Source organism: Haliotis asinina, chromosome 6 (assembly GCF_037392515.1).
Source record: "Haliotis asinina isolate JCU_RB_2024 chromosome 6, JCU_Hal_asi_v2, whole genome shotgun sequence".
In the NCBI taxonomy this organism is placed as follows: domain Eukaryota; kingdom Metazoa; phylum Mollusca; class Gastropoda; order Lepetellida; family Haliotidae; genus Haliotis; species Haliotis asinina.
In genome coordinates, this window is record NC_090285.1 from 8,589,546 (window position 1) to 8,661,634 (window position 72,089).

Here is a 72,089-nt window from a genome sequence, read left to right on the forward strand (position 1 = left end):
AGCTGTGGAGAATCGCAATTTGCCCAAGTCAAGGTAGTTTGGCAGCCTGTGGTTGATGTAGTGTTAGACTTAGATCCCGATGATGTTTTTGCTACTCTAGCATAGGTTTCTGGAAGATCAGATCTCTTTACCAGTTTTTTTGGCCTCGGAAAAAGAGATATTTTGTGTAAATTTGACATATATGAGAATCACTAACGAACAGTGATAATACTAGGGATTGCTGTGATGTTTTAGCACATGCAAATTCTCCTACTTTGGGGCGTTGAAAACCGGGAAGGTATTTTAACTATTCATATGTTTTCATTTTCATATGTGTGTGTGTTTTGTGTGTGTAAAACATTCTTCCTGTGGTCAAGCTGATGGTGGTGACTGTGGAAGATACACAGCGTATATCTTCTCTTGAAAGAAATGTTATAATTGATTGTTCTTAGACTGAAATATGGAACGACTAATTAAGTTCCCAAATTTAGACATCTTATCTTCCCTACATCTGAGACAATCAAAGTGTAAATAAGGTTTCCAGGTTTTGTTGGAATTTCATCGCAATGCAGCCCAAGTGTCAATTTCTAAATCGCTATCATATACTGAGATAAAACTAGGCTTCGAAGCATATTAAGGCTTTGGCCACTTATCACTTGAAATACTGTTCACACAGGTCCGGAACTGAGGCTGGCAAATGTAATAAAGAGCCACAAATAAAAAAAGTACCATTAATCTGAGAATGTCAATATACTGCAGATGAATATTTTAGAAATTAATGCAAGTACACAGATAGGAACCTACAGTACTTACTGTAACTTACAGTACATTTGCTTCCTGCATGGTCCCCAGCTGGATTTACACCGTCCCTTCACACAGCCGTTAGCAAGTTTTCGTCATATCCAGCCATACATTAATAACACACGTATTAACAGTGGAAAGCTTTAATTTACTTCGAATATTATGGGACTTATTATGGTACCCTCTCGGGAGGACAATAATTTTATAGTACTTTACCCCCCGTGAGGATACTGCCACTAACAATCTCAGTTACTAATTCAAACCATTCGTAAAATATTTATCTATTTACAACTCAGATAACAAATCTAACTCTTTTAAAATGAAATAGTTAAACGAGAACTATAATTAATAAAATGATCCTACAAAGTTCGTGATTTAAAATATTTATCCCTTTGATAGTCATATTTCCCCAGCGACCTTTATAACAAAAATATATATATTTCACTCCCAAACTGACACAATATTGTACCCGTAAACGAAGCGTAAAAGCAGGCTTATTCAATACGAAGCAACAGATGACGTTTATACAATATACAACTGTGTTATTATAATGAAATCAATTCAAACAACTTCAAAGTAATTATAACGCAGTTCACACGACTCAGTTGCTTCTAGGGGTTGAAGCACGGTAAAATTATTGTCCTCCTAAGAGGGTACGTAAGTCCCAAAACATTTGAAGTCAAATTTCATCTTCCATTTTTTAGCCGTAGTATTTCTGTCATTTTAATTTGTGGCTAATCTTGCATACAATCACCATCAGCTGAGGGGATGGTGTAAATCCAGCTAGGGGCCGTGCAGGTAGCAGAAGTACTGTAAGTCCCCATGGCCCCTAGTATGGTGATCTACCGTCAGTTGTTGGTGATCTATATAGCCTGTTTTTATATTGTAATGTCTAAATGGGGATATTGGTTTTAACTTTCCACGCTAGTTTTATTTCTTATTGTGATATTCTAATTGTTTTTACTGTCCTTCATCGACATGTTTTTATCATATACATAGGTAAAGTCATTGTCCTCCTGAGAGGGTACGTAAGTCCCAAGACATTTGAAGTCAAATTTGATCTTTTCTTTTTTAGCCGTAGTATTTCTGTCATTTTAATAGGTTCCTTTTTTAAGAATGCTCTCGTCACGATATGGCTGCAATACTGCCGATGTGACGTTAATAGTAACTCACTCACTCACCCAGTTCCTTCTGGACAATATCACCTTGGATTAAACAGGTTATCCTGAGAAAAAAGGATTGACTGACATGCAACAACTCCGAATAAAACTGCAGGTGTATTTTGGAACAGCCATGAGGTAAAAGGGTTTGACGTCTAGGGCCACAGTTCGTTTCCTCGTCATCTTTTCCTGACAAGGCATGAATGATGCCAAAAGTGGGGTGAAATCGAAAATCAACCTCTCACATTTCTAAAAATTAGAAAACGTGATCGATTATAATGTGGACACTAAACACTGAACTGTTGGAATGCCACTGGAAAGGAGAAGTAAGGTACATTTGTACGTCTATGTAATGTTCACACCCAAAGACTTCAAATATACATGCATGGATCTAAATATAAAACATACTTTGGTTTACGATTTCTTCAGGACATGCATGTGCACGAACATTATTAGTAATATTACATGAGATATAATGACACGATAAACGTTCAGATCTGTTGACGATCTGTTTATTCAGATGAATAGTATCGTGGTGCATTAGCGAGTATATTAGTCACCAGAAATGGCTACGGACTGGTGTATGTTTCGAGACCGTAAGCATCTGTTCTTTACTGTGCCTGTCATACATGTACCAATCATTGTATTATTTTGCTCATGCAGTAATCACTTTCGGCGAAATGAGCTAAAGCGTTTATTTAATCATCCAGTCCTTGCGTTGTCTAATAACCCGATCATTTCCAACGTAAGACGATAATAACCACTGGAATGTAAAAGTATCTAATCAGCTACTGATCCTTCCATTGATAACTGACTAATATTCATGATGAACTTCATTGAAACCGGTTCATACATCATTATTAACTGAATTTACACAATTAAACTTGCTTTACATGGGATTCAAAAGAAGAAAAAAATATATAAAAAATACTGAACAACTGCTAGACGAGTAGACGACAGTTGACTCTCGCTGTGTCTGCCACCGGGATATTACTCTAAGCGGCGATAAAACCAACTCACCCACGCCCTCCAAAGCAGAACGATAAACAATCAACGGACTCCATACCAGTAAGTAGTTGATTTGCTTGTACACGTAGTACTACAGGCTACATTGAATGTCATTCGGGTCCTAAGATCAACGTAATGGTGAGTTTCAGTTAGATGACATGGACTAAAAGGATCTGCCAGTCTGACAGTCCCGATGTCTCTCTCGCTCTCTCTCTATCTATCTATCTATCTATCTATCTATCTATATATATATATATATATATATATATATATATATATATATATATATATATATATATATATATATCATGACCTTTGTTGACAATCAAAGATTACATTTATTTTTTAACTCAAGAGCTCAAGAGCTGCAACCTATATACACCTGTGTGAAATTCATAATAATTATAGTATAATTGATATTATGGCAGAAGATACGAAATGATCAAATAGGGCTTGATGGCAGTTACCGTCGTCTATGTTCTGGCTAAGCGGAACATATTATCTCCAGAACTGAGATACACCCAAATCGGTTTTGACAAATTGGTATGTGAAACAGGAACTGTGTCACCACCAGAGGGACCTTGGACCTTGTTACCGCAGTTCCTCAGAAACATAACAGGATAATCAGCTTTTCATTCACTCTTGGTGTTCTTGGACCAACCGGCTCTATCTGTCACTTAATTAGGAGTCTCATGTCGCAAGGCTCCGGGCATTGCTGTGTGAGTGAGTTTAGTTTTACGCCGCACTCAGCAATATTCCAGCTATGTGGAGGCGGTCTGTAAATAATCGAGTGTGGACCAGACAATCCAGTGATCAACAACATCGATCTGCGCAATTGGGAACCGATGACACGTGTCAACCAAGTTAGCCTGACCACCAGATCCCGTTAGTCGCCTCTTATGACAAGCACAGTCGCCTTTTACGGCAAGCATGGGTTGCTGAAATCCTATTCTACCCCGGACCTTCACGGGTGTTCAGGCATTGCTGGTGATATGAGTTTGGTTCACGGTACCAAAGACGGATGAGAGCGGAGACACCAGAAATGCGGTGACACAGTGCGTAAAACCCATGTTCCTACGTCACAGGCATCAGTTGACATTGCCACTTTTTTTCTGTTGGTCGATACCCCCCTTTCCTTACCCCCACCCAAAAGATCTTATCTGAACGACTGTGCAGTGAATTCTGGTATCACCTTCCCCATGACCAAACATCTGGCATAATTCCGAGAACTATCATTAGTCCCCATTCTGACAGCTTCTGTCTTACTGTCAACAAGCTGCCTAATTCTGATAACACAGATATGGGTTTTTTTTGTATCTACATCCAGTTGGCAGAGATCTGTAATCGCCCCTCTTGGCTTGGGCTCCCGAGTGTACTAACTGCACCAACCTACTTCCATGAATTCGAACATTTCTTCACCAAGTACTGAATTTATACCTCCGAGATACTCTTAAATCATGGTATATATTATCCCCCATTAAAGCTCGTTTACCTTGATCTGAGCTACGCTACATATGAATAACCCGAGAGGTCAAATGGCACAAACTGTAGTTGGATGGACCTTCATAATAGGGGAACAGAAAATGTCATTAATGTTGCGTTCGAGCGACGCATGCATACAAGGAGTCGTTGCAGATCTTGCCCTTGAAAACAACACTTCTGAAAATACAATCATTTCGTGTTTTACATGGGCACTGATGCGGAGCGTATAATGTTTCTCTCCACTGGTTTAATTACGAAACCAAACTGCAAATTGTTCAGCGCACGCATCCTAGACCGTGACGGACAAAGGGACTGGGCTCCGGTCCACCTTAGCAGAACTTCTTCACCTAAACAGTCAGGAGGCCGGATGCCCATCACATGCCATTATTTAAAAATATCCATGGCATTCTTTGTCTGATCGTAACAAAATATCCCAGCAGTGTAGTTTTTTTCCTGATGCTTGGAACGTATAGTGACTGATCCAATTTGATCCTATTTCTGTGTTTTTTACCTCGATATTATGTGAAAATATGATGTCTACAGGCACGTAGCAAGCAATTAGTTTCGGTCCGAAAGATTGCAAGGCTTTATATTCAGATAGTTTTGAGTGTTGACCCATCTGCGATAGCAAATATCATACGTAAATTTTGATAGCCATGGTAGCTACCCTGGTTTATTATCCATGATAATAAAAACACGCAGTTGATTCATTTGAATTCGTAAACTGAAAACAATGACTTTGCCATTGGTAGAGAAATCTGAAAATTTTCTTAACTTGATTATATCTATTTACCCAAGTACACAGCAAATGTCTGTATGTATTTCTTATGTAATGAAGTTCCGTTGGTATCCTCAAAACAGTTTCGGCGCATAAGTGTTTTCAATCTGCATGCGACACAGATTACATCTTCCTTGCTGTAACTCGCGTTTGATGGTGTGCACCCACACGTGTTATTTGTCATCATTCTCTTTGTAGTCAGTTAATGAATTTATAACAGGTATAGTTATGGTAACACCACTCAGGTTACTCAACAAAGGTTCCCATTTGGCATTTCTCATGTCTGGAGTGAAAAACATTATAAATTAAGGTCTGTAGTTGCAAATGGATTGTATGTTATGTAATATGTGCATGTAAGTAATGCAAGGTAACAAACAAACAAAATCGATCAAAGGATTAACCGATAACACGCTGATTGATTAATAACTTTTATCTTCTACAGAGGATTTGTCAAAAGGCAGTGTTTGTAGATATTACCAATCTATACTGACTACATCCGGTCGTAAACTGCGAGTGTAAAAACAACATCCTCTCTTCAAAGAATTAACCACCATTGCGTTCATGACCAATGAAAGGTTTATCAGGTTTTCACAAGTGTGACAGACGTGAAACGATGTGTTACTTTTTCGCAAATTAGACTGTTGCAAGAAACACGACACAGAGCAGGATTATTTACCAGCTTGGAATATCGTTCTTTTATGTGGATATTGATGAATGCATTCCTGAACAAGGTAGTAACCTGACATTGTTGCTATAAAATTAGTCTTTTTTACACTCATTTTGTTTTAATTCATTTGTTGTATCATTCAGCAGAATCCATATAACAGAAAACACACACTAGATCGCGTATGTGTGTGAAATAGGATCCACATTGGCAGTCTATTCAATGTTTAAAATGTTATGTTAGAAATTTACTATATGTATAAGCAGACCGTGAGTTCTTTTATTAATTTTCAAAATCATACAAATATGACAATAACCTAATTAGAGTTATGAGACAAAATATAGAGATGTACATTGGCTTCGTTAATTTTCCATCCTAATAGTTTTTTACCATTTCTACCACTTGCAGATGATTAACCTTCAAAGTGTAATGGAGTAAAAATGACTTCACCATAGCTAATCTGTCTATAATTAAACTATCAATTGCGCATACGGACTGCGCAGAGGTCACGAATTCTGGGATATCATCCGAGTACTCACGGGAGAAAAACAATAACAAAAGTTTAAACCAGTCCACGGAAATTGCTCAGCATCAGTGCCCCTTTAAATGACATGTTTATACAGTCAGAAGCTGTCTAGCTTGGCTTGCTAACGTTGTCGTAGTTTATATTGCCATCTCGGAGATGGTTTGTTTCTTGCATCATATGTAGCGTCTATATCATTTAACTTTTCCTTAGTTGTTTGACTGACAAGAGATACTGCAACAATTGTCAGAGCGAAGTGCCGCACGTATGTGTATTGCGGGAACCTGCATAACAGAATGATACTGCTCATTCTCGACACAGCCTGGCAGACTATGAGGGTCGTTGGTAAAGCTTTGCATGAGGAGCTACCTTGCGCACATTTTCAATGTTGTTGATGAACATTGTGGTGACTTGTGCGTGCGGAGGCATCTACAGGAACTGCACTGAATTCTAATCGTATTGAAAACAGTGACACATCACTCATTCTAGATCTTTTTCATGTGTTCCTTATGTGAGACTGGCACCCGTTCCATTGTGGGAGGTAATGTGGTTTATTTTATTGATATTTGGACGTGAAGATTCATGTACGATTTCACACGGGAGCTGCAATATTAACGCACGCAGACCTCTTAGAACTACGTGTATTCGTAAGTTTTGCGAAATCTACGTATGACGTATTCTGTGCATTGCTAGCACATTCATAAACTCATAAACTATTAACTTTACTACCCTACTTTTAGTACTATACAATCATCTGAAAACATTAATAACAAATTCAAACTTTCTCCTACATAAATAAATGAAATAAACAATCTCTTTACGTTCCATAAAGAATATTGTCAGCTATTTGACGCAAGAATTGCTGAATAAAGGAACTGTTCTATATTCCGTCTTAATTTTCTTACTACTCTCACAGACATACCCATGTCTCGAGTACATCGATATGTCGAATTTATACAATTGGTCCCCAGAGATTTGAGTGTAGTTACTAATAGTTTAAACTTGCCCATAAAAAGTGTCACAAATCGCAAAAACTGAGAAAAGTCAATAAAAATCTATATATGGTCATTATAATATAAGCTGCATTTTCGTCCCCGTCGGTGGTTGGTATTGTACGATGGAATATGAAATTATTGACGAAAGATTCAAACGAAAGAAAGGATACATCCATTTCAAATATACCTAATAAAATTACATGTAAAAATCAATTTGGGCACATCTAGCCATGCAAATAAAAACACACTTATGCTACGATTAAAAACATGGAAAGTTTGAATTTACTTTGAATGTTTGTGGACTTACATACCCTCTCAGTGGGACAATAGTTTTACAGTACTTCAACCCCCTTTGAGGATACAGCCACTAACAAGCACAGTTATGAATTTAAACTTCCAATAAAAAAATATTTATCTATTTACAATTCAGTCAATAAATCTAATTCTTTTAAAAATGCAATGATTAAATGAGAGCTTGTGTTATTAAAAAGATCCTTCAGAGTTCGTGAATTAAAATACTGATCCCTTGTGATGGAATATTCAATACAGTCAAGCAGGATATGCTTGACTACTAACAAGCACAGTTATGAATTTAAACTTCCAATAAAACAATATTTATCTATTTACAATTCTGTCAATAAATCTAATTCTTTTAAAAATGCAATGATTAAATGAGAGCTTGTGTTATTAAAAAGATCCTTCAGAGTTCGTGAATTAAAATACTGATCCCTTGTGATGGAATATTCAATACAGTCAAGCAGGATATGCTTGACTGTGATTCTTCCATCACAAGGGATATAAAACGGAGGATCCTCACCTTTAAGCAAATATTTATGTATATATCTTGTGTGGCCAATACAACAAATCAAATCAAATCAAATCTGGACTGACAACCCAAGTAGGTGTAGCCAATATACGGTTTTATTTCATGTAATTTGTTGATACCTACTTGGGTGTCCCATTTTTTCTGCATGAGATCACGGATATACGTTCTAATGCAAGCTTTGTAATCTGAATATGGAATAAGAAGTGGTGTCACAGATTTGTGGAGTGCTCCTTTTGCAGCAAGATCGACCATCACATTCCCAGAAATACCTACGTGACTGGGTAACCAACAAAAGACGATGTCGTACTGGCCAGTAGCAAGAGTATTATACAGTTCAATAATTTCAATTAAAAGTGGATGTTTACAAGAAATGCTTTTAATAGCCTGAAGACAAGAAAGAGAGTCGGAATATATTATATACTGTCTTTGAATATATTTAAGAGCTGTTAATATGACGTTAGCTTCAGCTGTAGAAATAGAGTTATTGTCTGGTAACCTAGAAGATATTGTTCTGGATCCAATGACAGTAGCACAAGCAACTGCACCACCGTCCTTGGACCCATCTGTAAATAAGGATTTGTAATTATTATATGTTTGTTTCAATTGATGATATTCCTGTTTTTGCTGTAATTCATTCGTTTCTGATTTTCTAAATGTAGTTAATGTTAGGTCAACCTGTGGCCTAAGCAACTGCCATGGGGGAGAGGAAAGAAGACGGAAAGGAGCTATATTGTCCAGCTCAATACCACCAGCAGCAATAAACGGCTTTATTCTGAGCCCAAGAGGTGGAACAAGAGAAGACCTTTTGCTATACAATTCCTCATAAAGAGGATTGAAGACACAGTTATATGCAGGATTACATTGCGTAGAGTTTTGTGATATATTTTAAAGATAATTTGATACGGCGTTGTGCAAGAGATGGTTCATCGGCCTCAACGTAAAGACTGGTAATAGGTGAAGACCCAAGACAAAGTCTTAAACCTAGGTGGTGCACAGAATCAAGGCTGCATTTACAGGCTCCAACAGAGACGATGGAGCCATAATCAAGTTTAGAACGTACGAGTGATCGATATAGATATAGAAGGGTAGCTTGATCCCCTCCCCATTTAGAATTTGACACCACGTGGCCGATCGAATCCAGCCCAGCGCTGGTGCTGCCAACGTGGCTGGAATTAATAAACGAATTTAAAAGGTGAGTTTTCGCCGTATTGTGTGATCCATGATTTTGGCGTGAAATTGCGGAGGTAGCTGTTTTCGATGATTCGTAGCGTATAACTTTTGAAAGAATGATCCGATTGTGACCATTTATAGCTCATTTTGTAGGGAAATCATCTGGCTTTCGATCCGTTGACCTCGATGGGGCCTTAAAAATATTTTACGCGGTAACATGTAACTTTGATCGAGGAGGGGGTGGTTTCCTCGTTACATGCCTTTCCTTTTATATAGTACTAGGGTAGGGTCTATACATCTATATGTCTTTCGAACGCCGTTTCAAAGCGATACAAGCCCGTGTGGAATTTAGTTCATCCGAAAAACATTTAATAGCATCGGAAGTGTCAATAAAACGTTCGGGTTTAAATTTTTCAGCACACAGTGTTTCAAACAAAGCCCAGTTAGCCTTTTTAAAATTCCGCCTTGATGATGGAGGTACATCTGATGGAGTTACAGGCTTTAGAATAGTAGGAAAATGGTCACTTCCACAGAGGTCATCGTGGACTGACCATTCGGATTCATTAAGTAATTCTGAATTTGTGAGTGACAGGTCGAGAGAAGAATAAGTCCCTGTAGCAGGGTGTAAATATGTGTTGGAACCATCATTATAAATACATAAATCATTATCAGAACAAAACTCTTCTAGTAATTTCCCTTTAGTGTTTGTAGTTACACTTCCCCAGAGTGGGTTGTGTCCATTCAGATCTCCCATTATAATACAGGGCTTCGGGAGTTGATCATACAGCACTTGAAGATCGGTTTTGTGAAACGTTGATGATGGAGAAATATAGAGAGAGCATAATGTAAACGCAACATGCAAAGTTAGTCGCACTGCAACGGCCTGAAGATCAGTAGTAAGTGAAACAGGGCTATGGATAATATTCTGTTTGACTAGGATGGAAGACCCTCCCGTGGCCCTGTCACCTGGAAGTGAAAAACAATGATATGCCTTGTAATGACGCAGGTCAAAAGTATCTGTCGGTTTTAAATAGGTCTCCTGCAGACAGAAACACTGATGGTGTTAAATCCTGGACTAAGAGCTGCAACTCATTAAAATTAGTCCTTTGACCTCTACAATTCCACTGTAAGAGATTATTCTGATAACCTATCTTTTTGGGGGGTTTATTGGGGATCTACCCCGCACTTTTTAGGTGGGCGACAAGCTGTGAGCCTTAGAATGGACGTTTTCACACACGTCCATATCCTCAAGCAATCCGGATTGATTGAATAACTGAATTTTATTTTGTGACCCTTTCGGGGCGCTCCCACTCAGTGTCTTTGAGGAGTCTTGCTGTTTACCTTTGATTTTACTGAGACTTTGCTGAGACTTTGTCGATGACAGGGAAGATGGTTCTAGATCAGCTGATTTTTCTAATTGTATTTCGGACGTACCAGTAAGTGATTCTCGTGTTTGAGTAGATGTAGCGGGTGAGAAAAGGTTTGGGGAATCCGTTTTGACCCAAGTCAAGTTTGTCTGACAGCTAGTGGATACTGTAAGTACTCTAGATACTGTTAATGGCGCTCTTCTAGCAATAGAAGCATAGCTTTCTGTTTGTTCTAAGCTTAATACCTGTCTCTTTGCAGCAGCAAAGCTGATGTTTTGTGTAAACTTTAATTTATTTATTGCCATTTGCTGTTTCCAAACAGCACACTCTTTAGAATAAGATGGATGATTCCCTGAGCAGTTGGTGCATTTTGTAACGGAACTGTCACAATCCTCTGTTGTGTGTGTCTTTTCACCACAGCGAGCACACACAACAGATAATGTAGAAGAATTTACACCATGTCCGAATTTTGGGCATTTGAAGCATCAGAGAGGATTCGGAATGTACGTGTCAACATTTAGATTGCAATAGCCGGCCTTGAGTGATCTTGGAGCAGAAGGTAGGGAAAAGGAAAACAGATATGTGTTGGTTGTGACAGTTTCATTATTTTTACGAGTTGAGAATCGTTTCACATAAAGAACACCCTCATCTTTCATTTCAGAGGCAATATCTGACATGTCAGCGAGTAATCTATTGCGGTCCCGTACAATTCCCTTACTCGTGTTGAGCATTTTGTGTGCCGTGATGGTGACGGGAATGCCGACAAACGTCTTAGTGTTCAACAGGTTTGTTGACTGTTGTGTTTTGGTAAACTCAATCAAGAGTGCACCAGAACGTAATCTTCTGATATTTTTTACGTCCCCAGCAATGCCTTGGATACCCTTCGACACAGCAAAAGGGTTTAATTTCAAGGGTGTTCTATCTTCAGTCACAACAACTAGAAAACGTGGCCAGTATTCAGTAGGATTGGACAGTCTAAGGTCAGTATCAGTATGATCTTCTTCAAGGAGACGTTTTGTTATTTTTGTAGGGGGTTTCATACGCCATGGTTATTGTTTTTTCATTTCATCATCCGAGCTCCCCACCCACCATGGAGTATCACAGGGACCATGCTAAAGCAAGCAGGTCTCCAGCTTGCAGCACCAAGGATACTGGGATGATATACTCCAGCAGAAGAGTTACAAAGAACAAATCCACCAGATTGGCCCATGAGCCACCGCCCTCTGGCATAGGACTCTAGGCAAAAAAATCATTGTTCAAAAGTTTAAACATCTTTTATGAACAATTTCACCAAGACCAAAAGGTTAACATTAACAAATCCAATTTGTGTGATGACAAATAAATATAGTCCATACACACAGGGCTTGGCGTGACCAGCCGACTGAGAGAATCGGGCCGATTCTACCACCCGTCTAGGTGAAGTAAGGGCTGAAGTGGTGTGTTGAGCAACAGGAACAGGGTTCAGGCTCCTGCTGCCCTCAACCACCAGACTACCGTCCTCCACCGACACGGGACGCAACCAGGTTGCCGAATTCGGTTGCTCCTTGCAACCAGCAATGGGGTGCTATGGGCGTAGTTGACCCGGGTCCACACGGGGATTTGAACGGCTCTTGGCGTGACCCAGCACCCACCACGAGGAGGTGGCCGTTCACGGGTGCCGGTTTTGAATAGAAACAAGCACGAGACGCAAGGTGGAATTCGGTTTAACGTCCTACCTCAGAATATATCGCTCATGCGACAACGTGCATGCAGTATACCATGCTGCAGTTAAGTATGAATACCCCACCCAGACACATTACACTGCCTCTCGTTGTACACATTAATGGCGAACACCAGACGGGGGATAAACAAGTACCATATTTTAACGTTTTGTGAATAACATGGTCGAGGATCGAACCACTACACCGGGGAGGCGGCAACAACCACGAACAGGAACTGTTACGTCCCGGAATGTCCGGATTAGGATATTGACCGTCAGTAACCCATGCTTGTCGTAAGAGGCTACTAACGCTAGCGGGTGGTCATGCTCGCAGACTTAGTTGACACATGTTACCGATCCGAATTGCGTAGATCGATGCTCATGCTGTTGATCACCGGAATGTCTGGTCCAAACTCGATTATTTACAGACCAGCGCCATGTAGCTGGAATATTGCTGCGTGCTGCGTAAAACTAAAGTTACGCAGTCACTATGTCTCTGTTGCATTTTATAGATGGCTAAATGCATGAATGGAGGTAATAGCCGCTGCCAAACATTATAATAATTACCAGTAGTTTGGCAAAACAAATCGCCGACAGTACTTTATCAGACGATTATACGCTCGTTTTGCAGTGTAAAGCGCTGTGTCCATCCAGAAGGTGCATGCTCAAAATATGGAATATTTATTCTGGTTGCAGAATATGGAATAGAATATCAGTCCAACCGACTCCTAAGCCTGGAGGAAGTCAGGTGATCACAAAATTTAAGAACTGCTATTTAGGACCACTCACTTCCCACACGCAAATGTGATAATGATGCGTCAGTTAAAATTGAAGTTCACATCGACACGTTTTTCAGTCATGAAAGTATGACTATGAAAGTGGTAAATTCTTAAATGTAAAACTGAATAAAATGATACTTATACACTTATCTGTCTGCAAAAGGACAGTAAAACAACTAGAATATGACTAGCATGTAACATTAAAACACTAAACTTGAATTTTAAATGTTCAATTATATTTGTCATATATTATTTATATACATATATATATTACATATATATATTTGAAAATATTTCATGCTTTATATAACTGTAATGAAATAATCCCAGTTAAACATGCCTTTAGTGAATGTGTTGAATGATTAATCACAAGACATGAGTATTGCAAAGTTTCATCAATATAATGTTAAAATTTTATTCTTAGAGAAAAAGAGAAATTGGACCGTGTCAGAAGTTTTGATTGATTTGTTTTGAGTATAATGACCTTTCCAGGAACATACAACGTTATATGATTCATTGTCTTCACCAGTGATGGAGAAATGCATTGATGCATGGAATGGGTAACTAGTACCATCACTATTAATCAATGCCATAAATACAACAATCCAACCTACACGAGATACTGATACTAACTTTGAGTGAGTGAGTAAGTGAGTGATTAAACGTTAAAGTCAGTATTTCAAACGGATCGTGATTATGAAAGATTAGCGTTGATGACAAGGAAGTTTACTCTATATAGATACCTGTATAGCAAATGTAATTATGACACAACAGTTCATCTTTCCATTCTTTTTTCCTTTCTCCCTGGGATGATGAGATGAGTGAGTGAGTTAATATCTAACGTCACATCGGCAATATTTCAGCCATATCGTGACGAGAATATTTAACACTGAAATGGAATATATGTACACATTATTAAAAAAAACCTTGTTGACAAAGGACAATAAAACAACTAGAATATTACAATCAGATTTAAAACTAGCGTGGAAAGTTAAAAATAATATCACTGTTTGGGCAATATAATATAAAAACAAACTACAGATCGCCAACAACTGAAAGTAGATCACCACACAGCAATCACTCGTCACGCTAAACGCCAGAGATCGAATCCCTCCACGCGTGACATCTGTGATGAGATACTGCCTCATCTCAAGAGATATTACAAAAATCAGCAACAAACTCACCCACTCACTATTCATGACTGAAACATATGTTGTGAATTACTAGTACTTAATTTTATATGATCATTATGCAAAGAAGATACTGCATGTTTCATGGAACATTTTCTAAACAGTCATCATATGTCATCAAGCATCACTAGTTATGCGATGGTGGTATGGTAGTATTGATCTTTTTTGAGTATTGATCAATAACTTGTTATATTATAGTTGGTGACGAGCCATAATTGAGACTTGTCGAAAACGCTTACTGCCCCCAATGATGATAACATTCATAACTCCACTGATTTATGTTATCATTATGGGAAGTAATATGTGGACATGTAATAGATGGAGATAACAGCTGCTGCTAAACTGTTGCCTATCTTCGCAGTGAAATACACTGTGTGTGCTATATGCATATTCGATGAACATTCACTTTGACGCTTAAGTTGGTAACACCAACGATGTGCTGTCTGATAACAAGCGACCACACAGTTTCGTTCCCAAAGGTAAGTCAGCCATGTTCACTTACTTTTCGAAGAACTGTTTCTTTTGGTAGAAAAGTCCTGTGCCTAATTACAGCGATGATATAGTTTTGATAGTTACAGACTGAGTGAGTTCATATTTATCGTCACATCGGCAATATGTCAGGCATATCGTGACGAGAACAATTAAGATATACATCGTAGAGCAATAAAACTAGAAACTAAAGCCCTGTTGACGAAGAACAGTATAACCATTAGTGTATCACATCTGTCCATTTAAAACTAGTAATAAAAATCTGAAACATTTTAACCACAAATAACACCTGACGACAATGTTAAAGCATACAATAGACTGCCAGCAACTGAAGGTAGGTCACCATACTGGGGACAATTAAATATAAGAAGAAGAGGATACAAGCAATACAAACAGCATCATACTGGGAATATTAATTATGCAGCATGCATATTTGCAGAACTGAATAGCAGTCCAACCGAATCCTTTCCCTGAGTATATAAAGTCAGATAGTCGTAAAATGGAAGAGGTATTTCATTTTGTTCTCAGGACCAGTCACTTCCCACTCGCAACTGCGGAAAATGTGATTCGGGAATCTTGGGGAGATTGTGGATATACGAAAAGCAGATTATGTAATGCATGTGCTGAGATGAAAACAAAGACTTCCATGGCCATTTTAGGTTTGCCTATGTTGGTGGGCAGAACAGAAATTCGATGTTGATTTTGGTGATAGCAAGTCTGCCCTCGGTCCTTCATTTGTGGAGTCACTTCCCACTTGCAATCGCCGAAGTAAGAAAAAATGGTGAAACTGTCGATTTAAGCACTGCTCGCCGTCTCTTGCGACGAAAGCCCCCACTCTTTAACATAATTTGCTTGATACCATGGATTTAGCATTTGCTAGAAATTCTCATGCTGAAGCGGTATACCATATCTGTTTACTCGTGTGAGCTGGCATCCCCTAAAAATTACTTGAAGAAAACGATGTTGGTCATTAAAATGCTATTTTATTGCTGAATTTGTAAGTTTGTGCTAAACGCTCGTGTTATAAAGTGAAACAATGTTTCTGTATCCCGTTCATGAAGATGAAAATGTAAATGATATTGCAATGATGGTATGTGTATATACTTTCTAATGTTACTTTCTGTTTACAGTTGATTTATGTACAAATGTAATCAAATGTTTCAGTTTCTCTGGCATGATTTGGCCGAAAGGCTTCACATAACATTCTTGAAACGCAGCTTTTGTCCTAAACTTCAAAAATGTGCCACAGGCCTATCTCTTTAATTGAGCTGGTAAAGCAACAGAGTAAGATGATCATCTGAGGCTGAACACGAGAAGTTCAGTTTAACGTTTCCTAAAGTGGTGAGATAGTTACAATGTGCCACCGTCCTCCTGCCTCTTAACAAAGTACTGAGAATGCAAGTTTCTTGTTAGTCGTCACAACCCACTGACCGCTAAATACATATTCCATATACCATCATACCTCTGTCCTTGATACTGGACAGTTGAGTTTCATCCTTCATCAAAAGAACTGTTACACATACGTATGTAGGTCGCTGACATTGATGGGGTAGACAGGACTGTATTTCACAGTCCAGCGAACATTCAGACAGTTGAGTCGTTTACACCAGGACGCAACCCGAGTGCTTCACATTTAACAGTTTCTATTTAGTGTATACAGAATCTGATTTACCATTGCGATCTTAGCACTGATGCAGGTCAATGACCAACAAATGCGCAAAGCAGATTACGTGATTACCAGACAAACTGAAACGAGTTGGTAAGTGACCTTTCATCTTTTTGTAAATACTTTGCCAAATGGCCTGGTGTTATTGTGATGGGTGACTGATGTCCCTGTGATAGCATTCAAATGCAGTTGTAAGTGTTCCAAATAAGATGTCGGAGTTTGCAACATGTCCAATGTTTTTTTCGAGTCGAAGTGTTTTTCACTGACATATCCAGTATTCTGCGAAGTATTTAGCTTCCCTAGTAATCCTTGTTTTCTCATTGTCTGACTTGACATACGTAGTCAACATTCCATAATCAGCTGAATTAAAACAGCTTATTAACTGACGTCCTGCTGCAGATACTTTCACCATTTGTGTTTAATTTGTTCATGAAACTGAAACTCGTTTTCAAATCTGTCGCAAAGCTAACGTTGTGGTCATATCATTTAATTTACAGAATACAATACCTCCGCACAACGTAACATCGCTGGCTTTGCAAATATAAGTAATATGTGTCTTAATCGCATCATGCATCATAGACATCTATATGGGACTACGATGAAGATTCCATAATCATGTTAGTAGCTATTCTAATATGCCCTAGGTTATTGTGCATTAATGGTTAGTGAAGTCTATGAGAAGCCAGCTGAAGCTTCTAGTGAACTATGTATGCTGCTTATAATCAATATGTCAGTTACTTCTCTATTTCACCTATTGATAATGACCAAATCAAATGTCCATGGTGTATGAAATATCATGCTGTCTTCGTGTTCTCTTCTCTGTTGTTTTCACTAAATCTGTCTCCGTAAAATGGAGGTTGCCTTTTCTTCTGTCTACTGAAACTCGCGAGAACAGGACACTATGGTAACTTTTCACATTGACGATTATGCCTATCAATGTTCCAGCTATTTCAGAAATAAAGTTTTGGTATAGGATCGTCCCGTTTTCTCATGTCAGAACATTAGTCACCGCCTCGTCACACCTCTGCTGTCTCTGTCTTAGGAATGGTCTCCTACGTCGTCCGATACACGCTGTCTTAACGCTAATTGGTCTCGGCCCAACCAGTCGGACAATCAGCGAGGGTTCCAGGAGTTTAACAGCGAAGTGGCTGTCGGGCTTAATTAGCTAACAAGGTCAAAGTCTTAGTCTACATGTAGTACAGAGAGAAAATGTTTGGATTAGTGCAGAATCTACCAGCAGACATCAAAGTTATATTTCACCGACTACACATTATTCCCAAACGGCAAGAAGTCACTGTAGACAAAACATCGCCATGTTGAGTGAGGAATGCACGTTTGTAGCTTGCCAACTGGCCGGGCGTCAGTCATGATCTATCAACTTTCATGTCGCAGAGTGAATTTATTCACCCTTAATAAATGCAAACAGAACACTTGAATAAGTGTTAGCTATATCATCCTTCCAACACACCTCTGAATAGTGTAAACGCACCAGTGGCAGTTATCACCACAGAAGGAGTCTAAATTCTCCACAACAAATATATAAAAATATGCAAAATGTGACGTTCTTCCGCTTGTTAGGAATCGAGAGGCTGAATGATCGGAGATCTTGTTTGTTAAGATGCATTATAAGTTCACACTGGGTTTGAATTCTTAGAGTCGGTGTACCCAGATCACTGACTGAAGTTTTTTGTGCTGTAGACAGGCATGTGTGGGATATGGTACTGAATTATTGCACATGTATCATGTACGGATAGTATTTTAGTTACCATGCACATATGCATACAAAATGACCGTTTGAAGTGGATGGAGGTAATATCATCCAGAATTTTGTAATCAATCATGTATTGCATAGGAATGAGAGTTCGGTTAATATATATGCAGAACAGTTACCATGACATGTACCATATCTGTTAGATCATGCACCTTGCAGCTACAAACGACAAATGGAACTGTCATTGATACAGAGTCATTTATTACATATGTGTTCATATGGATGTCCTACGCTGACCGTATATGCGAGATAGGTCGGGATAACCCGTTCAAAGAACAAGTCGTTACTGGTATGTTTTCTGCTTTCAGTACAGGATCCTTAATTGTGTTACTCTGTCATCTGTATTTAAAGACCCTTGTGAAATCTACATTTTCCATTCTTTCTGTTAAAGGTGTGTCGAGACACAGCATCAACAAAAAGTGTTGGAATAGAATAACAGAAGAAGCATTGCAATTTCTTTCATAAGAGAGTTGTGTGGAAAGAAGATGAAGTTTGACACCATCCTGGAGATTGTGGGCGAATTTGGCCCTTCTCAAAGGCGGCTGTATATACTCCTCAGCCTCCCCGCCATTTATAATGCTGTCACCGGTATGGTCATCTTTGTGTTTCTCTTTGCTGTCCCTGAACACAGGTAGGTTCACCAGAAGAAAATATCCTTCAAAATAGTATGGTTAAATAAGCTGCTGTTCTTGAAACGGATATTGAGCTTGGTACCATGCTGCACGTTTATCATAAATGCGATTAACTGAAGCCTGTTTAAGTCCCTAGGTTGCATGTTAATCATAAGAAATCCACGGAGAAATCAATTCTCCGTGAATCCGTAATGAACAAAGTTCTGTGGCTTCTCAAGTGTTTGTCCACTTAGCACAGAGCTAAATGTATTACTGATCTAATCAAAGAAGACAACTACATCGGCCAAAATATACATGACGGCCCTTTCGAATCTGACATGTATCACCCTGAAATGTTGTTGATAATTCTACGTGGTTTGTGAAAAAGGTGTGCTATCGCTGTGGTTTACTTTACCTTTTCAGGGATAGGTTTGGTCCTCTGTAACCCATAAGGTTATGGTTTCATAATTTCGTAGATCCAAGCTCATGTTGTGGATCACCGGATTATCTGGTCCAGACTCCATTATTTACAGACCACCGGCGCATAGATAGAATATCGCTTGATGCGGCGTTAAACAACACATATTTCAGGTTTATTTGGGGATGTTCAATTCAGTAAAGTGGATAGCTATTCTACATCTTTGGGGGATGAGTGCCATGCGGGACTCACACAAAAGCTCTCACTGTGTGGCACCAGCACAAAAAGTGAGTGATCCATTACTTACTCGTCCTTGGTTATCTGACTTACCATTTCATAACTTACGACCCTCAAGACGACAACCGTTGTATTTTGCATTTCAGGTGTGCTATACCCGGGATGAAAAATGATACCTTCCAGATTCAAAACAAGGCTCATGCTGACTTCATCAACAGGACAATGCCGCTTGATAATGCTAACGGCGACTTACCTCAGTCATCATGCTACATATATTCAGCTTCTGAAAATGTGACATCCCGAGATATGAATACCGTCACTGAGCCTTGCCATAAGTGGGTATACGACAAAAGCGTTTATGAGTCGACTGTTGCCCAAACAGTAAGTAATTCAAGTTGAACTGATTTAGTTTTCAAAAATGACCCGTGAAGCTCCCGGGGTAGAATTCAGCAACCCATGCTTGCCTTAAAATGTGACTATGCTTGTTGTAAGAGGCTACTAACGTGAACGGGTGGTCAGACTGGCTGACTTGGTTGACACATGTCATCGGTTCCCAATTGCACAGATTGATGCTCATGTTGTTGATCACTGGATTGTCTGGTCCAGACATGATTATTTTCAGACCGCCGCCATATAGCTGGAATATTGCTGACAGCGGCGTAAAAGTAAACCCACTCACTCACTCGCCGTCCACGTTGATTTCCGGGGTTTTTATTGAATCTCGATAATCTGCTGAAACAGATCATGTTTTTAACAATGTAGTTAGGTATATATGCTGCAAGCAAAAAGTATGGAAACATTCTAAAATTTGAAAGTCATATAAACACTTAAACGTGGCGAGGTCATTAAAATTTTATACTCTCGGATATTTATACTCTAAGTAAATAATAGGCACTTAAAGCGACATGTTAGAACATGCTCTGAAGCAACTGATTCGATATTCGTTGGGTCTGAGTGAAATGAAACAATGTCAAAAACAGCGAAAAGCAAGGGCGTTCCCATACTTGTTGTATGTAGTTTGTTATGCGTTTGGTTATTTACTGAACGCCGTCAAAAACGAACAATATTGCCGTTAAACAGAGCACACTCTTATGTTCACAGATGGACCTTGTCTGTGACCGGAAGCTGTATGTGAGTCATGCTAAGATGATGGCCATGGTTGGGCAACTTATTGGCGTTCTTATTGGTGGCCCCATATCCGACATGTAAGTATCACTAAGAGAATCATTCACTGTTACAAATGACTGTGGCTCTAGACCGACTACCTCCAACTCAGCGCCTATTAATCACGATTTAAATGAAACGTACTGCTGTCATAAGAGATGGATATACGGATGGAAAAAAATATGGGATCACATGATAGCACAAGTGTTCCTTGATTATTCCCAGGTTTCTTCACAAACATTGCAGTGCAAGTCTTGTCAGGAAACCCTGGACAAGATAAAAGGGACACTTGCAACAGTGTTTTCATGTGATCCCCTATATTTTCTCTAAGTATAGTTCGGTCTATCACAGTTTTAGAATAAACCAACCTGACGAAAATTAAGATAGGGAGATCTATATACTAGTATTAAAGTCAGATTAATCTGACGTTGTCACTTTTAATACATTTTCAATGCACTGGTTCTTGAATGACATTTTTTTCAAGTAGGCTAGAATTAGAGTAATAGAACATGACCTGCAGTTCTCTCTGTCTGAACATACCAAGTTCATGTCAACCCCTCGTTTACAGAGTAGCACCATGATATTGTGTTCATGACTCTGATGTTCACTAATATATATGAACGAATGTTGTTGCATGTTGTAGGTTCGGACGGAGGAAAGTCATCTTAACTTGCGTGTTTATTGCGGTTCTCATGAGCATCTGTCTCACATGGATCACGGACTATTACCTCCTCACCACTGTAGTTTTAGTAATCTCAGCAAGCAACAACGTGCAGTATCTCTCTTGTTTCGTGTTCAGTAAGTTCTTGTTGTTTACTTTAGTATGCTTTACGTGTGTTTCTTTTTTCATTCGAGAAAACACACAACAATAATTTCTCCTGCTTGTGGGAAATAACTAAATTGGAATGAAATTGCGCAACTCGACGATCGATTGTCAAAATGCACCAATGGAGTGACCTGTTCGTCAATACATCTGCGTGTCTGGTGTGTATATTCAAGCTCAAATGTTAGGGACTGCCTTTATAGTCATCGATGAACGTAGTTGATGGTCACGTAAAACAGCAACCATACGAACATCTGAGAAACCGAAAAGACATGATGAACAAAAGTTTGTTCTTGCTGACTTTTACCTAGAGTTACGTGTTCGAACGTTCGTGCGTGAGTACACGAATGTGTGTTGGACAAGGAGTTATCCCTCCTTTGAGTTACAAACTATAATCTGCTGAACAAAGTTTCGTTGAGGTGACATAGTTGTCACTTCAAGGAAAATTAGGAAAGTGGTGCTTTATTTAACCTTAGTCGTGGACTTGATACTTATTCGGACTATGTAACAGCAGCTTGGAGGTTTGTTTCATGAGCGTGTTTTCCTCATTATTAAAAACGAAACTTTCTGCACAAAACAGCATCTGTTGTTGATGAATCATACGTAAATTAAATTTCGTCAAAAGCAGACTGCACTCAAATTCCAGTTACCTGAAAGCATTGGAAAACAGTTTTATTACAGAAATGGCACCCGTGGCGAGCCACCTCCTCGTGGCGGGTGCTGGGTAACGCCAAGAGCTCGTCGACACCCCCGTAGTGGACCCGGGGGGATATTTGGTCCACCAACCCGTTTGCCGTGGGTTGAGGCCTTGTGTCGGTGGAGGAGGGGATCCTGGTGGTTGAGAGCATGGGAGCAGGATCATTGTTCCTATTGCTCAACACACCACTTTGGCCCTGACTGCACCTAGACGGGTGGTTGAATGGGCCTGATTCAGTCAATCGGCTGGTCATGCCAAGCCCTGGGTATCATTGTGTTTCACAAAATACTTCCAGGTTTTCAAAAAGTTTCGTCAGCAGTCTTGGCCAAATGATCTTTTACTGGAATTTCAAGTGCATCTTTATTAATATTGTAATTTGCCTAGAGTCTTATACCCAGAGGGCGGTGGCTCATGGGCCAATCTGGTGGAATAATTCTTTCATTTTTCTGCTGGAGTATATCATCCGGGTATCCTTGGTGCTTCAAGCTGGACATCCGCTTGTTTTTAGCATTGTCCTGGTGATACTCCATGGTGGGTGGGGAGCTCGGATGATGAAAAATTACTCATTCGCCATGGCTTATGAAACTCCCTAAAAAAACCCCAAAACGTCCACTTGACAACGATGATGAACAACGAACTTCACAATCTATTGATTACTGGCCACGGTTTCTTGTGATTGAGACTATTGATAAAACACCCTTGAAATTAAATCCTTTTGCGGTTTCTAAAGGCATTCAAGGCATTGCAGGAGACGTGAAAAATATTAGACGCTCACGTTCAGGTGCTTTGTTAATTGAATGCAGCAGACGACAGCAAGCATCGAACTTCCTTTCCATTGAGTCATTTGTGGGTACACCTGTGTCCGTTTCTGCACACTGAAGTCTTAACACAAGTAAAGGTGTTGTAAGAGATCGGGATCGATTGTTCTCTGACATGACGTAACTCGTCGATCGATTGTCAAAATGCACCAATGGAGTGACCTGTTCGTCAATACATCTGCGTGTCTGGTGTGTATATTCAAGCTCAAATGTTAGGGACTGCCTTTATAGTCATCGATGAACGTAGTTGATGGTCACGTAAAACAGCAACCATACGAACATCTGAGAAACCGAAAAGACATGATGAACAAAAGTTTGTTCTTGCTGACTTTTACCTAGAGTTACGTGTTCGAACGTTCGTGCGTGAGTACACGAATGTGTGTTGGACAAGGAGTTATCCCTCCTTTGAGTTACAAACTATAATCTGCTGAACAAAGTTTCGTTGAGGTGACATAGTTGTCACTTCAAGGAAAATTAGGAAAGTGGTGCTTTATTTAACCTTAGTCGTGGACTTGATACTTATTCGGACTATGTAACAGCAGCTTGGAGGTTTGTTTCATGAACGTGTTTTCCTCATTATTAAAAACGAAACTTTCTGCACAAAACAGCATCTGTTGTTGATGAATCATACGTAAATTAAATTTCGTCAAAAGCAGACTGCACTCAAATTCCAGTTACCTGAAAGCATTGGAAATCAGTTCTATTACAGAAATGGCACCCGTGGCGAGCCACCTCCTCGTGGCGGGTGCTGGGTAACGCCAAGAGCTCGTCGACACCCCCGTAGTGGACCCGGGGGGATATTTGGTCCACCAACCCGTTTGCCGTGGGTTGAGGCCTTGTGTCGGTGGAGGAGGGGATCCTGGTGGTTGAGAGCATGGGAGCAGGATCATTGTTCCTATTGCTCAACACACCACTTTGGCCCTGACTGCACCTAGACGGGTGGTTGAATGGGCCTGATTCAGTCAATCGGCTGGTCATGCCAAGCCCTGGGTATCATTGTGTTTCACAAAATACTTCCAGGTTTTCAAAAAGTTTCGTCAGCAGTCTTGGCCAAATGATCTTTTACTGGAATTTCAAGTGCATCTTTATTAATATTGTAATTTGCCTAGAGTCTTATACCCAGAGGGCGGTGGCTCATGGGCCAATCTGGTGGAATAATTCTTTCATTTTTCTGCTGGAGTATATCATCCGGGTATCCTTGGTGCTTCAAGCTGGACATCCGCTTGTTTTTAGCATTGTCCTGGTGATACTCCATGGTGGGTGGGGAGCTCGGATGATGAAAAATTACTCATTCGCCATGGCTTATGAAACTCCCTAAAAAAACCCCAAAACGTCCACTTGACAACGATGATGAACAACGAACTTCACAATCTATTGATTACTGGCCACGGTTTCTTGTGATTGAGACTATTGATAAAACACCCTTGAAATTAAATCCTTTTGCGGTTTCTAAAGGCATTCAAGGCATTGCAGGAGACGTGAAAAATATTAGACGCTCACGTTCTGGTGCTTTGTTAATTGAATGCAGCAGACGACAGCAAGCATCGAACCTCCTTTCCATTGAGTCATTTGTGGGTACACCTGTGTCCGTTTCTGCACACTGAAGTCTTAACACAAGTAAAGGTGTTGTAAGAGATCGGGATCGATTGTTCTCTGACATGACGTAACTCGTCGATCGATTGTCAAAATGCACCAATGGAGTGACCTGTTCGTCAATACATCTGCGTGTCTGGTGTGTATATTCAAGCTCAAATGTTAGGGACTGCCTTTATAGTCATCGATGAACGTAGTTGATGGTCACGTAAAACAGCAACCATACGAACATCTGAGAAACCGAAAAGACATGATGAACAAAAGTTTGTTCTTGCTGACTTTTACCTAGAGTTACGTGTTCGAACGTTCGTGCGTGAGTACACGAATGTGTGTTGGACAAGGAGTTATCCCTCCTTTGAGTTACAAACTATAATCTGCTGAACAAAGTTTCGTTGAGGTGACATAGTTGTCACTTCAAGGAAAATTAGGAAAGTGCTGCTTTATTTAACCTTAGTCGTGGACTTGATACTTATTCGGACTATGTAACAGCAGCTTGGAGGTTTGTTTCATGAGCGTGTTTTCCTCATTATTAAAAACGAAACTTTCTGCACAAAACAGCATCTGTTGTTGATGAATCATACGTAAATTAAATTTCGTCAAAAGCAGACTGCACTCAAATTCCAGTTACCTGAAAGCATTGGAAATCAGTTTTATTACAGAAATGGCACCCGTGGCGAGCCACCTCCTCGTGGCGGGTGCTGGGTAACGCCAAGAGCTCGTCGACACCCCCGTAGTGGACCCGGGGGGATATTTGGTCCACCAACCCGTTTGCCGTGGGTTGAGGCCTTGTGTCGGTGGAGGAGGGGATCCTGGTGGTTGAGAGCATGGGAGCAGGATCATTGTTCCTATTGCTCAACACACCACTTTGGCCCTGACTGCACCTAGACGGGTGGTTGAATGGGCCTGATTCAGTCAATCGGCTGGTCATGCCAAGCCCTGGGTATCATTGTGTTTCACAAAATACTTCCAGGTTTTCAAAAAGTTTCGTCAGCAGTCTTGGCCAAATGATCTTTTACTGGAATTTCAAGTGCATCTTTATTAATATTGTAATTTGCCTAGAGTCTTATACCCAGAGGGCGGTGGCTCATGGGCCAATCTGGTGGAATAATTCTTTCATTTTTCTGCTGGAGTATATCATCCGGGTATCCTTGGTGCTTCAAGCTGGACATCCGCTTGTTTTTAGCATTGTCCTGGTGATACTCCATGGTGGGTGGGGAGCTCGGATGATGAAAAATTACTCATTCGCCATGGCTTATGAAACTCCCTAAAAAAACCCCAAAACGTCCACTTGACAACGATGATGAACAACGAACTTCACAATCTATTGATTACTGGCCACGGTTTCTTGTGATTGAGACTATTGATAAAACACCCTTGAAATTAAATCCTTTTGCGGTTTCTAAAGGCATTCAAGGCATTGCAGGAGACGTGAAAAATATTAGACGCTCACGTTCTGGTGCTTTGTTAATTGAATGCAGCAGACGACAGCAAGCATCGAACCTCCTTTCCATTGAGTCATTTGTGGGTATACCTGTGTCCGTTTCTGCACACTGAAGTCTTAACACAAGTAAAGGTGTTGTAAGAGATCGGGATCGATTGTTCTCTGACATGACAGAACTCGATATAGCCTCAGAAATGAAAGACCAAGGTGTCACATTTGTCAAACGATTTACCACCCATCTCTTTTCGTTTTCTTCTCCAACTGCTCCTCAATCAATAAAGGTGGGTTACTGCAATATCAGGGTTGAAACATACATTCACAACCCTCTCAGATGTTTCAAATGTCAGCAGTTTGGCCACGGTATGAACACCTGTACATTGTCTGTCACATGCGCTCACTGCAGTGAGAAGACGTATGTGACGGAAGATTATGACAACAACTTCAAACAGTGTGCCAACTGCTTTGGAGCACACTCGTCGTCCTCTAAGGAGTGCCCAATGTGGAAAAAACAGATGGAGATTAACAAAATTAAGTTTACTAGGAACATCAGTTTTGCAGACGCTAAAAGACTCGTACAATCTCCAGAACTAACCGCAACGTATGCATCAGTAACTAGACCGCCATCAGACACAACCCTTAAACAGTCCAAAGTCAAAACTACATCAATAACATGCCAAACAGACTTGACATGGGTGAAAAGTACTACTCCCGAGAGCTTTTCACCAGAACAATCCACACATACAACAGTTTCAGCCCAGTCTTTGTGTAATCATGACTCATCTGCATCACAGGAGATATCACCATCTCAGTCAACTGGAAATGTCAAACAGGTCGTTAAAAGTAAACCCAAACCAATTCCAGATTTTTCTAAAAAACTTCAAAGTGGCAGAGTATCCAAAGGATCAGAAATCGAGTTCAACTTTATAATAAGTATGGTTTGCTTGAGGACATGGAAGTGTCCAAACACACCCATCAAAGGGCACATAGCTTGTCGCCCACTAAAAAAGTGCGGGGTAGATCCCCAATCAACCCCCCTAAAAGATAGTCCGTTCCAAAACTATAGTACAGTGGAATTGTAAAGGGTTAAGGACCAACTTCAGTGAGTGAGTTAATATTTAACGTCACATCGGCACTATTTCAGCCATATCGTGACGAGAACATTCAGCAATAAAACGACTATTGTGTCCATTATAAAACCTGTCAACGAAGGACAGTAAAACAACTAGGATATCACAATTAGCATTAAAACTAGTGTGGAAAGGTAAAACTGATATCATTATATGGACAATACAGTATAAAAACAGGCTATAGATCGCCAACAACAGAAGGTAGATCACCACACTAGGGACCATGGGGACTTACAGTACCTTTGTTACCTGCATGGTCCCTAGTTGGATTTACACCATCCCTCTGCCGCTGGCGATTGTAAGAAATTGTAGCCAAAATTAAATAACACAAATACTACACTTAAAAGTCCTGGAAAGTATAAATTTTCTTTGAAAATTTTGGGACTTACGTACCCTCTCAGGAGGACAATTAGTTTACAATACTTCAACCCCCGTTGAGGGTACAGCCACTAATGATCAATGTTCCTAATCTATACTACCAACCATTAAAATACAACTATCTACAGGACATATCAATTTGAATTCAACAAGGAAATCGATTTCCCTTAAAAATCCAGTAATTAAATGAGTATTGACTGTGTTAAAAAGATCCGAAAGTGTTTTTACATTGAAATATTTGTCCCTTATGATTGAGAATTCAACACAGTCAAGCAGGATATGCTTGACCGTGGTTCTCTCATCACAAGGGATGCAAAATGGAGGATCTTCACCTTTCAACAGGTATGCATGGGTATACCTTGTATGACCAATATGACATCGTCGTAGTATGACCTCTTCAAATCTGGACTGACAACCCAAGTGGGTATAACCAATGTAAGGTTTTATTTCATGCAATTTATTGATACCCACCTGGGTGTCCCACTTCTTCTGCATCAGATCACGGATATAAGATCTAATTGCAGTTTTATAATCACTGTATGGAATAAGAAGTGGAGTCACAGATTTGTTGAGTGCTGCCTTAGCAGCAATGTCAGCCAGTGTATTCCCTGAAATTCCCACATGGCTAGGTAACCAACAAAGGACGATGTCGCATTGGCCAGTTGCAAGATCATTATACAATTCAATAATGTCAATTAAAAGTGGATGTTTACATGATAAATTTTTAATCGCCTGAAGACAAGAAAGAGTGTCTGAATAGATTATATATTGTTTACGTTTAGGGTGTCTTTGAATATATCTAAGAGCTGTTAATATGGCGTTAGCTTCTGCTGTAAAAATAGAACTATTATCTGGTAATCTAGAAGATATTGTTCTGGATCCAATGACAGTGGCACAAGCTACTGCGCCACCGTCCTTGGACCCATCTGTAAATAAGGATTTATAATTGCTATATTTATGTTTCAATTGATGATATTCTTGTTTACATTGTAATTCATTAGTTTCTGATTTTTTAAATGTAGTTAATGTTAGGTCAACTTGTGGCCTAACCAATTGCCAAGGAGGAGAAGAAAGAGGACGGGAGGGAGCTATGTTTTTAAGCTCAATGCCGGATGAAGAAAGAAAGGGTTTAATTCTGTGCCCTAGAGGCGGAACAAGAGAAGACTTCTTGTCGTACAAATCCTCATAAAGGGGATTGAACACACAGTTATACGCAGGGTTAGATTCATTAGAGTGTAATTTAGTAATGTATTGTAAGGACAATTTAATACAACGTTGTGTAAGAGATGGTTCATCGGCCTCAACGTAGAGACTGTCAATAGGTGAAGTTCTAAAGGACCCAAGACAAAGTCTTAGACCTTGATGATGGACAGAATCTAATAGCTTCAGGCTGCTTTTGCAGGCTCCACCATATACGATGGAGCCATAATCAAGTTTTGAGCGAACGAGTGATCTGTATAAGTGAAGGAGGGTAGTCTGATCCCCTCCCCACTTTGAATTAGAAACAACCTTCAATAAATCAAGTGCCTTTAGGCATTTGGCTTTTAGGGATTTAGTATGGGGCAAAAAGGTCAAATGTGAATCGAAAATTAAACCTAAAAACTTAGCTTCCTTGACAACTTTGATGGGGCTGCCACTTAGAAATAGTTCTGGGTCTTTATGGGGTTTGTATTTACGGCAAAAGTGTATACAACTGGTTTTTGATTTAGAAAATTTAAATCCGTTTTCGAGGCACCATTTGTTTATTTTGTTTAAGCATAACTGCAGTTGTCGTTCAATAGTACGCATATTTTTACCTCGACAAGAAATATTAAAATCATCCACAAATAACGATCCATCGACTGAATCATTTAAAACCTTGGATAAACTATTGATCTTGGTACTAAACAATATAACAGACAAAATACTGCCTTGTGGAACACCCTGATCCTGACTGTAATGATCAGAGAGGGTAGAACCCACGCGGACCTGAAATTGCCTGTCATTTAAAAAGTTGGATATAAATTGAGGCAAGCGGCCTCGTAATCCAAAGTCATGTAAATCTTTTAAGATTCCATATTTCCATGTCGTGTCGTAAGTTTTCTCTAAATCAAAAAAGATCGACACTGCGTGTTGTTTATTAATAATGGCATTTTTAACAAAAGACTCCAAGCGTACTAAATGATCGACAGTACTTCTGTGTTTACGGAAACCACATTGTATATCTGTTATGAGGTTATTGGTTTCCAAGTACCAAACAAGTCGATTATTTATCATACGTTCCATGGTCTTACAAACGCAGCTAGTTAGCGATATTGGTCTATAATTGGAGGGATCAGTATGATCACGACCGGGCTTAGGTATGGGAACAATAATAGCATCACGCCATGACGAAGGAAATGTTCCAGATGTCCAAATGTCATCAAAAATATGTAAGAGCGTCTCTAAACAAGACTCAGGTAAGTGCTTGAGGAGCTGATAATGTATACCATCACTGCCTGAAGCAGTATCGTGAGCCTGGTCAAGAGCAGTATGAAGCTCATGCATCGAAAATGTTTCATTATAATCTTCCCCATTATCTCAATTGAAATGAATAGTTTTTTCTTTTCTTGCAGTTTTTGATTTTTTTGGAATTCGGGCACATAATTAGATGAGGAAGAATGTTTGGCTAACGTTTCACCTAATTTATTTGCAATATCTGATTTATTGCTCAATAATTGATTCCCATCTTTAAGATGGTGAAGGCTAGATTTAGAGCCCTTACCTTTGATTTTCTGGATCATATTCCATACCTTTGATATTGGTGTGCGCGAATTAATCTTTGATACGTAGTTCCGCCAAGATTGGCGTTTATTTTGCTTGAATGTACGGCGTGCTTTGGCATTTAAAATTTAAAATTTGTCCAAATTATGGACCATGGGATGGCGACGGAAAAACATTTCAGCTTTCTTCCGTGCCTTCCTAGCCTGTTTGCATTCATTGTTAAACCATGGTTTACGCACATGTGGAATTGCAGAGGACTTTGGGATACACTCTTCAGCTATGTTATTTAGTTCATCTGAAAAACATTGTATGGCATCAGGTATATCATGAAAAAGTTCAGGTGTGAGTTTGTCAGCACATAGACTTTTATATAAAGTCCAGTTAGCCTTTTTAAAATTCAACCTTGATGATGGAGGAGCATCTGACGGAGCAATAGCTTTGAGAATGGTTGGAAAATGATCACTGCCACACAGGTCATTGTGGACTGACCATTCAAACTGATTCAGAAGATCCGGGTCTGTCATGGACAGATCAAGGGATGAGTAAGTACCTGTACCGGGATGTAAATACGTGTTGGATGTATCATTAAAGAGGCATATGTCATTGTTGGCAAGAAAATCTTCCAGTACTTTCCCCTTATTATTAGTGTGTGCACTTCCCCAAAGAGGGTTGTGTCCATTCAAATCTCCCATGATGATACAGGGCTTGGGAAGTTGATCATACAACGCCTGAAGATCAGCATGCTGAAGAGATGAAGAAGGAGGAACATAGAGTGAACACAATGTAAGAACAATGTGCAAAGTTACTCGGACAACAACAGCTTGGAGGGGGGTATTCAGAGAAACCGGGCTATGAATAATACCTTGTTTCACCAGAATCGAAGAACCTCCTGTTGCTTTAACACCCGGGGGTGAGAAGAAATTGTATGAACTGTACTGCCTTAAGTCAAGTTTCTCATTATTTGGTAAATATGTCTCCTGTAAACATAGAGCTGAAGGTTTAAAATCCTGTATAAGTAACTGTAAATCATTAAAAGTATTCCGCAGTCCTCTGCAATTCCATTGAATGATATGTGAGTCATTCATGGGGGCTTAATTTGAGATCGGGATTGAGGTCTGCTATCCTTCACAATGTGCGAGGGACTAATCTCCATGTCAAGAGGTTCAAATGAATTATGAACTTCAGCAGTATTTGGAAGTGAAGAAGGTACCTCCAAGTGCTGGAGGGACCTGGCTTTTCTTCCCATTTGTTTCTTTTCTTTTCTGGATAACTGGGCTGCGCCCTGAACTGCCTTGTTGGATGTATTGTCTGGCATAACATCAGTTTGAGATGCTGATGTTCACGTTTTAGCCTCAAGCTGGGGATTTGGAGCTACTGTGTCTAGTGTAACTTGCTGTTCGAACCAGGAAAGTGTTGTTTGGCAAGCTACAGATACTGTCACCGGAGCTGGTCTCGATTGTTGAGTTGATACAACTGCTGAAAAAGTTTTAGTTGACGAAGAAGATGCAGATGATTGTGACATCAATAACTTGTTAGCCTCATGATATGAAATGTTGTTTTTGCACTTAAGTTGAAGAATTTTTTATTCATGTTCGAAAACTGGACATGATTTGGAAGAGGCCAGATGTGTTCCGTTACAGTTTGCGCACTTAAAAGTTTCTGTAGCGCATGTGGAACTGTCATGAGCATCACTGCAGCGAGAGCGCACAGTGTTGCGATTGCAGTTCTTTGCTCCGTGGCCACACTTTTGACACCTGTAACATCTGAGAGGGTTTGGAACGTAAACTTCAACACCGATATTGAAATAACCCGCTTTAACACTTGTTGGCAATTTTGGAAGGGAAAACGTGAAGAGATAGGTGTTGGTCAGTATAACATTGTCATTTTGCTTTTTAGTGAAACGTTTCACATCAGTGACTCCTTGACTCTTCATTTCAGCAACAATATCCTTCTCACTCATCTCAGATAGACATGGAGCACGATCGCGTACAATTCCTTTACAGGAATTTAATGTTTTGTGTTCTGAAACGGAAACCTCAACGTTGGCAAACTGTTTAATAGACAGAAGGTTCGAAGATTGCTGTTTACGTAAACATTCCACTAGCAAAGAGCCGGAGCGCAGGCGAGTAACATTTTTCACTTCGCCACAATATCCATTGACAGCTTTTGAAATTGCAAAAGGGTTCAGTTTAATTGGATTGTGATCTAAAGCCTCAATAACGATAAATCGAGCCCAGGAATCTACATTAATGCATGATCATCATCAGACGAACTTGCATCCAAATGCCGTCTTTTTGAACCGGAGTGCATTTGAGACATAATGAAAAAGGTGTGGTTCAACAACCCTGCTCCCCACCCACCACGGAGTGTCAACCAGGACGGTGTCTAATTGCATTGGGTCTCCAGAATACAAACACCAGGGATACAGGGATGTTATACTCCAGTGAGTATGACACAAATAGCAGTATTTGTATACCAAAGTACATGCCAGGGAGGTTCAGCCCAGTGACAAGAAATTGGAAACATACCGAATTTGGAGGTCAACCTCATCAGATTGGCCCATGAGCCACAGCCTTCTGGCATAGGACTCTAGGCAGTTAAACATATTAATAATTTGAACAATGGAAAGTAAAGAGGCAAACACCCAAATACGACGGAAATGTGTACAAAATATTCACTATGCACAGGGCATTGCGTGACCAGCCGATTGATAGAACCGGGCCAGTTCTACCACCCGTCTAGGTGCAGTCAGGACCAAAGTGGTGTGTTGAGCAATAGGAACACGGTTACTGGCCTCCATTGCCCTCAACCACCAGGATCCCTTCCTCCGCCGACACAGGGCCACAACCCACGGCAAACGGGTTGGTGGACCAAATATCCCCCCGGGTCCACAACGGGGGTGAACGGCTCTCAGCGTTACCCAGCACCCACCACGAGGAGGTGGCCGTTCACGGGTGCCAGGACCAATTTCAATGAGTTACAGCTACTAATCCAGGATTTTGCAACATCAGCCTTCTGTCTGCTTGAAACCTATTTGAATTTTTGAACCTTTTCATTTACGTCAGTTCATTTCTCATAATTATTTTTCACCTCCGGGTGTTAGGGCCACTGGAGGGTCTTCAATACTTGTAAAGCAGGATGTTATCCATAGTCCTGTAACACTCACAACAAATCTCCAAGCTGTTGCAGTGAGACTTACTCTTCATGTTACCTTTACACTATGTTCTTTGTATATTCCGCCTTCTTTAACACCCCAGCAGTCTGATCTTCAAGCTCTCTATAACCAACTTCTTAAACCCTGTATCACAATGGGTGATCTTAATGTTCATAACCCAATTTGGGGTGGCACAAACACTAACACTAAAAGTCTTTGAATGTCATTTAGAAGTGTAAATACATAAGAATGAAGATTTTATGGATATCAACTTCTTTATGAGAGAACACAACGTTTCGGAGTTAATGCTTACTCCTTCATCAGGTGATTGAGAAAGGGATACAGAGGTGTATTTATATGTACAGGTAAAACAATAACAAAGTAACAAGTGGAATGAGTTAACGAAAGCTAGTATAAACAAGCACTGATAGGAAGCCGATAGTTAAGATAACAATGATGGAAGCCAACGGTAATGCATTACAGTTGATTGGATATGTTTACATAACATGATTGGGGATAAGGATGGAAGCCAATGGTGATACATTACGCATGATAGGATGATGTACATAACACACGATAGGGGGTGAGCATGTTTACATGAGGGTTGGTGATGTACAAACACAAGTGTGTACTCGGGTAGATAGGCTATACATGAATTACATAGATAGAATGTACACAGGTAGATGAGATTAATTTATCAATAAGTCCCAGGCACTTGGTAGGTACACTCCTTGGTCGCGGTTGATGGCTGGTTTCTGTCTCCGGATCTCGATGGCCTCTTGCAGTTTCCTTTGGCGCCAGTTGTTGTTGTTGGTAGATAGTATCCTAGTGTCCTCCCATCGAATTGAGTGTTCAGGGTTCTTGAGAATGTGTTCAGAGATGGCCGATTTCTGGTCGAGTTTCCTGACTGAGGTCTGATGTTCCTTCATTCTGGTGTTGATTGGTCTCAGCGTTTCTCCAATGTATAGGTCGCCACAGTTGCAAGGGATCTGGTAGATGCATCCTCTCGGGTTAGGGTGTTCACAGCTGGGTCCTTTACCGTTGGCTTTTAGGTAGGTCTTGATGGTCTTGCCACTGGAGAAGGTGACATCGATGCTGGCTTTGGTCTTGATGAGGCGTGATATTTGATGACTGATGGGGCCAAGGTAGGGTATGGTTACTCTGATGGGTGATGGAGAAGGTTTGGGGCGGGGTTCTCGGTCCTTAAGGGTCTTGTTGATGGTGGCTGTGACGAGCTGGGGAGGGTACCCGTTGAGTGTGGTGAATGTCTTTCTGAGGTGGTCCAGTTCATTGTTTAGGGCATCGGGGTGGCAGAGGGCTTTGGCACGGCTGGTAAGGGTGGCGATGATAGCTTGCTTGATCTGAGGGTGGTGGCAGGAGTTGTAGTGGATGTACTGGTCGGTGTGCGTCGGCTTGCGGTATACTGAGGTTCTAAGTCCATCGTCTGTGGTGTGGAGGGATACATCAAGGAAGGGCAGGTGTTGGTTGGTCTCAGTCTCCATGGTGAACTTGATTCTTGGATGTTGGTCGTTGAGGTGGTTGAGGAGCTCATTGGGGTCGTTGTCATAGGCGATGGTGGTGAAGGTGTCGTCGACTTTGCGGTACCAACAGAGGGGCTGGAACGGACATTCACCACACTCAACGGGTACCCTCCCCAGCTCGTCACAGCCACCATCAACAAGACCCTTAAGGACCGAGAACCCCGCCCCAAACCTTCTCCATCACCCATCAGAGTAACCATACCCTACCTTGGCCCCATCAGTCATCAAATATCACGCCTCATCAAGACCAAAGCCAGCATCGATGTCACCTTCTCCAGTGGCAAGACCATCAAGACCTACCTAAAAGCCAACGGTAAAGGACCCAGCTGTGAACACCCTAACCCGAGAGGATGCATCTACCAGATCCCTTGCAACTGTGGCGACCTATACATTGGAGAAACGCTGAGACCAATCAACACCAGAATGAAGGAACATCAGACCTCAGTCAGGAAACTCGACCAGAAATCGGCCATCTCTGAACACATTCTCAAGAACCCTGAACACTCAATTCGATGGGAGGACACTAGGATACTATCTACCAACAACAACAACTGGCGCCAAAGGAAACTGCAAGAGGCCATCGAGATCCGGAGACAGAAACCAGCCATCAACCGCGACCAAGGAGTGTACCTACCAAGTGCCTGGGACTTATTGATAAATTAATCTCATCTACCTGTGTACATTCTATCTATGTAATTCATGTATAGCCTATCTACCCGAGTACATACTTGTGTTTGTACATCACCAATCCTCATGTAAACATGCTCACCCCCTATCGTGTGTTATGTACATCATCCTATCATGCGTAATGTATCACCATTGGCTTCCATCCTTATCCCCAATCATGTTATGTAAACATATCCAATCAACTGTAATGCATTACCGTTGGCTTCCATCATTGTTATCTTAACTATCGGCTTCCTATCAGTGCTTGTTTATACTAGCTTTCGTTAACTCACTCCACTTGTTACTTTGTTATTGTTTTACCTGTACATATAAATACACCTCTGTATCCCTTTCTCAATCACCTGATGAAGGAGTAAGCATTAACTCCGAAACGTTGTGTTCTCTCATAAAGAAGTTGATATCCATAAAATCTTCATTCTTACTAACACTAAAGGTAAATTACTGGAAGATTTTATAGCCAATAATGATTTGTGTATATACAATGATGATTCAAGCACTTATCTGCACCCTGCAACCGGCACCTACTCTTCTCTGGATCTGTCTCTTGCAGACTCTAATCTACTTGATGAATTTGATTGGTCAGTCCACAATGACCTCTGTGGAAGTGACCACTTTCCAACTATCTTATCAGGAAATGCTCCATCTGACTCTCCAGCATATACAAGATGGAATTTTGCCAAGGCAGACTGGTCATTATTTCAAACTCTATGTGCATCTAAATTAAGACCCGAATGTTTCAATGATATAACTGATCCTATTCAATTCTTTTCTGACGGTTTAAATAAAATTGCTGATGAGTGTATACCAAAGTCCTCTACAAATCCACATGTACGGAAACCATGGTTTAATACAGATTGTAGGCAAGCTAGGAAAGCGAGGAAAAAGGCAGAAAATTATATTCGCCATCACCCAACTGTCCATAATTGAAATAAATTTAAGATACTCAATGCGAAGGCACGTCGTACTTTCAAACAAAATAAACGGCAATCTTGGAGGAGCTATGTCTCCAAAATTAACTCATGTACGCCAATGTCTAAGGTCTGGAACATGGTTCAAAGAATTAAAGGCAAAAGTTCAAAAGCTACTGTTCACCGTCTTAAAGATGGTGATAGTTTAATAACTGATATACCTAAAATTGCAAATAAACTTGGCGAAACACTTGCCAAAAATTCTTCGTCGACAAATTATGTTCCTGAATTACAAAGATATCAGAAACAACAGGAAAAGACAAAACTAAATTTCGATTCAAATAACGGTGAAGACTACAATGAAGTGTTTTCATTACATGAGCTACATACTGCTCTTGAGCAAGCTCATGACACTGCAACTGGCGATGATAGTATACATTAACAGCTACTGAAACACTTACCTGAACCATGTCTAATGGCACTTTTAGATATATTTGACCACATATGGACGTCTGGGGAATTTCCCCCTTCATGGCGAAATGCCATTGTAGTCCCAATACCTAAACCTGGCAGGGACCATACAGATCCGTCGAATTACAGGCCGATATCTCTAACTAGCTGTGTCTGCAAAACCATGGAACGTATGGTGAACAACAGATTAACTTGGTATCTTGAAACCAATAACCTGATCACTAATATTCAGTGTGGTTTCAGGAAGAATCGTAGTACCATTGACCATTTGGTACGTTTGGAATCCTTCGTTAAAAATGCTATAGTAAATAAACAACATGCTGTATCAATTTTCTTTGATCTCGAGAAAGCTTATGATACGACCTGGAAGCATGGCATTTTGAAGGATTTACATGATTTTGGTTTGAGAGGCCGTTTGCCTCTTTTTATATCGGAGTTTTAAAAGACAGGCAATTTCAAGTACGAGTGGGTTCAATCCTGTCTGATCATTACAATCAGGATCAGGGTGTCCCTCAAGGCAGTATTTGGTCTGTCATTTTATTTAGTATTAAAATCAACAGTTTATCCAAGGTTTTAAATGATTCACTTGATAGATCACTTTTTGTGGATGATTTTAATATCTCCTGTCGTTGTAAAAATATGCATACTATTGAACGGCAACTGCAGTTATGTTTAAATAAAATAAATAAATGGTGTCTTGAAAACGGCTTTAAATTTTCGAAGTCCAAAACTAATTGTATACACTTTTGTAGAAAATATAGGCCGCATAAGGACCCTGAAATTGCAAAAGGGTTCAGTTTAATTGGATTGTGATCTAAAGCCTCAATAACGATAAATCGAGCCCAGGAATCTACATTAATGCATGATCATCATCAGACGAACTTGCATCCAAATGCCGTCTTTTTGAACCGGAGTGCATTTGAGACATAATGAAAAAGGTGTGGTTCAACAACCCTGCTCCCCACCCACCACGGAGTGTCAACCAGGACGGTGTCTAATTGCATTGGGTCTCCAGAATACAAACACCAGGGATACAGGGATGTTATACTCCAGTGAGTATGACACAAATAGCAGTATTTGTATACCAAAGTACATGCCAGGGAGGTTCAGCCCAGTGACAAGAAATTGGAAACATACCGAATTTGGAGGTCAACCTCATCAGATTGGCCCATGAGCCACAGCCTTCTGGCATAGGACTCTAGGCAGTTAAACATATTAATAATTTGAACAATGGAAAGTAAAGAGGCAAACACCCAAATACGACGGAAATGTGTACAAAATATTCACTATGCACAGGGCATTGCGTGACCAGCCGATTGATAGAACCGGGCCAGTTCTACCACCCGTCTAGGTGCAGTCAGGACCAAAGTGGTGTGTTGAGCAATAGGAACACGGTTACTGGCCTCCATTGCCCTCAACCACCAGGATCCCTTCCTCCGCCGACACAGGGCCACAACCCACGGCAAACGGGTTGGTGGACCAAATATCCCCCCGGGTCCACAACGGGGGTGAACGGCTCTCAGCGTTACCCAGCACCCACCACGAGGAGGTGGCCGTTCACGGGTGCCAGGACCAATTTCAATGAGTTACAGCTACTAATCCAGGATTTTGCAACATCAGCCTTCTGTCTGCTTGAAACCTATTTGAATTTTTGAACCTTTTCATTTACGTCAGTTCATTTCTCATAATTATTTTTCACCTCCGGGTGTTAGGGCCACTGGAGGGTCTTCAATACTTGTAAAGCAGGATGTTATCCATAGTCCTGTAACACTCACAACAAATCTCCAAGCTGTTGCAGTGAGACTTACTCTTCATGTTACCTTTACACTATGTTCTTTGTATATTCCGCCTTCTTTAACACCCCAGCAGTCTGATCTTCAAGCTCTCTATAACCAACTTCTTAAACCCTGTATCACAATGGGTGATCTTAATGTTCATAACCCAATTTGGGGTGGCACAAACACTAACACTAAAAGTCTTTGAATGTCATTTAGAAGTGTAAATACATAAGAATGAAGATTTTATGGATATCAACTTCTTTATGAGAGAACACAACGTTTCGGAGTTAATGCTTACTCCTTCATCAGGTGATTGAGAAAGGGATACAGAGGTGTATTTATATGTACAGGTAAAACAATAACAAAGTAACAAGTGGAATGAGTTAACGAAAGCTAGTATAAACAAGCACTGATAGGAAGCCGATAGTTAAGATAACAATGATGGAAGCCAACGGTAATGCATTACAGTTGATTGGATATGTTTACATAACATGATTGGGGATAAGGATGGAAGCCAATGGTGATACATTACGCATGATAGGATGATGTACATAACACACGATAGGGGGTGAGCATGTTTACATGAGGGTTGGTGATGTACAAACACAAGTGTGTACTCGGGTAGATAGGCTATACATGAATTACATAGATAGAATGTACACAGGTAGATGAGATTAATTTATCAATAAGTCCCAGGCACTTGGTAGGTACACTCCTTGGTCGCGGTTGATGGCTGGTTTCTGTCTCCGGATCTCGATGGCCTCTTGCAGTTTCCTTTGGCGCCAGTTGTTGTTGTTGGTAGATAGTATCCTAGTGTCCTCCCATCGAATTGAGTGTTCAGGGTTCTTGAGAATGTGTTCAGAGATGGCCGATTTCTGGTCGAGTTTCCTGACTGAGGTCTGATGTTCCTTCATTCTGGTGTTGATTGGTCTCAGCGTTTCTCCAATGTATAGGTCGCCACAGTTGCAAGGGATCTGGTAGATGCATCCTCTCGGGTTAGGGTGTTCACAGCTGGGTCCTTTACCGTTGGCTTTTAGGTAGGTCTTGATGGTCTTGCCACTGGAGAAGGTGACATCGATGCTGGCTTTGGTCTTGATGAGGCGTGATATTTGATGACTGATGGGGCCAAGGTAGGGTATGGTTACTCTGATGGGTGATGGAGAAGGTTTGGGGCGGGGTTCTCGGTCCTTAAGGGTCTTGTTGATGGTGGCTGTGACGAGCTGGGGAGGGTACCCGTTGAGTGTGGTGAATGTCTTTCTGAGGTGGTCCAGTTCATTGTTTAGGGCATCGGGGTGGCAGAGGGCTTTGGCACGGCTGGTAAGGGTGGCGATGATAGCTTGCTTGATCTGAGGGTGGTGGCAGGAGTTGTAGTGGATGTACTGGTCGGTGTGCGTCGGCTTGCGGTATACTGAGGTTCTAAGTCCATCGTCTGTGGTGTGGAGGGATACATCAAGGAAGGGCAGGTGTTGGTTGGTCTCAGTCTCCATGGTGAACTTGATTCTTGGATGTTGGTCGTTGAGGTGGTTGAGGAGCTCATTGGGGTCGTTGTCATAGGCGATGGTGGTGAAGGTGTCGTCGACTTTGCGGTACCAACAGAGGGGCTGGAACGGACATTCACCACACTCAACGGGTACCCTCCCCAGCTCGTCACAGCCACCATCAACAAGACCCTTAAGGACCGAGAACCCCGCCCCAAACCTTCTCCATCACCCATCAGAGTAACCATACCCTACCTTGGCCCCATCAGTCATCAAATATCACGCCTCATCAAGACCAAAGCCAGCATCGATGTCACCTTCTCCAGTGGCAAGACCATCAAGACCTACCTAAAAGCCAACGGTAAAGGACCCAGCTGTGAACACCCTAACCCGAGAGGATGCATCTACCAGATCCCTTGCAACTGTGGCGACCTATACATTGGAGAAACGCTGAGACCAATCAACACCAGAATGAAGGAACATCAGACCTCAGTCAGGAAACTCGACCAGAAATCGGCCATCTCTGAACACATTCTCAAGAACCCTGAACACTCAATTCGATGGGAGGACACTAGGATACTATCTACCAACAACAACAACTGGCGCCAAAGGAAACTGCAAGAGGCCATCGAGATCCGGAGACAGAAACCAGCCATCAACCGCGACCAAGGAGTGTACCTACCAAGTGCCTGGGACTTATTGATAAATTAATCTCATCTACCTGTGTACATTCTATCTATGTAATTCATGTATAGCCTATCTACCCGAGTACATACTTGTGTTTGTACATCACCAATCCTCATGTAAACATGCTCACCCCCTATCGTGTGTTATGTACATCATCCTATCATGCGTAATGTATCACCATTGGCTTCCATCCTTATCCCCAATCATGTTATGTAAACATATCCAATCAACTGTAATGCATTACCGTTGGCTTCCATCATTGTTATCTTAACTATCGGCTTCCTATCAGTGCTTGTTTATACTAGCTTTCGTTAACTCACTCCACTTGTTACTTTGTTATTGTTTTACCTGTACATATAAATACACCTCTGTATCCCTTTCTCAATCACCTGATGAAGGAGTAAGCATTAACTCCGAAACGTTGTGTTCTCTCATAAAGAAGTTGATATCCATAAAATCTTCATTCTTACTAACACTAAAGGTAAATTACTGGAAGATTTTATAGCCAATAATGATTTGTGTATATACAATGATGATTCAAGCACTTATCTGCACCCTGCAACCGGCACCTACTCTTCTCTGGATCTGTCTCTTGCAGACTCTAATCTACTTGATGAATTTGATTGGTCAGTCCACAATGACCTCTGTGGAAGTGACCACTTTCCAACTATCTTATCAGGAAATGCTCCATCTGACTCTCCAGCATATACAAGATGGAATTTTGCCAAGGCAGACTGGTCATTATTTCAAACTCTATGTGCATCTAAATTAAGACCCGAATGTTTCAATGATATAACTGATCCTATTCAATTCTTTTCTGACGGTTTAAATAAAATTGCTGATGAGTGTATACCAAAGTCCTCTACAAATCCACATGTACGGAAACCATGGTTTAATACAGATTGTAGGCAAGCTAGGAAAGCGAGGAAAAAGGCAGAAAATTATATTCGCCATCACCCAACTGTCCATAATTGAAATAAATTTAAGATACTCAATGCGAAGGCACGTCGTACTTTCAAACAAAATAAACGGCAATCTTGGAGGAGCTATGTCTCCAAAATTAACTCATGTACGCCAATGTCTAAGGTCTGGAACATGGTTCAAAGAATTAAAGGCAAAAGTTCAAAAGCTACTGTTCACCGTCTTAAAGATGGTGATAGTTTAATAACTGATATACCTAAAATTGCAAATAAACTTGGCGAAACACTTGCCAAAAATTCTTCGTCGACAAATTATGTTCCTGAATTACAAAGATATCAGAAACAACAGGAAAAGACAAAACTAAATTTCGATTCAAATAACGGTGAAGACTACAATGAAGTGTTTTCATTACATGAGCTACATACTGCTCTTGAGCAAGCTCATGACACTGCAACTGGCGATGATAGTATACATTAACAGCTACTGAAACACTTACCTGAACCATGTCTAATGGCACTTTTAGATATATTTGACCACATATGGACGTCTGGGGAATTTCCCCCTTCATGGCGAAATGCCATTGTAGTCCCAATACCTAAACCTGGCAGGGACCATACAGATCCGTCGAATTACAGGCCGATATCTCTAACTAGCTGTGTCTGCAAAACCATGGAACGTATGGTGAACAACAGATTAACTTGGTATCTTGAAACCAATAACCTGATCACTAATATTCAGTGTGGTTTCAGGAAGAATCGTAGTACCATTGACCATTTGGTACGTTTGGAATCCTTCGTTAAAAATGCTATAGTAAATAAACAACATGCTGTATCAATTTTCTTTGATCTCGAGAAAGCTTATGATACGACCTGGAAGCATGGCATTTTGAAGGATTTACATGATTTTGGTTTGAGAGGCCGTTTGCCTCTTTTTATATCGGAGTTTTAAAAGACAGGCAATTTCAAGTACGAGTGGGTTCAATCCTGTCTGATCATTACAATCAGGATCAGGGTGTCCCTCAAGGCAGTATTTGGTCTGTCATTTTATTTAGTATTAAAATCAACAGTTTATCCAAGGTTTTAAATGATTCACTTGATAGATCACTTTTTGTGGATGATTTTAATATCTCCTGTCGTTGTAAAAATATGCATACTATTGAACGGCAACTGCAGTTATGTTTAAATAAAATAAATAAATGGTGTCTTGAAAACGGCTTTAAATTTTCGAAGTCCAAAACTAATTGTATACACTTTTGTAGAAAATATAGGCCGCATAAGGACCCTGAATTATCTTTAAATGGCACTCCCATCAAAGTTGTAAAGGAGGCCAAGTTCTTGGGCTTGATTTTCGATTCCCATTTAACCTTCTTACCGCACATCAAATACCTTAAAGCTAAATGCATGGAGGCTCTAAATCTGTTGCAAGTTGTTTCCAAATGAAAGTGGGGAGGGGACCAAACTACCCTCTTACATCTATATCGATCACTCGTGCGTTCTAAACTCGATTATGGCTCTATCGTATATGGAGGAGCCTGCAAAAGCAACCTTAAACTTCTTGATTCTGTTCATCATCAGGGCTTAAGACTTTGTCTTGGGTCCTTCAGAACTTCCCCTATTGGCAGTCTTTACATGGAGGCCGAAGAACCATCTCTTACACAGCGTCGTATAAAATTATCCTTACAATACATTACTAAATTATACTCTAACGAATGTAACCCTGCACTTAAATGTGTGTTCAATCCACTTTATGAGGATTTATACAATAAGAAATCTGCTCTTGTTCCACCTCTAGGGCACAGAATTAAACCATTTCTTTCTTCGGCCGGCATTGAGCTTAAAAACAGCTCCCTCCCGTGTTCTTCCTTCTCCTCCTTGGCCACAAGTTGACCTAACATTATCTACATTTAAAAATCAGAAACAAATGAATTACAGTATAAACAAGAATATCATCAATTGAAACATAAATATACCAACCATAAATCCTTATTTACAGATGGGTCCAAGGACGGTGGTGCAGTGGCTTGTGCCACTGTCATTGGATCCAGAACAATATCTTATATAAATACATACATACAAAGACACCCTAACCATAAACGGTACATAATCTATTCCGACTCTCTTTCTTGCTTTCAGGCTATTAAAACTATTTCTTGTAAACATCCACTTTTAATTGAAATTATTGAATTGTACAATAATCTTGCTACTGGCCAGTGTGACATCGTCCTTTGTTGGTTACCTAGTCACGTTGGCATTTCTGGTAACACAATAGCCGATTTTGCTGCTAAGGCAGCACTCAACAAATATGTGACACAACTTCTTATTCCATGCTCAGATTATAAAGCTACAATAAGATCATATATCCGTGATCTGATGCAGAAGAAGTGGGACACCCAGGTAGGTATAAATAAATTACATGAAATAAAACCTTATATCGGTTATACTTACTTGGGTTGTCAGTCCAGATTTGAGGAGGTCATTATGCGACGATGTCGCATTGGCCGTACAAGGTATACTCACGATTATCTATTAAAAGGTGAAGATCCTCCGTTTTGTATCCCTTGTGATGAAGAATCACTGTGTTGGATATTCCATCACAAGGGATAAATATATAATTCGAGAAATTTGAAGGATCTTTTTAATAATGTTAGCTCTCATTTAATTATTGCATTTGAAAAGACTTAGACTTGCTAAATGAATTGTAAATAGATAAATATTTTATGCTTGGAAGTTTGAATTAGTAACTTAGAGTGTTAGTGACTGTATCCTCGAGGGGGGTTTAAAGCACTGTAAAATCATTGTCCTCCTGAGAGGGTACGTATGTCCCAAGACATTTGAAGTCAAATTTGCTCACCAGCAGCTGAGGGGATGGTATAAATCCAGCTAGGGACCATGAAGGTAGCAGAAGTACTGTAAGTCCCCATGGCCCTAGTATGGTGGTCTACCTTCAGTTGTTGGTGATCTATATAGCCTGGTTTTATATTGTATTGTTTGAATAGGGATATTAGTTTTAACTCTTCACGCTAGTTTTATTTCTTATTGTGATATTCTAGTTGTTTTACTGTCCTCCGTTGACAGGTTTTTATCATATACATAAATTCCTTTTCAAGAATGCTCTCGTCACGATATGGCTGCAATACTGCCGATGTGACGTTAAATATTAACTCACACACTCAGTCATATTACAGAAATACAGTAATGACACTATGTCCTTTGTAAAGAATTTCCATTAGCTTCTTTTATACTTGTATCTAAATCCTTAAGGCTTTTTCTGCATACCTGCATCAAAATCATTTAGAGTATAGTCTGTAAAAGTCCCACAATGTCGCACAAGTAGTGTGATCAACAAAGTGTATCCACGTAAGGCAAAATGCCATTAACCCATAAACAATACTAATACACTGAATACGTGTGACATATGGCAGTCGATAATTTGCATGGTTCGGCCAATAACCGCTTATTTCCTGTTGGATTAATTGTTAATCTAACCGCATCAATGGCACCAGATGTATCTTCATAACGTAGACCTATACAATGTTGCATTAAGTAGAGGAGTAGAAAATGAGAGTCTTTGATTATTGCCTCATTGAACTGTAATTGTATGCCATGTTACGTCACGAATGTTTATTTGCGTATCGTCAAAGGATACACTCATCCATATTTCAGCAACCTATAAATGATATTTTATCAAGATGTACATACTAGACCTCTGGCACTGTGAGGTGTTTATATGTGTGCAAACAAGTACGGCACATAACGAAATTGACAAGGCATTTTAAAGATCTGCTCGATCTATATTCTTTCCCCCCAGGTATGCAATGTGTCGGTCCCTCTAAACGAGTCTTAGTTGGAGTCGCCATGAATTTGTTCTGGAGTGCAGGAAACATCATTGTTGCTCTGATGGTCTTCCTGATGCGAGACTGGAAAACCAGGCAACTTGCAATTAGCATTCCAGGTGTTCTGCTTGCCTATCTGTAGTAAGTAGTTGCGCTTATATCTACTATTATAGTGAGTGAGTGAATTGAAATATTTAAATCTGCAAGGTTTCAGCCACATCGTGACGACAATTTAAATATAAATATTTCATACATCACGATAACGAAATCTGTCAGCGATGGACATTAGAGTTACTAGAGTCTCACGGGTATAAGTTCAAACTAGTTGATAGCATTTGAAAGAAAAGATGAGTAAAGAACACATTGTAAATATGTGCCACCTGCCTGGACTCTAGCTTGATTTACACCATTCCATCCGTCACTGATTTTCCTACCTTCACTTGATGGCATTAACGAGCCCATTTTCCCTTTGTGTTGTCTAAAATAGTTTTTTTCTACTTTTAAAGATATATGCTTGCTAATTTTAAATCAATCTTTGATAATCTAGTAGTTTTATTGTCCTCTGTTGACAGGAGTTTGTAAATGATCTAAATCTATTCGTACTTTAGAACAAGTTTACTCACATGGTTGAAATATTACAGATGTGGCTGTAATTCCGAACTCACTCAGCCACTGACGATTATACTCGATCATTGAACCGTTACATAAAAGATACTCTCCCAGTGGGACATTAATTTTAAGGTGCTTTAACCGCCATCGAGGGCATCGTCATGATCGAAGGCATATTCCTAATTTCCTTACAAAAATGAAAAGATTGAACATTGTTATTTATCATGTTTCAACCAAACAAAACCAATGACTAGAACAGGGCATCATTAGTTATTTGCACACTTAGTACGTGTGTATGTTGTTCCGAAGTAGTGTTTCTATCATTTTCCAGTTTCCTGCCCGATTCTCCAAGGTGGCAGTATAGTAGAGGGAAAACTTCAGAGGCGAACAAAACTGTGATGAAACTTGCCAAAGGAAGCAAGGTTAGGCTCACTCAAGATATACTTCGTGACGTGACATGTACACTGGATAGTCATCGGGAACAGTTCTGGGAATTACTGAAGTCTCCTGTCATGTTGAAGAGGATAGTTATTATCTTATACACCTGGTAATTAATTGTATTTAATAACGAAATATTACTGGGGACTATTTCAAACCCAGTTTAGACCAAAGGTGTTTCATCAGTACCATTGGCCACAACGCAAGCATTAGTGTAAATATTCAACAGCCGTTTGTCTCATATATGAACTCAACAGAATTCTATGTTCCTGTGTGCTTGACGGATAACGTACTCTACATATCATTATTTCTGCCGATATGACAAACGCTTGTACGCATATGCATTCTTTATGTTTTGGTTTTCTGTTGATAGGCTTGCAATCGGTATGGGGTTCTTTGGTCTCAGCATGAACGTCACAAACCTCTCTGGCAACGTCTATCTCAACTTCTTATTGTTTGTTCTGGTCGAGGCATGTGCCTATGCCATATGTCTTCTCCTGATGGATCGCATTGGGAGCAAGAAGATGTTGTGCACTTCATTGTTGATGGCAGGCATAGCATGTGCTCTGTCATTCGTCCCGTTCTTTGTCACAAAAACCCGTGAGTTAACATGATGAGTGAACGAGTTTAGTTTTTCGCCGGTGTTAGTAATATCGCAGCATTATCACGGCGGAGGACACCAGAAATGGGCTTCACACATTTTGCCACTGTATGGATTCGAACCCAGGTCTCTGGCGTGACGAGTGAGTGAGTTTAGCTTTATGGCGCTATAAGCAATATTCCAGCAATATCACGGTAGGTGGACACCGAAAATGGGCTTCACACATGGGCTGTACCCACGTGAGGAATCAAACCGGAACGCATTAACCACAAGATTGTCCTACCGTGTCTATCCTGATGAATACGCGTTCGTTCCCAAAAACGGTGCAAAAAATCACCATGAATCTGTATAATATTCCAAAGGACTGTTTCTTCCCGTAGCTAACAAGTGGATCATCAACATCCTGGCGTGTCTGGGCAATACGTGTGTATCAGCAGCATTTGCCTCCGTTTATGTCTTCACCGCAGAGCTGCTGCCCACAACTTCTCGAAACTTTGGCATGGGCATCGCTTCATTGTTTTGTAGAATTGGCAGTATTGGGTCACCTTATATTAATGATCTGGTTAGTAATCCAATGTATTGTGTATAAATACAATATATACAACAATCAGTTAGAGTCCCACATACATCGGATCTATTTTTAAAAGAAATTCTTGCCATCATTGCGCGATTCCGTTGATTACATAAGTTCAATATTGTTTTCCTTTGTCATCGTTTGTTGTAGTTACTGATATGTTGAATGTCATTTATATGTGCCCAGTCTCATAAAAGTATATTGGTATAGTAAGACATCATTATATTCAATGTCTCGATTCTTTCAGACAATGCACATAACAAGCAGATTCAGCCAGATTCTACCAATGTTGATATTTGGGGGCGTTTGCTTCATTGCTGGGCTTCTCGTACTTGTGTTGCCGGAAACACTGAAAGTAAAGCTTCCAGAAACAATCAAGGATGCCGAGACACTAGGGACGTGAGTGGATGTTTGTATTTTTCTAGTAAGTCAGTATGGTCATTATGTATTAATTCACACTAACGTATCTAGTGAGAGTATACTCTCGGTTTGTTTTTTTCTAGTAAGTCATTATGGGCAGTATGTACTAATTCACGCTAACGTACCTATTGGGAGTATACTCTCGGTTTGGAAAGAAGTGCCAATATTGTCCTTAGCTGTAATCATTGGCTTGCATTCTGACAGTTCTAGGAATACATATGTGATTGAAGAATACATGAAACATGAAACTAGGATTAGAAACATGAAATTGTCTGTGCTATTTTGATGACTACCATCCCATTCATCGATCGTTGGACATTTCATTGAGATATTCATGTCTGTAGCCTGATCTGGTTGTTAGCGTGTGTGTTGTTTATGGAAATAGGGGTAAAATCTTCATCTCAAATTGACTTTCCTTTCCGAAGTATAATAATCATTTGATTGTAAGAAAATACTGCTCGCGTGCAGAATGAGAATGTTACAACATTGTATATGGTCACATAATGATTATTTTCAAAACTCAAAGAATGTGGGTCAGGTAAATCTTCTGTCTAGAGTAGCACAAGTATGCCATCTTTGTGACAATCTGGTTATGGACTATCGTTATTTCATAGCAATTCTGGCACACATGCTTATGTTCTCGTCAGCAATATGCAATCGATTGCTCATGTGTAATTGAATATAAAGCCATGACGTTTGAATTTTTTTCCAACAGAAATGTCACTGGTGACACCAGACCTTCTCCAGCATATGAACTACTTCGCCTTGACAGAAGACGTGACAACAGACACAATGAAAAAGCTTGACTTCCAATACCATTTCAGTTATTTCATAGAATACTCATTCACACAGGACATTCATACATTAGGTTAGTTTCTTGTTGACTATATATCACAGCGTTGATATAAACTAGCTACTGGATTTTTATTGGTTGAAAAACACGTTAAACATCAAGAGTCCTAAACTTAAATTGGATTTTCACTTTGTGCATGGTTCATACGTGTCGCTATTTTAAATGGTAAAGCTTTGTTCCACAAATGGCGTGGCTGACTGCTGAACTGTCCCTGACAAATCTGGCCTAATTTCAGTAGATTCTGTTTCCACGGTTGACGTTGACGTGAACGTTAGTCTTTTTCATACCTCAGACGTTCAATTGGTTTGAGAGCATGTGGCCTGTGCTGTGGAAAGACAATTGTTCATCTAAAATGGCGCCTATCAAGTTGCCAAGGCATGTTATTCGCCCATTCGAAATAGCTCCGGAGACTCTGTCGACTTCATGTAAATAGACATGTTAATGGTCATTCAAGGGAGAATACGAAGGGATCCACACATCACCCTAGAAGACGGAACAGAACACAGTTATCGCATGGGTTAACCCGTATCTTCACGAGTAGGATGAAGTAATAGATAGCAGGTACATGCATAGTCGTGGGGAGCCAATATACAGACAGGATTAAATTGTAAACAGACTGGATGGATGCCAGCTGACTGGTTAACTGAGGCCTTAGCATGATGTAATGGCCGAAGTTACGTAACCTCTTTAATCTGTTTTCGTTGCCATAATTCAGTTAAGGTGGATGGAATAAATGAGAAGGTGTCAGACACAAAGACGCATGCTTCGTTGTTTACTCACAAGCAATCGCTATCCAATACAGTGTGCAGAATCTCTTGAAGCGTGTACACGTCCGTGCATAAAATAAGCATCACCATGTATACTGTTAAAAAAGAAGGGAATCTTCATTTTTTTCAAGTTTCGATTAAACATATTTCGGAGATTTATCGGAGTCAGTCAAGGTTGATGAACATTGATATGATATTGTTAATGTTTTGAGAGTGCATCACCATTTGCACTTCCTTACAGCCATATGTATTTGGAATGTAGTCGCTTTTGAAAGATGTTTGATGTATGGCATGTAATTTGCATGTACATGATTTTCATTTTAAAACAAACGACTAGAAACAAACACTAACAAATGTGTGATGTAAGATGAGAGTCAAAATTAATGTTCCTAGTGATTTCTCGACCTTCTTCGTCAAAATCAAGGATGGGACCCATGTACGTGTATGGGACTACTGTGTTGTGCGCGTGCATATCGTGCGTTGCGTATACGGGTGGTAATAGAGGTAAATGGTGGTGCGTTCATATGATGTTTACACGTTAACACAAGTTCATTATCTCTACTTTTTGAAGAGTATATTTGACCAAACAAGTTTGTCTGAAATGAAATTCCAAACTCTTTCCGAAAAGTAACTTTTACAGTTTGATAGAGCAAGCATTTAACGTTTCCAAATAGAAAACATCATTGAAATTACCATGTACTTAAATTATAGTGTTTATATCTTTACGGAAATGAGGTCACGAACTACAATCACTCGAACATAGGTAGGCAGAAAGTTGATGATAACAATGGGAAAAGGTGCAGCGTAAAAAGCAAGCAATGGTCGGATTATGTACTAAACATGCCCGCTGAGGCACGCGAACGATACGGGACGAATCACCGTATCCACAGGGCGCTTGTACTTTCCCTTTGCCTGGCCCTTATTGTTTGCGAAAGGACTGGTTTGATGATCCGACAACGAGGCCAGGGATAACTTTCACGGATATTTATTTTTATCTGATAGACACCCCACGCTCTGTGAGGGCCTTCAAGTCAATGAAAGCATATGAATACATGTATGTGGAACGTGGACACGTTTTTTGTCGACACAGTACCACAACGTCGATGACAAAATACCTCTGTGTTTGATGAAAACAAAGATGGTTCCTTCTCAGCGCCAAGGTAAAAAATCACACCAGTCATGGGTCGACATCAACAGGGCAAATGGTAAAGTGTACTGTGACAATTCCAACTGTATGGTAGGGTATGTAATGACTACTTTACTAAGGAATATATCATCTTATTACCCACGTGGTACTTCGTAAAGGTGTTTCATAGTGAGTGAGTGAGTTTAGTTTTACGCCACACTCAGCTATATGGCGCAATATTCCAGCTATATGGCGGCGGTCTGTAAATAATCGAGTCTGGACCAGACAATCCAATGATCAACAACATGAGCATCGATCTGCGCAATTGGGAACCGACGACATGTGTCAACCAAGTAAGCGAGCCTGACCACCCGATCCCGTATGTCGCCTCTTACGACAAGCATAGTCGCCTTTTATGGCAAGCATGGGTTGCTGAAGGCCTATTCTACCCCGGGACCTTCACGGGTCAGGTGTTTCATAACAAAGTGTTATGATACATATGTGTCATAACACCTTCGAGTGATTTGATTGGCTAATACGTGAACTTTGACATTACTGGTACTACTTTCATCACTCATTCCATTCATGGTTTTCATTCAAGTTTTCACACCTGAGTGAGTGAGTGAGTTATAATTTAACGTCACATCGGCAATATTTCAGCCATATCGTGACGAGAAATATAAAACCCGTCATCAAAGTACGGTAAAATAAGTAGAGTATCACAATTCGAGTCTAAAACTAGCATATGAAGTTAAAACTACAGCACAATTTTGACAATACATAATATGAAAGTAGGCTATAGATCACCAATAACTGAAGGTAGATCACCATACTAGGAACCAAGGGGACTTACATTACTTTAGCTACCTACATGGTCCCTAGCTGGATTTACACCATCCCCTCAGCTGCTGGCGATTGTTGGAAAATGTAGCCGAAATTTATTATGACAAAAATACTACGTTTAAGATACTGGTAAGTTTAAATTTCACGTTGAAAGTTTGGGGACTTACACACTCTTTCAGGGGTACAATAATTTTACGCTGCTTTAACCCCCATTGAGGGTACGGCCACTAACAATCGCAGTTGACAATTCACACTACCATGTTTAAAATATTAACTTTCAATTTACAATTGAGTGAGTGAGTGAGTGAGTGAGTTAATATTTAACGTCACATTGGCAATATTTCAGCCATATCGTGACGAGAATAATTTGGTACTGAAATGAAATATGTTTACATTATAAAAAAAACTGTCGTCAAAGGACAGTAAAACCACTAGAATATCACATTTACAATTAAAAGTAGCGTGGAGAGTTAAACAAATACCACTATTTGGACAATACAACATAAAATACGGGCTGTGGATCGCCAACAACTGAAGGTAGATCACCATACTAGGGACCATGGGGACTTACAGTACCTTTGCTACCTGCATGGACCCCAGATGGATTTACACCATCCCCTCAGCCGTTGGCGATTATACTGAAAGTTAGCCATTATTAAAAACAACAAATATACTACGATTAAGAGTTTGGTCGTACTAAATTTACATAGAATGTTTTGGACTTACGTACCCTCTCAGGAGGACAATAATTTTACAATACTTCAACCCCCCTCGAGGGCACAGCCACTAACAATCTTATTAATCTAGACTACCAATAATAAAATATTTATCTATTTACAATTCTGATAACAAATCTAATTCTTTTAAAAATGCAATAATTAAATGAGAGCTGGTATGAGTAAAAAGATCCTTCATAGTTCGTGAATTAAAATACTGATCCCTTGTGATGGAATACTCTATACAGTCAAGCAGGATATGCTTGACTGTGATTCTTTCCTCACAAGGGATGCAGAACGGAGGATCCTCACCTTTCAAAAGGTATTCATGAGTATATCGTGTATGGCCAATACGACATCGCCGCAAAATGACCTCTTCAAATCTGGACTGACAACCCAAGTGGGTATACCCAATATATGGTTTCATTGCATGTAATTTATTTACACTCACTTGAGTGTCCCACTTCCTCTGCATCATGCATGTTAATATGGCGTTAGCTTCTGCTGTAAAAATAGAACTATTATCTGGTAATCTAGAAGATATTGTTCTGGATCCAATGACAGTGGCACAAGCTACTGCGCCACCGTCCTTAGACCCATCTGTAAATAAGGCTTTGTAATTGCTATATGCATGTTATAATTGATTAGATTCTTGTTTATACTGTAATTCATTAGTTTCTGATTTTTGTAAATGTGGTTAAGGTCCACTTGGGGCCTGACCAACTGCCAAGGACGAGAAGAAAGAAGACGAGAGGGAGCATGTTTTCCAGCTCAATGCCAGCCGAAGAAAGAAATGGTTTAATTCTGTGCCCGACTTCTTGTCGTACATATCCTCATAAAGAGGATTGAACACACAGTTATTTGTAGGGTTAGATTCATTAGAGTATAATTTAGTGATATATTGTAAAGACAATTTTATACGGCGTTGTGTAAGAGAGGGTTCATGAGCCTCAACATAAAGACTGTCAACAGGTGAGGTTCTGAAGGACCCAAGACAAAGTCTTCGATCTTGGTGGTGGATAGAATCAAGAAGTTTCAGGCTGCTTTTACATGCTCCACTATATACGATGGAGCCATAATCAACTTTAGATCGCACTAATGATCTGAATAAGTAAAAAGGAGGGTAGCTTGATCCCCTCCCCATTTTGAATTTGAAACAACTTTTAACAAATCTAGTGCCTTCAGGCATTTAGTTTGAAGGGATTTAATATGTGTTAAGAATGTTAAATGAGAGTCCAAAATTAAACCCAAGAACTTGGCATCCTTTACAACTTTGATGGGAGAGCCATTTAAAGATAGTTCAGGGTCCTTATGCGGCTTATATTTTCTACAAAAATGTGTACAATTTGTTTTGGACTTAGTTTTCAAGACACCATTTATTTATTTTGTTTAATCATAGCTGCAGTTGTCGTTCAATTGTATACATATTTTTACCACGACAGGAAATATTAAAATCATCCACAAATAATGATCCATCAATGGAATCATTTAAAACGTTTGATAAACTACTTATCTTGATGCTAAAAAGTGTGACAGACCAATATACTGCCTTGAGGGACACCCTGATCCTGATTGTAATGATCAGACAGGATTGAACCCACTCGAACTTGAAATTGTCTGTCTTTTAAAAACTCTGATATAAAAAGAGGCAAACGGCCTCTCAAACCAAAATCATGTAAATCTATAAAAATGCCATGCTTCCAGGTTGTGTCATAAGCTTTCTCAAGAGCAAAGAAAATTGATACAGCATGTTGTTTATTTACTATTGCATTTTAATGAAGGATTCCAAACGTACCAAATGATCAATGGTACTACGATTTTTCCTGCAACCACACTGAATATTGGTTATTAGGTTATTGGTTTCAAGATACCAAGTTAATCTATTATTCACCATACGTTCCATGGTTTTGCAGACACAGCTAGTTAGAGATATCGGTCTTTAGTTTGACGAATCTGTATGATCTCGGCCAGGCTTTGGTGTTGGGATTACAATGGCATTACGCCATGATGGAGGAAATTCTCCAGACGTCCATATGTGGTCAAATATATCTAAAAGTGTCATCAAGCATGGTTCAGGTAAGTGTTTCAGAAGCTGGTAATGGATATTGTCATCACCAGTAGCAGTGTCATGAGCTTGCTCAAGAGCAGTTTGTAGCTCAAGTAATGAAAACACTTCATTGTAATCTTCACCGTTATTTGATTCGAAGTTAGGTTTTGTCTTTTCCTGTTGTTTCTGATATTTCTGAAACTCAGGAACATAATTATTTTGTTGATGATGAATTGTTTTCAAGAGTTTCGCCGATTTTATTCGCTACTTTAGATTTATCAGTAATTAAATTATCACCATCTTTGAGATGATGTACAGCAGATTTGGAACCTTTGCCTTTAATTCTTTGAACCATGTTCCAGACCTTGGACATTGACGTGCGTGAATTAAATTTGGAGGTATAATTTCTCCAAGACTGTCGTTTGTTTTGTTTTAACGTACGACGCGCCTTTGTATTCAGTATTTTGAATTTATTTAAGCTATGGACAGTTGGATGACGGCGAAAATAATGTTCTGCCTTTTTCCTCGCTTTTCTGGCCTGTCTACAATTTGCATTGAACCATGGTTTTCCTACATGTGGAGTCGTAGAGGACTTTGGTATACACTCATCAGCTATTTAAAATGTCAGAAAAAGTTTGAATGGGATCAGTTATATCAGTGTAACACTCAGGTCGAAGTTTTGATTCACACATAGTTTGATATAAAGACCAGTTAGCATTCGAAAAGTTCCATTTCGTAAACGATGGAGAATCAGATGGAGTAATTTCTGAGAGGATAGTTGGGAAGTAGTCACTTCCACAAAGGTCATTATGAACAAACCAATCAAATTCATTGAGGAGGTTAGAATCTGCAAGAGATAAATTTAGAGAAGAATAAGTGCCAGTTGCAGGGTGCAGATAGTTGCTTGAATCATCATTAAATATGCACAGATCATTATTTGAAATGAAATCTTCAAGTATTTTACCTTTAGTATTAGAGTTAGTACTGCCCCATAATGGGTTGTGACCGTTTAGGTAACCCATAATAACACATGGCGTCGGGAGTTGGTCATAGAGTGATTGAAGATCAGTCTGTTGTAGTTTTGAAGAAGGCGGAATATACAGAATGCATAGTGTAAACGTTACTCCCAAAGTCAATCAGCTTGTAGATTAGTTTTAAGTGTAACAGGACAATGAAGAACATCCCGTCGTATAAGGATAGTGCAACCTCCAGTGGCCCTATCACCTGGAGGGGAAAAATAATGATACGCTTCAAACTGATGTAAACTAAAGTTATCTGTCTGTTTCAGATATGTCTCTTGCAGACAGAACGCTGTTGGTGGACCTGGACGAACAACTGTATTTCATTAAAATTTGTTCCTAATCTTCTACAGTTCCACTGCACGATATGCTGAGATGGGCCTATCTTTTAGGTGGATTAATAGGGGATCTACCCGTACCTTTTTCTAGGGCGACAAGCTATGTGCCCTAGTATGGACGTTTTCACCTGACCCCTGCCACTTTGCTTTTTGAAAGAATCTGGTTTCTGTTTGGTTTTGCTTTTGACAACTGGTTGAACGTTTCTGTTAGACTGAGTCATTTGAGATGCCTGAGAAGATGTATTACAAGCAGAAGATGGTTCTGATTGGGTTTGGGGCGTGTCAGGAAGTGGTTACACAGTTTGTGTAGACATTACAGGCGGTAACATCGTAGGAGATTCGGTTTTAAGCCAAGTCAAGTTCGTTTGACAGCTTGCAGATAACGTGGTTACTGTAGGGGTTTTATCAGACGGTGTCTTTGCAATGGAAGCATACGTTTCCTTAATCTCAGAACCTAACACAATCTTTTGTGCATCAGAGAAACTAATGTTTTGTGTCAATTTGATCTTGTTGATCTCCATATACTGTTTCCAAACTGGACAATCTTTGGAAAAAGATGAGTGAGCACCCGACCAGTTGACACATTTCTTAAAAGTACTCTCGCATTCTTCTGTTGTTCTCACCACAGTGAGCACATACAACGGACAATGTACAAGTACTAACACCATGACCAACTTTCTGGCATTTGAAACACCTCAAAGTAGTATGTATGAGTCAACGGTCATGTTACAATATCCTGCCTTTATTGATCTGAGAGCATTAGGAGAAGAAAATGAAGACAGGTAAGTGTTCGTCTGAACGGTTTCGTGGTTTTTGCGTGTTGTAAAACGCTTGACGTAAATAACTCCTTGGTCTTTCATTTCCGAAACAATATCAAGTTCGGACATGTCAGCGAACAATCGATCTCTGTCTCTAACAACTCCTTTGCTGCTGTTAAGTGATGTGTGAGGAGTGACTGATACCGGAATGCCGACGGACGTGTCTGTTGACATCAAATTAGTTGCCTTTTGCTGCACTCAATGAGCAATGACCCTGAACGCAAAAGTCTAATGTTTTTCACATCACCAGCTATGCCTTGTATGCCTATTTGCACTGCAAAAGGATTCAACTTCATAATCCATGTTTTGTGTTTTAAGATTCATCATCCGAGCTCCCCACCCACCACGGAGTATCATGAAGACGATGCTAAACACAAGTGGGTCTCCAACTTGCAGCACCAAGATGATAGCAGAAAAACCAAAAGATTAATTCTTCCACCAGATTGGCCCATGAGAGACCGCCCTCTGGGCATAAGACTCTAGGCAAAGTTCATGTTAACAAAATTCAAGTTAAATATTATTCTATAATCCAAGGGCGCCAAGACCAAAATACAGACAATTTCAAAACCCATTTTGTGCAATTACATAAAATCCATGCACAGGGCCTGGCATGACCAGCCGTTTGGTTGAACCGGGCCCATTCAACCACCCGTCTAGGTGAAGTCAGGGCCAAAGTGGTGTGTTGAGCAATAGGAACACTGGTTGCTCCCATTGCCCTCAACCACCAGGATCCCCTCCTCCACTGACACAGGGCTGCAACATACGGCAAACGGGTTGGTGGACCAAACACCCCCCCGGGTCCACAACGGGGGTGAACTGCTCTTCGCGTTACCCAGCACCCACCACGAGGAGGTGGCCGTTCACGGGTGCCTTCACACCTGAAAGCATGTAAAACGCAAACACTTCTATGGAAATAGATAAAATTTATTCATTTAGTGTGGTTACTAGCATTATTTTCAGTTCTATGATAACTCAAGCGTCTGTAATAAAAACGAAAATAAAACAATCTATACAAATACGTAAACAAATACGTCTAGTAGGCCTCTCATTAGTGTAAACAAATATGGTGTCGCCCGTAAAAGTTATTGTTTTCGTCAACATTTGCGGACAATTGGTTGGAAGAGTTGTGAATGTTATCAAGAGAGTGAATACCTTCTGCGTGTATGATGTCAGGACTACACAGTAACACACAACATCAAAAGACGAGCGGCGCTAAAGCTCGTGACAAACCAAAATCATTTCACTCGGGACATAAACTTGATATGAAAGGGGAACGAGTTTAACAGTGAGTGTGTGAGTGAGTGAGTTAATATTTAACGTCACATCAGCAATATTGCAGTCATATCGTGACGAGAACATACGTAACAAAAAGAATATATATGCATATTATGAAGAACCTGGCGACAAAGGACAGTAAACCACTAGACTATCACAGTTATTATTAAAACTAGTGTAGAAACTTAAAAAATAATAGTATCACTATTTGGACAGTACAATATAAAAACAGGCCATAGATCGCCAACAACAGAGGGTAGATCACCATACTAGGGGCCATGGGGACTTACAGTGCCTCTGCTACCTGCATGGTCCCTAGCTGGATTTACACCATCCCTCAGCTGCTGGCGACTGTGTGCAAGATTAGCCACACATTACGATGACACATATACTACAGCTAAAAACTGTGGAAGATTAAATCTGATTCCAAATGTTTTGGGACTTACGTACCCTCTATGGAGGACAATAATTTTACGGTACTTCAACCCCCTTCGGGCACCCGTGGCGAGCCACCTCCTCGCGGTGGGTGCTGGGTAACGCTAAGTGCTCGCCAACCCCCCGTGTGGATCCGGGGGCATATTTGGTCCACCAACCCGTTTGCCGTGGGTTGCAGCCCTGTGTCGGTGGAGGGCAACAGGGGCCTGGAACCGTGTTCCTGTTGCTCAACACACCACTTTGGCCCTGAATTCACCTAGACGGGTGGTAGAACTGGCCCGGTTCTATCAATCGGCTGGTCACGCCAAGCCCTGTGCATGGTGATTATTTTGTGCACATGTCTGTTACTGGGTCTTGGACATTTCGATTTTCCTTGCAAAATTATATTTATAATAACTTGCCTAGAGTCCTATGCCAGAAGGCGGTGGCTCATGGGCCAATCTGGCAATCTTGACCTCCGGGTTCTGTTTGTCTTCAGGGATCTGTCTAGGGCAGAACCAGCCTGACTTATACCTTCTTTGGCAAAAATAGCTACCCGTGTCCATTTTGCTGGAGTATAGCATCCCTGTAACCATGGTGTCTGTAGTTGGCTTCCACTACAACACCATCCGCGCTGACACTCCATGGTGGGTGGGGAGCAGGGCTGTTGAATATATTTCCTTCGTTATGGCTACCCTACAATTAACTGGTTCTCGGTCAAAAACTAAGAGAAGACACGTTGATGCGGATATTGCTACTTCTTCGGATGAGGAATCTGTACACAGTACTGATTACTGGCCACGATTTTTAGTCGTAGCAGGTGTTGATGGTGAACCCCTCAAACTCAATCCCTTTGTAATTTCGAAGTCAATTGAGGGCATATGTGGCAACGTAAAGAATGTTACCTGTCTCCGCTCTGGTTCATTGCTTGTGGAATGTGCTCGGAGACAACAGTCTGTGAATCTCCTCAAAGCCCATCATTTTGCAAATACTGGGAGTGTTGTTTCAGTACACAAAACTTTAAATTCATGTAGAGGTATTGTGCGTGACCGTGCAAAGTGCCTCTCAGACATGTCAGAGGATGAGATTACAGCAGAGCTGCAGAGTCAAGGCGTTACGCATGTGAGACGGTTCACTAGGAAAGATGGTGAGAGAGTTATCAAAACAAACACTTACCTTTTCACGTTTGCACTATCAAAACTACCGTCATCAATCAAAGCCGGGTATTTCAACATTGGAGTTGATGTATATATCCCAAATCCTCTCCGGTGTTTCAGATGTCAACAATTTGGACATGTTTCAAAATCTTGCCGTAACTCTCAAGTTTGCTCCCGCTGCAGTGGGAAACATGGCAGTACAGACTGCACAGATGTAATCAAGTGTGCAAACTGCAGTGGCGACCACATGTCCTTCTCAGAATCATGCCCGTGCTACGTTCAACAAAATAAAATTCTCACCATAAAATATTCCAAAGATGTTTCTTTCTCTGAGGCCAAAAAAATAGTCGAAAAGGTGTCCTCTCCTTCCACTTCTGCAGTGTCTTACTCTGCTGTAGTTTCTTCCTCACTTCCAAAGGTTGATCAAGGATATCAAACGTCAATTAACTGGATATCTGATGTACAGACGGTTCTTTATGAAATAGATGCTGAAGTCACACCTTCCCGTCCCACATCATCCTCACAAACGACTGTGTCTGCTGAAACAATACCAGAAACTGAAAGTCAGTCTGAACCTGAGAAAAATCGAACTACGTTGCTCACAAAGAAGGAAAAACAAAAGCTTAAGAAAAAAGAATCAAAGGGCCTCAAACATATTGAGGTGCCTTTACCCTTGACTGTTCCTCTGGAGGTTCATAATATCTTTGAATCTCTAGATATGGAGGTCTCTCCATCGCTGCCATTGCAGCATAAAGGTCCTCCTCATTCACGATCTCCTATTATGCCCCCATGAACTGCCCTGACAGTTTATTACAGTGGAATTGTAGAGGTCTTCGGAATAATTTATCTGATCTTCAGCTATTGATCCAAGATTTAAAACCTTCTGCTCTTTGTTTACACGAAACATTCCTCAAAAACACAGATAAAATTGTTTTAAGACAATATGACTCATATCATCACTTTTCTCCTCCAGGCGATAAAGCAACTGGGGGGTCTGTTTTAGTGAGGCAGGGTGTCATTCATAGTCCTGTCCCTCTTCATATCCCTCTCCAGGCTGTTGCAGTTCGTGTGACATTGAATGCCGTGTTCACTTTATGTTCTTTATATATCCCTCCGTCATATTGTCTTCAACAATATGATCTTCAGTCACCTTATGACCAACTCCCGAAACCCTGTATAATCATGGGAGATTGAAATGGCCATAACCCACTTTGGGGTAGCAATGACAGCAACACGAAAGGTAAAGTTTTGGAGGATTTTTTCTTAAACAATGACTTATGCATCTTCAATAATGGTTCTTCTACATATTTGCATCCAGGAACTGGCACGTATTCGTGTCTTGATTTAGCTGTTCTCGATTCTCATCTGCTAGGTGAGTTCGAATGGTCAGTTCACGATGACCTCTGTGGAAGTGATCATTTTCCCACTTTATTAAAATCTGTGACACCATCGGATGTCTCTCCATCATCACGATGGAACTTTGCTAAAGCTAACTGGGCTTGGTATGAAATTCTTTGTTCTAATAAACTAACACCTGATGTTTTTTCTTGACGTTCCTGATCCTATAAATTCTTTCTCTACCGAACTTCATAAAATAGCTGATGAATGTGTTCCGAAGTCCTCTTCAAATCCACCCATACGTAAACCACGGTTTACTGATGACTACAAACAAGCTAGGAAGGCACGGAAGAAAGCAGAACAGTATTTCCGTCTCCATCATATGGTCCATAATTTAAATAAATTTTAAATTTTAAACGCTAAAGCGAGGCGTACCTTTAAAATGAATAAACGTCAATCTTGAAAAATTTATGTCTCCAAAATAAATTCTCGAACGCCCATGTCTCAAGTGTGGAACATGGTACAGAAAATTAAAGGGAAGGGTACACAATCTAGTGTCCATCATCTTAAACATGGAGATCAATTACTTACTGATAAATCTGATAATTCTTCCTCTTCTAACTACATGCCGAAGTTCCAACAGTTTCAAAGACAACAAGAAAAGAAAACTATTAATTTCCATTCAGATAACGGGGAAGACTGTAACGAACTATTTTCTATTCATGAGCTTCATACTGCTCTTGATCAAGCTTACGATACTGCTACAGGGCCTGATAACATACATTACCAACTCCTGAAGCACTTACCAGAATCCTGCCTAGAAACTCTTTTAACTATTTTTGATGATATTTGGACATCAGGTAAATTTCCTCCCTCATGGCGTGACGCTATAGTGGTACCCATACCTAAACCTGGACGTGATCATACCGATCTGTGTAATTATAGACCCATTTCACTAACTAGCTGTGTTTGCAAGACCATGGAACGTTTGATAAATAATCGACTTGTTTGGTACTTGGAAACCAATAACCTTATAACAGATATACAATGTGGTTTCCGTAAAAACAGAAGTACTCTTGATCACTTAGTGCGTTTAGAATCATTTGTCAAAAACGCTCTAATCAATAAACAGCACGCTGTGTCTATCTTTTTTGATCTTGAGAAAGCATGTGACACAACCTGGAAATATGGCATTTTAAGAGATTTACATGATTTCGGTTTGCGAGGTCGTTTGCCTGAATTCATATCCAACTTTTTAAGTAACAGACAGTTTCAAGTCCGAGTGGGTTCTACCCTGTCTGATCATTACAATCAAGATCAGGGTGTTCCACAAGGCAGTATTTTGTCTGTCACTCTTTTTAGCATCAAGATCAACAGTTTATCGAAAGTTTTAACCGATTCAATAGATGGTTCGCTATTTGTGGATGATTTTAATATTTCTTGCCGTGGTAAAAATATGCATACTATTGAACGGCAACTGCAGCTTTGTTTAAACAAAATAGATAAATGGTGTCTAGAAAATGGCTTCAAATTTTCTAAATCAAAAACCAATTGTATACACCTCTGCCGTAAATATAAACCCCATAACGACCCAGAACTATTTCTCAGTGGCACCCCTATCAAAGGTGTCAAGTTCTTGGGACTTATTTTTGATTCACATTTGACCTTTTTGCCCCATATTAAATCCCTAAAAGCCAAATGCTTGAAGGCTCTCGATTTATTAAAGGTTGTGTCTAATTCAAAATGGGGAGGAGATCAGACCACCCTCCTTCACTTATATAGATCCCTCGTGTGATCAAAACTTGATTATGGTTTCATCATATATAGTGGAGCCTGTCAAAGCAACCTGAAAATACTTGATTCTGTCCATCACCAAGGCATAAGGCATTGTCTTGGTTCTTTTAGAACCTCTCCTATCGACAGTCTTTATGTCGAAGCTGATGAGCCTTCTCTCAACCAACGCCGTACAAAACTATCTTTACAATACATCACAAAATTAGCTTCCAATGAGTCTAATCCCGCATATAATTGTGTCTTTAATCCTCTTTATGAGGATTTGTATAACAAAAAGTCTTCTCTTGTTCCGCCTCTGGGTCTCAGAATTAAGCCATTTCTTGCTGCTTCCGGCATTGAGGTGGAAAATATAGCTCCTTTCCGACTTCTTTCTTCTCCTCCTTGGCAGTTGGTTAGGCCACAAGTTGACCTAACATTAACTACATTTAAAAAATCAGAAACGAATGAATTACAGTATAAACAAGAATATAATCAATTGAAACATAAATATAGCACTTATAAATCTTTATTTACAGATGGGTCCAAGGACGGTGGCCAATACGACATCGTCTTTTGTTGGTTACCAAGCCATCTAGGCATTTCTGGCAACACAGTGGCCGATCTTGCTGCTAAGGCAGCACTCAACAAATCTGTGACTCCATTTCTTGTTCCATACTCTGATTATAAAGCTGCAATTAGAACGTATATCCGTGATCTGATGCAGAAGAAGTGGGACACACATGTGGGTATCAATACATTACATGCAATAAAACCTTATATTGGTTATACCCACTTGGGTTGTCGGTCCAGATTTGAGGAGGTCATTTTACGACGATGTAGTATTGGCCATACGAGATATACTCATGAATACCTTTTGAAAGGTGAGGATCCTCCGTTCTGCATCCCTTGTGAGGAAAGAATCACAGTCAAGCATATCTTGTTTGACTGTGTTGAGTATTCCATCCCAAAGGGATCAGTATTTTAAGTCACACTCTATGCAGGATCTTTTTAGCAATATTAGTCCTCATTTAATTATTGCATTTTTAAAGGAATTAGCTTTATTGACTGAACTGTAAATAGATAAATATTTTAAAATTGGAAGATTAAAATAGTAACTCAAATCGTTAGTGGCTGTACCCTCAAAGGGGGTTGAAGTACCGTAAAATAATTGTCCTCCTGAGAGGGTACGTAAGTCCAAAATCATTTGAAGTAAATTTCAGTTTTCCAGCTTTTTAATCGTAGAATAAGTGTGTTTTTACTTTATGGCTAGACTTGTCTAAATTGCTAACAGCTGAAGGGTTGATGTAAATCCAACTAGGGTCCATGCAGGAAGCAAATGTACTGTAAGTCCCCATGGTCCTTAGTATGGTGATCTACCTTCAGTTGTTGGCAAGCTATAGCTCATTTTTATATTGTACTGTCCTCTATAGATACATTGGTTTATGTCTCTTTACTAGTTTTACCTGCTACTCTGTGATATTCTAGTTAGTTTTACTGTCCTTCGTTGACAGGGTTTTACAATGTATGTGCTATCAATTCATTTGTATTTTTATAATTACTCATTCTCGTCACGCTATGGCTGCAATATTGCCGATGCGACGTTAAATTTTAACTCACTCACTCACTCAACCCCCTTCGAGGATACAGCCACTAACAATGTTATCTGCTAATTCAACTTCCAATCATAAAATGTTTATCTATTTACAAGTTCTGAAACAGATCTGATTCTTTTAAAAACGCAATGATTAAATGACAACTAACATTACTAAAAAGATCCTTCATACTACGTGATGTAAAACAGTTATCTCTTGTGGTGGAATATTCAACACAGTCAAGCAAAACATGCTTGACTGTGATTCTTTCATCACAAGGGATACAATACGGAGGATCCTCACCTTTTAACAAGTACTTAACATCGTCGCATAATGACCTCCTCAAATCTGGACTGACAACCCAAGTAGGTGTAACCAATATATGGTTTTATTTCATGTAATGTATTGATACATACTTGGGTGTCCCACTTCTTCTGCATCAGATCACGGATATAAGTTCTAATGCTAGCTTTATAATCAGAGTATGGGATAAGAAGTGGAGTCACGGATTTGTTGAGTGCCACCTTGGCAGCAAGATCAGCCAGTGTATTCCCTGAAATGCCTACGTGGCTGGGTAACCAACAAAAGACGATGTCGTATTGGCCAGTAGCGAGATCATTATACAATTCCATAATTTCTATTAAAAGTGGATGTTTACAAGAAATATTTTTAATCGCCTGAAGACAAGAAAGAGACTCTGAATAGATTATATATTGTTTATGTTTAGGGTTTCTTTGAATATATCTGAGAGCTGTTAATATGGCGTTAGCTTCTGTAGTAAAAATAGAGCTGTTATCTGGAATTTTAGAAGATGTTGTTCTGGATCCAATGACAGTGGCACAAGCTACTGCGCCACCGCCCTTGGATCCATCTGTAAATAAGGGCTTGTAATTGCTATATTTAGTTTTTAATTGATGATATTCTTGTTTATATTGTAAGTCATTAGTTTCTGATTTTTTAAAAGAAGTTAATGTGAGGTCAACTTGTGGCCTAGCCAATTGCCAAGGAGGAGACGAAAGGAGACGGGGTGGGGGGTTGGGGGGAGCTATGTTTTCCAGTTCAATGCCGGCCGAAAAAAGAAAGGGTTTAATTCTGTGCCCTAAGGGTGGAACAAGAGAAGACCTTTTGTTATACACATCTTCATAAAGTGGGTTGAACACACAGTTATATGCAGGATTAGAATCATTAGAGTATAATTTAGTAACGTATTGTAAGGATAATTTTATACGACGTTGTGTAAGAGATGGTTCGTCGGCTTCAACGTAAAGACTGTCAATAGGTGAAGTTCGGAAAGACAAAGTCTTAAACCTTGGTGGTGTACAGAATCAAGAAGTTTAAGGTTGCTTTTGCAAGCGGCACCGTATACGATGGAACCGTAATCAAGTTTCGAACGGACCAATGATCGATAAAGTTGTAGGAGGGTGGCTTGGTCCCCTCCCCACTTACAATTAGAACTGACTTTCAACAGGTCAAGCGCCTTCAGGCATTTAGCTTTAAGGGATTTGATATGGGGGAGAAACGTTAAATGCGAGTCAAAAATCAATCCCAGTAACTTGACCTCTTTTAAAACTTTAATAGCAGTGCCATTTAGAAACAGTTCAGGGTCTTTATGCGGTTTATATCGTCTACAGAAATCTATACAATTAGTTTTTGATTTAGAAAATCTGAAACCGTTCTCAAGACACCATTTATTAATTTTCTTTAAACACAACTGCAGTTGCCTCTCAATAGTATGCATATTTATACCACGACAAGAGATATTAAAATCATCCACAAAAAGTGATCCGTCAATCGAATCATTTAAAACTTTCGATAAACTGTTGATTTTAACGCTACATAAAGTAACAGACAAAATACTCCCTTGTGGAACACCTTGATCCTGATTATAATGATCAGACAGGGTAGAACCCACCCGGACTTGAAATTGCCTGTCATTTAAAAAGTTGGATATAAATAGAGGCAATCGGCCTCGCAATCCAGAGTCATGTAAATCTTTTAAAATGCCGTATTTCCATGTAGTGTCATACGCTTTTTCTAAATCAAAAAAGATAGACACTGCAAACGCACAAAGTGATCAATGGTACTTCTGTTTTTACGAAAGACACACTGAATATCTGTTATGAGGTACCAAACTAGTCTATTGTTTATCATGCGTTCCATGGTTTTGCAAACGCAGCTTGTGAGAGACATTGGGCGATAATTTGAAGGGTCGGTATGGTCACGTCCAGGTTTAGGTATTGGTACTACTATAGCATCTCGCCATGGTGACGGAAATCTTCCCGACGTCCAAATATCATCAAAAGTATTTAGAAGAGTTTCTAAACAAGATTCTGGTAAGTGCTTCAGAAGTTGATAATGTATGTTATCAGCTCCTGTAGCAGTATCATGGGCCTGGTCAAGAGCAGTATGGAGTTCATGAATTGAAAATACCTCGTTATAATCTTCCCCATTATCTGAAGTGAAATTTATAGATTTCCTTTCTTGCTGTTGCTCAGGTACATAATTTGTGGAAGAAGAATGTTGTGCCAGTGTTTTACCAAGTTTATTAGCAATATCAGATGTATTAGTTAATAACTGGTCTCCATCTTTGAGATGGTGAATGTTAGATCTAGAGCCCTTACCTTTGATTTTCTGGATCATATTCCATACTTTAGAAATCGGCGTGCGTGAATTTATTTTAGATACATAGTTTTGCCAGGACTGACGTTTATTTTGTTCAAAAGTACGCCGTGCTTTAGCGTTTAAGATTTTACATTTGTTCAAGTTATGGACCATAGGATGACGACGGAAATAGTGTTCAGCTTTTTTCCGTGCCTTGCGAGCCTGTTTGCATTCAACATTAAACCATGCTTTTCGTATGTGCGGAATTACTGAGGACTTTGGAATACACTGATCAGCTATGTCGTTCAGATTATCAGAAAAACATTTAATAGTATCAGGAACATCAATGAAAAGTTCAGGTTTAAGTTGGTCAATGCAGAGAGTTTCATATAAACTCCAGTTGGCCTTTTTAAAATTCAATCTAGATGATGGAGGGACATCAGATGGGTTCAGGGGTTTTAAGATTGTTGGGAAATGGTCACTTCCACAAAGGTCGTCGTGGACTGACCATTCACACTCACTCAATAGACCAGAATCAGTAAGTGACAAATCAAGAGCTGAATAGGTTCCTGTGCCAGGGTGTAAGTATGTATTTGAACAATCATTATATATGCATAAATCATTGTTTGTAATAAACTCCTCCAGTACTTTCCCTTTAGTATTAGTTGTACCACCCCAGAGTGGGTTGTGGCCATTAAAATGACCCATAATAATACAGGGTTTCGGGAGTTGATTGTAAAGGGTTTGAATATCAGCCTGCTGAAGAGCTGAAGATGGTGGACTATATAGCGAGCAGAGATTAAAGTAACATGCAACGTAAGTCGTACAGCAACAGCTTGAAGATTAGTTTTAAGGATAACAGGGCTTTGGAGTACATCATGTCTCACAAGGATGGATGATCCTCCCGTGGCCCTATCACACGGAGGAGAAAAAGAATGATATGCATTGAAGTGACACAGGCTGAAATTATCTGTCTGCTTTAAATATGTTTCTTGAAGACAGAATGCTGATGGACTAATGTCCTGGACCAATAGCAGTAAGTCGTTAAAGTTGGTCTTCAGTCCTCGGCAATTCCACTGTATAATATTGTTTGGAGAATCTATCTTTTGGGAGGTATGACTGCGGATCTACCCCGTACCTTTTTAGAGGGCGATACGCTTTGCGCCCGTGGCTGGATGGTTTCAGCCACATCCATTCTTTCAAGAGATCCAAACCTATTAAATAGTTGGATCGAATTATCTGACCCCTTTGAAATCCCATCACTTTGTCCTTTCGAAGATTCAGTTCTTGATTTGCTTTGTTTCACATTTCTTTGAGATATTTGTGGTTTTTGTGCTTGAGACTTCTTCTGGGTGAGAGATGATGATTGACCTTGAGAAAGAGTCTGTATGTCAGAGCGTGAATCAAATGTTTGAGTTGACTGTTCATTTGAATATATTTGAGGCGCTTCAGAGTTCAACCACGTCAAGTCTGTCTGGCAGTCAACAGATAATGTTGTGACTTTGGTTGTTATTTCAGGAGTTGTCTGGAGGACAGACGCATAAGTTTCCGTGCCTTCCTCAGACTGAACAAGTTTCTTTGCTTCAGAATTTAAAATTTAATTCTATTTATTTTCATATTGTGTTTCCAGACAGGACAGTCTTTAGAGTATGATGGGTGACTCCCTGAACAGTTGGTACATTTTGTAGCATCATTGTCACAGTCTTCCGTTGTATGAGTTTGTTCACCACAATGAGCACATGTGACAGGTCTTGTGCATGTATTGACACCATGGCCCAATCTTTGACATTTGAAACACCTTATTGGGTTTGGAATAAAGGTGTCAACTTTGATATTGCTGTAACCTGCTTTGACTGATGTCGGAGCAGTCGGCGTTGAAAACGAAAAAAAGGTACGTGTTGGTTGGTTGTGTTTTTGAGTTCTTTCGTGTTGAGAACCGTTTAACAAACATAACGTCTTGATCTCTCATCTCAAACACTATGTCAGCTTCCGTCATATCAGCAAACAACTGATCCCTGTCTCGTACAATTCCTTTACTGGTATTGAGCGTTCTGTGTGCTGTAACTAAAACAGGAACGCCGACAAATGAAACTGTTGACATAAGGTTGGCAGATTGCTGTTTCCTGTTGCATTCTATCAGCAAAGAACCTGATCGTAATCTTCGGACGTTTTTAACTTCACCAGCTATGCCTTGAATACCCTTAGATATGGAAAAAGGGTTAAGTTTGAGAGGTGTTTTGTCAACTGTCTCAAGCACTAAAAATCGTGGCCAATGTTCTACAGATTTTAATGGTCGTTGCTCATCTTCATTATCCAGTGGACGTTTTGGTTTTTTGGAAGGGGTTTGGTATTCCATGTTTGTTGGTTATATGGTTCATCATCCGAGCTCCCCACCCACCACGGAGTATCACAAGGACAATGCTAAATACAAGTGGGTCTCCAACTTGCAGCACCAAGGATACCCGGATGATATACTCCAGCAGAAACATTAAAAGATGAACAATTCTACCAGATTGGCCCGTGAGCCACCGCCTTCTTGGCATAAGACTCTAGGCAAAGTTCAAAACATCATATTGAAAGGTCGTTGACATTTGATATGAATAAATGTACCAAGTCCAAATGTAAAACATTTTCAGATTAAATTTGTGGAGTGACGTACACGTCCATACACAGGGCTTTGCGTGACCAGCCGATTGATAGAATCGGGCCGATTCTACCACCCGTCTAGGTGAAGTAAGGGCCGAAGTGGTGCGTTGAGCAACAGGAACACGGTTCAGGCTCCTACTGCCCTCAACCATCAGACTACGCAACCCACGGCAAACATGCCCAATTCGGTTGCTCCTTGCAACCAGCAATGGGGTCCTATGGACCTAGTTGACCCGGGTCCACACGGGGGTTTGAGCGGCTATTGGCGTTACCCAGCACCCACCACGAGGAGATGGCCGTTCACGGGTGCCCATAGGTGCTGAAATTTACTTTGAAAGAGGTGGTTTATTATTAATGACCTTGTAGTCAAAGGCTTGCGTGGTGGCATCGTGCCACCTTAAATAAACCTGGCAGACTTTGCATTGCTTCGGCACTCAGTACAAAGCCACATCGCTCACCGTGGCACACATAAACACTGCTTCCACATGTGATCCCCTTTACCCCAACAACATACCCCAGTTTGAAATACCCTTTGAATTTCCCTTCCCCAATTAAGCTGACCAACGAGAACAAGAAAATAATTCCAGAATGTCTGACCAGTCTATTAATTACCTACACGTACATAGTGTCCATATATGCAGTACAACCTGGCTATAATGCCACTCTGGATACAATGCCATGTTTGCCAGAACGAACGTCATGCCCTTGTAATGCCAAACTGGATATTGTCATCTGCCAATCGCTTCTGAAACAAAAGTAATTTTCCTTTGTTACAATGCTAATTACACTGACCGTATTATATATTTCGTAATTGGTTACATGACATGACTTAAATTAATGGACAAAACTTTTTCTTGCTTTAGTGGTCATGGACTCCCAGATAGGAAGTGAATGTGTCCTGTCACTTACAAGGAGTAACTTGCAGTTCCTAGACGTTGGGATTATCCACTCATTCAAGGCTCATTACCGGTGACATCACTTCAGTTACATTGGTCCCTGCATAGGGCCTCTATCTGTTCTACTTGTTTTTAATGTCACCCTGAATATAATGCCATACTTTCTTCTGAACCAACGGTGGCATTATTACCAAGGTATATTGTATCTCTCCTCATGGTTGAAGTCGCAATTCAAAGTAACAAACAGAACATCACAGACGAAACATAGCAGGGGAGGATTATGTGCTACTTACAGTATTTATTCGTTATCAAACCACATGTCCCTGTGTACGCAAGTGGGCGAGCTTATCAATAAAGCCCGAAACTGTTGTAACCTTAATGTCAATAACGCCCTTAGAATCCATGTCGAAACGGCATTCTATGAAGGGAAAAAGTAATTTTCACATTTTGCAGGTCTACGCCGAGAAGGTCACACGTAAAAACCGTTATCCAGGAGGCCAATCATTTGATATCGAGGGGTGGTGGGGTAGTTAAGAGGTTAAAACTTTAGTTCGTCACGCCAAAGGCCTGGGTTCGATTCGCCTGATGCGCACAATGTTTGAAGTCCATTCCTTGTGTCACATTAATGGGTAATGTCAATGATTTGCAATATGATGTTTTGCTCTTTGCCTAGAGTCTTATGCCAGAAGGCGGTGGCTCATGGGCCAGTCTGGTGGATTAACTATTTATAACTTTTCTTCTGGAGTACATCATCCGAGTATCCTTGGTGCTGCAAATTGGAGACCCACTTGTTTTTAGCATTGTCCTTGTGATACTCCGTGGTGGGTGGGGAACTCGGATGATGAACCTTAAAACACTAACTATGACTTACGAAACCCCAGTCACCAAGCAAAAACGTCCTCTTGACACGGATCCTGATGTTAATGAACAAAGACCGTCCACATCTATTGACTATTGGCCACGTTTTATAGTACTTGAGACTGTTGACAAGACTCCTTTGAAGCTGAACCCTGCTGTTTCAAAAGGCGTACAAGGCATAGCAGGAGATGTTAAAAATGTTAGACGTTTGCGTACAGGTTCACTTCTTATTGAATGTAATAAGTGACAACAGGCAAATAACCTCCTGTCAACTAAATCTTTTGTTGTCATTCCCGTGTCAGTCTCTGCCCACCAAACGCTTAACACCAGCAAAGGCATAGTGAGAGACCGAGACCGAATTTTTGCTGATATTATTTAAATTGATATCACTTCAGAGATGAAAGAACAAAGTGTGTTGTATGTAAAACGTTTCACTACCCGTAAACACAATGAGATCCAACAAACAAACACCTATTTGTTTTCTTTCTCTACTCCGACTGCTCCTAAATCAATAAAG

General features: G+C 40.2%; 1 protein-coding gene across 1 annotated transcript; it reads left to right on the top strand.

Annotated features, from left to right (window-relative positions):
• Positions 1 to 14,821: 14,821 nt before the first annotated feature.
• LOC137287279 (organic cation transporter protein-like) lies at positions 14,822 to 50,103 on the top strand. The gene is made up of 11 exons (XM_067819514.1): positions 14,822 to 14,900; positions 18,739 to 18,978; positions 19,760 to 19,994; positions 20,715 to 20,818; positions 21,421 to 21,575; positions 45,829 to 45,994; positions 46,794 to 47,009; positions 47,274 to 47,500; positions 47,882 to 48,063; positions 48,323 to 48,474; positions 49,211 to 50,103. Exons 2-11 carry the CDS (start codon positions 18,833 to 18,835, stop codon positions 49,299 to 49,301), a joined length of 1,674 nt encoding a protein of 557 aa, XP_067675615.1. The 5' UTR covers positions 14,822 to 14,900; positions 18,739 to 18,832; the 3' UTR covers positions 49,302 to 50,103.
• Positions 50,104 to 72,089: the final 21,986 nt, after the last annotated feature.

Excerpts from the sequence above, each read along its gene's own strand:
- LOC137287279 (XM_067819514.1), top strand. The coding sequence starts at position 18,833 with ATGAAGTTTGACACCATCCTGGAGATTGTGGGCGAATTTGGCCCTTCT. Across the intron at positions 45,995-46,793 it reads GTTCTGCTTGCCTATCTGTA|TTTCCTGCCCGATTCTCCAA; the intron begins GTAAGTAGTTGC and ends ATCATTTTCCAG. Across the intron at positions 48,475-49,210 it reads GATGCCGAGACACTAGGGAC|AAATGTCACTGGTGACACCA; the intron begins GTGAGTGGATGT and ends TTTTTCCAACAG.